Source organism: Gossypium hirsutum, chromosome A02 (assembly GCF_007990345.1).
Source record: "Gossypium hirsutum isolate 1008001.06 chromosome A02, Gossypium_hirsutum_v2.1, whole genome shotgun sequence".
NCBI classification, from domain to species: Eukaryota; Viridiplantae; Streptophyta; class Magnoliopsida; order Malvales; family Malvaceae; genus Gossypium; species Gossypium hirsutum.
In genome coordinates this window covers 97,346,316-97,418,404 of record NC_053425.1, presented here as the reverse complement: position 1 = coordinate 97,418,404, position 72,089 = coordinate 97,346,316, and the positions used below count along the sequence as shown (strand labels likewise).

At 34.7% G+C, this 72,089-nt stretch overlaps 2 protein-coding genes across 2 annotated transcripts; one reads left to right on the top strand and one right to left on the bottom strand.

The window, feature by feature from the left end:
* Positions 1-53,709: 53,709 nt before the first annotated feature.
* On the bottom strand, positions 53,710-58,900 carry LOC107952398 (phenylacetaldehyde reductase). Its single transcript, XM_041084289.1, has 7 exons — positions 58,880-58,900; positions 57,856-58,075; positions 57,154-57,323; positions 56,419-56,610; positions 55,651-55,783; positions 54,534-54,720; positions 53,710-54,095 (listed from the first exon to the last, which is right to left on the bottom strand). Exons 1-7 carry the CDS (start codon positions 58,898-58,900, stop codon positions 53,951-53,953), a joined length of 1,068 nt encoding a protein of 355 aa, XP_040940223.1. The 3' UTR covers positions 53,710-53,950.
* Positions 58,074-60,015, top strand: LOC121209944 (brefeldin A-inhibited guanine nucleotide-exchange protein 1-like). The gene is made up of 4 exons (XM_041081949.1): positions 58,074-58,464; positions 58,916-59,119; positions 59,287-59,547; positions 59,778-60,015. Exons 2-4 carry the CDS (start codon positions 59,057-59,059, stop codon positions 59,844-59,846), a joined length of 393 nt encoding a protein of 130 aa, XP_040937883.1. The 5' UTR covers positions 58,074-58,464; positions 58,916-59,056; the 3' UTR covers positions 59,847-60,015.
* Positions 60,016-72,089: the final 12,074 nt, after the last annotated feature.

Below are 72,089 nucleotides of genomic sequence, written 5' to 3'. Positions count from 1 at the left end.
CAAATCAGAGTGGGAGACCGGGTGCTACCACTGCTCGAGGTAGACCATCTGGAAATATGGGCAATGCTGGTGGTGGTCAGAGAGGATCTAGAGATGGTATAACCAGATCCGAAGCCCGTGCGCCTGCTAGAGCTTATGCTATACGTGCCCGCGAGGATGCTTCTTCGCCTGATGTTATTACCGGTACATTCACCCTCTTTGATACTAATGTAATTGCTTTGATTGACCCCGGTTCTACTTATTCTTACATATGTGAAACCTTAGCATCCAGTAAGACTTTACCTATTGAGTCTACTAATGTAATTGCTTTGATTGACCCCGGTTCTACTCATAAGCTATTGATTAAACCCATACGTGAATTCTAAATCGTGATATTGTAAAACGATACATGAGTGTTAGATGGATCTTTGATATTAAAATTTGTGACATTGTAAGTTTATGAGTATTCGAATATGAAATGATAGTTTGGCGTGAAATTGAATTATTCATTGGGAAATGATTAATGTAGATTCGGCCAAGACAAAGTGTATACATGATAGTATATGTGATATGTGAAGTATATTTGGATAATTTTGATGTGAATGTATATATATGTGATAAGGCCTAATGGCCGATGTGATGAATGTGAAAGTGTATATATGTGATAAGGCCGAATGGCCAATGTGATGAATGTGAAAGTGTATATATGTGATAAGGCCTAATGGCCGATGTGATGAATGTGAAAGTGTATATATATGTGATAAGGCCTAATGGCCGATGTGATGAATGTGAAAGTGTATATATGTGATAAGGCCTAATAGCCGATGTGATGAATGTGAAAGTGTATATATGTGATAAGGCCGAATGGCCAATGTGATGAATGTGAAAGTGTATATATATGTGATAAGGCCTAATGGCCGATGTGATGAATGTGAAAGTGTATATATGTGATAAGGCCTAATAGCCGACGTGATGAATGTGAAAGTGTATATATGTGATGAGGCCTAATGGCCGATGTGATGAATGTGAAAGTGTATATATGTGACAGGGCCGAGTGGCCAACGTGATGGATGTGAAAGTGTATAAATGTGATAAGTCCCGAAGGGCAATTGTGTCAGTACTATATCCGGGTTAAAACCCCGCAGGCTTTATGCGAGAGTATTATCCTGATTAATGTCCGTAGGCTTCGTGCTCGTACTATATCCGAGCTTTAAAGACCCGACGGCTAAATGCTAGGATTCAAGTAAGACTTTGATATTGAGTATCTGCATTAAGTTACCATCAAATAAGTATTATGTATTCAAGATGTTCAGGTACGTATTACTTACTCATCGGTGGAGTGATTTCGAGGTGAATTATCAGTATCAAAGAGGTAGGTAAATGCGATTAATATTATAACTCCAAATGTGAGAATGTGCTTTGGAAATATTTGACCATCTAGGTCATTATTATTCGAAAGTATATATGTGGCAGCCAAGTGTTGCGTTTAATGATATTATAGATCGAGATGAAGCTCTAGATTAACTTCATCGAACAGTTGAAATGAATGACCAATAATAGTGATTGAGAACACTCTGTCTTGCTTAAAACTTACTAAGCATTAAATGCTTACTCCGTTCTTTGAATCTCTGTTTTATAGATTTTGGTTCGTCAGCTATCGGACTCGGGATTATTGAAGTCGAAGTCGCCCACACTATCAAAGCCCTTTTGGTACACTTTTGGTTGAACTCTGAAAATGGCATGTATAGGACTACCATTTTGTTGTTGGTCATGTACCCTTTGGATTTGTATACTTTTGGATAGCCATGCGAAAATGGCTTATATATGTTTGAGCATAATGTTATAATCATTTGGTATGGATAAGGTTATTGAGAGGTGTGAATATGCTTAACAAGGATTGGCCATGGGAATGGTTAATCACTATCATAATTTGTGCTATTTATGCTAAAAGGGCTAGTTGAATCATGGAAACTATGAAATAGGTAAAGTCTACCTTAAAGGCAGATGCTGACAGCAGCAGTGATGTAGATTTGGAAAATCACTAAAAATAGTAGGAATAGAATTAAATAGTGAATAAATTATGTAAACGAACCTTGATGAATCTATTTTCATAGGAAAGTAACGAAACAATCATATGGACAGTATGTTAAGAGATATTCAGGTTCTCGTGAGACAGGGCCAAAACGGTTTCTGGATTCCCTGTTCCGACTTTGGAAATTCATTATAAATTAACCAGAGATAATTAGGAGTCATGCCATATATGTATAGATTCCTCTCTGAGTATAGTTTCTATAGAAACAAACGACATCAGTATTGAAGCCCTGTACAGGGAGATATCCAAGTCGCAATGCGCAAAGGTCAGTGTAGTTGATCCCTGTAACAGGGGAGACTTTAACTAATAAACTGTACTAATTGGCCCAAACAAAAATTCTAGAAAAAAATATGTAGATGGACATATGAGTCTAGTTTCAGGGAAAAATCACAAAACTGATTTTCAAGTTGTGAAACTCAAGATATGATTTTTAAGGTGACAGCGACATAGTTAGCCAGCTGTCTGGAAATTTTTAAAATGGACTGCGATAGTAAGCGAATTTAGTCTGTGAACCCCTCGTGTCCGACTCCGGCAACGGTCTCGGGTACGGGGTGTTACAATTTTATTGGTATCAGAGCTACAGTTTAGTCGATTCTAGGACTACCGTAATACGTTTGGGTCTAGCTATACATGCCATTATGTGATTATTTTATAGTGTGGTGATTTCTGACAATTGAAAATGTGTTTATTTATTGTAATGAATTCCGATCCCGATTGAGCTGTAGCAGATGGTATTGAGAGGACTGAGACATGCTTATGACGTGTCAATATTGAGAAGGGTATAACATAAGTAAGTTTTGAGTAATTGAATTTGGTATTTAACTTAAAATGCCATGATATACATGTATGATAGATGAATGATGTCCCATTGTCCTTATCATAATAAGGTTATTAGAGAAATGAACAAAGGAAGAGATTGGGGTTATATGCTTTTGTGTGATTGCTTATTGAGCTGAAAGTTTAGTAAAAGAAGCATACATGTATTAGATTTGAATGATATTTACAACTTAAAGTCAAGAATCATGTTATATTTTTACATGTGAATGAATTGATTAAATTATAAATGTGATTTGTGCCATGTGAAACATGATAACATGTGAATAAATATGTATGAGACTCAGTGATGTGAATCCGAGTTTAAAGACCCGCTGACTATATGAAGAGATTATGTCCGGGTAAAGACCCGATGGCTATGTACAGAGATTATGTCCGGATTAAAATTCGCTGGCTTTGTGTGAAGATTTCATCCGAGCTAAAGGTCTCGACGATGATCCGGGCTAAGTTCCGAAGAGCATTCGTGCTAGTGATGTATCCGGGCTAAGTCCGAAGAGCATTCATGCTAGTGATGTATCCGGGCTAAGTTCCATTCGTGCTAGTGATATATCCGGGCTAAGTTCCGAAGAGCATTCATGCTAGTGATGTATCCGGGCTAAGTTCTGAAGAGCATTCGTGCTAGTGATATATCCGGGCTAAGTTCCGAAGAGCATTCGTGCTAGTGATATATCCGTGCTAAACCCCAAAGAGCATTCGTGCTGGTGTTATATCCGGGCTAGGTCCCGAAGAGCAATCATGCTGGTGACGTGTATTCGGGCCTTCGTGCCTAGTAGGCTTCGTGCCGGTAATTTGAGCAAAGTTTAAGTATTCATTACTATACGAATTCAAATTTAAATGAGATGATATGTTTAAAAGTGTACATACATGATGTTTATAGACTTGGTTAAGTCATTTCAATGTGTAATAACGAATGAATAAGAGCACTATGTGTGTGAATGATTAGAGGCACTGTGTGTGTGCGAATTCCTTTAATCGAGCACTATGAGTGCGAGATCGATCAGTGGGCACTAAGTGTGTGAAGTGGAATTCATGTAAGACCTCGTCTGGGACGAAGGCATTGATTTGAGATAGTGTGTAAGACCATGTCTGGGACATGGCATCGGCTCGATATGTGAGCATATGTAAGACCATATCTAGGATATGGCATTGTAAGAGCTATATGTGCTTAATGAGTATCCGTAATGATTTCGAATGATTCAACGGGTATCGTTAACAGTGATTAAATGTGCTAAATGAATTCAATGTTCAGGTATGTGGAAGTTGATTTTCTGTTGGAAATAGGTTAAGTTGAATAGTGAGATATGATGGAGTTATAAAGGATAGTTATTGGGATGTTTGAGTATATGTGTACTTTCGGTCAGGTTACAGCTTATACATGAATGAAAATGTGGGTTACAAATATGTGGGTTGATGATGTGAATTATACATGTTAATATGTGCTTAATATGTGTTTGAAATGCATTTGTGAATTAAATTAAGTGATTATTGCTTATGAAATCAAGAAAATGAGATATATGTGCGTACTTGTAGAAATGTTTATGTATTTGTTTTAAGATAAGAAAATGATTTTATAGATCGATGCGAAATCAATAATGAATTACAATTGCTATCGATGAGCTAATGTTTATATGAATATAATTCAATAAGAGGACGTTATCCTAAACTATGCATCGGTAGAAATTTTCGGGGACGAAAATCCCTAAAGGGGGGAGAGTTGTGACACCCCTAATTTGACCCTAGTCGAAAAGTGGTTTCGGGACCACAAAATCGAGTCATAAAAATAATTAGCCGTCATATTTTATGACTATTATATGTGAATACGAATGTGTGAAAGTTTTAAGCTTTGATTTAGTAAATTGCATGTGAATTTAGTCAATAGGACTTATGTGTGACACTTTTGAAATGTGATAGGTCAAAACATAAGGATCTATTAGTGCATGAAATAAAAAGGGTGGACTTGCATGTCAATTTCCCCCCTAATTAGTAGTGGTCGGCCATGAGCATGAGAGTGGACAAAATGTTATGGGGTGAAACATGTTGGAAACATGTTGTGTTAGTGTGTTATGGGAGAAAGAATATAATAAAAGTTAATGAAATAAATGAAAAAACATGTTTGAGGTGAAAATAACAAGGCCATTTTCTTCTTCTTCTTGCCGTGAGTTGAGAAAGAAAATAGAAACCTTTGAGCTTAGGGCATTCGGCAAAAGAAGGCTTCAAATAAGGTAAGGTTCATGTTATTTTCTTTGAAAGTTGTGAATTTTGGTTGGTTTTGAAGCTTGCAACAAGACCCATGTGAAAATTTTTGTGTTCATGAAGCATGTAGCAATCGGTCATGAGCTTAATGGGGTATATTTTGTATGTTTGATGATTTTGGGAGGATAATTGATTCTAGTTGAGTATGAACAAACTAAATGTGCTTGATGGCTCAAATGAGCTTGGAAAGTTGGCCAATGTTGTTTAAGTTCATGAATTAGGGCATAATTTCATTCGGCCATGGAAATTGAGCATGGAAAAAAAAAATCTGGTGTGGGATATATGAAGCTGAAAATTTAGTTTGAAGTGTGGTAATTGTGTTAAAGATGAACATTAAACCTTAAAGCATGATTTAGTTTAACCAAGGGAGAACTTGTATATTTGTAGGAGGGCATGTTTGAACGTGTATTGATAATTGATTTTGAAGGTTCGGCTTTATGCCTTGATAGTTGGTTTGAAGTATATGATGCCTTGGTATAAATATATGTGCATTCGGTTACCTTCATAACATGCATTTAAAGTGTCCTTTGGATGCAATTGCTTATGCACTTGAGGGGATATGAGTTAATTTTCTTTATGGCAAATTTGGATAAGAAGCTAACTAATAATATGCTAAGGTAGTCATGTGGATAATCGGCTTTGTGAATATTATTAAAGGTGTAATTAGTTATATGCATAGGTCATCGGAAAAATTGACCACATAACTAGTATATGTATATAAGGCGACATGGTGATACCTAGGTAAATGTATTTGGGATGGTTTTTATGAAATACCGAATGTGTGCAGATGTATCGAGGTGTTGCCTTATGTATGAGTTTCATTGAGAAGATTTACCTTGTTGTTTTTAATGATATAACAAGGTGATTAAAATAGTTTAAATTTTGTTAATTAAGCTCAAGAGCATAGAGGGGCAATTTTGGATAAAGAGAAAGTAAACGAATAGCCGTGGATATCTAGTCGTCGACCACTTCCGAGGTAAGTTTTAAGTGATTAAACGTTGAGTAAATTCAATCATAATAGGACATAATGAGTTGATTTAATAAGATATGATGTGGCCATGATATGTCTTAAACTCAAATGGTAAGTTCATAAGTGTTTGGACTTGGAAATTTAAGAGCAAATTGTAATAATTTGCTTTGGACAGCAGCAGTAACGTGATTTTAGAAAATCACTATAAATTGTTGGTGTGGAATTATAGGCTGCATAAAATATGTAATCAAGGCTTAATTAGTCTAGTTTCTTATAAAAGAGACCTTGTGAGCAAAGAAATTTCCTATAAAGAGATATTTAAAGTTGTGTGAGACGGTGTCAGAATGACTCCGAAATCCCCTGTTCGGTTTTTAGAAAATCATTATAAATTGTACAAAAATGGTTATAAGATAAAATTTATATGCTTAGACTCCTTAATGAGTCTAGTTTCAAATGAAATCAAATACAACACATTTTGAATTCTGTAAAATGAGAAATTTGATTCGTAGTGAAGAGTGGTCAGATTAATCAAACAGTGAAACAGGGGAAACTTTAAGAAAAATATGGTATTGATTGGCCAAACCTAAAATTCTGAAAATTTTATGGATGGAAGATATATGAGTCTATATTCAGGGAAAATTAACGGCAAGTGATTTGGAGTTTTTTAGCTCTAGTTATAAATAATTTAGTGACTACTGCTCAGGAAAACAACTCGTAGTGAATATGTGATTTTGTTATAAACATGGATAAAACTTGTTTTAGTTACTCATAAGCTATTGATTAAACCCATACGTGAATTCTAAATCGTGATATTGTAAAACGATACATGAGTGTTAGATGGATCTTTGATATTAAAATTTGTGAAATTGTAAGTTTATGAGTATTCGAATATGAAATGATAGTATGGCGTGAAATTGAATTATTCATTGGGAAATGATTAACGTAGATTCGGCCAAGACAAAGTGTATACATGATAGTATATGTGATATGTGAAGTATATTTGGATAATTGTGATGTGAATGTATATATATGTGATAAGGCCTAATGGCCGATGTGATGAATGTGAAAGTGTATATATGTGATAAGGCCTAATGGCCGATGTGATGAATGTGAAAGTGTATATATGTGATAAGGCCTAATGGCCGATGTGATGAATGTGAAAGTGTATATATGTGATAAGGCCTAATGGCCGATGTGATGAATGTGAAAGTGTATATATATGTGATAAGGCCTAATGGCCGATGTGATGAATGTGAAAGTGTATATATGTGATAAGGCCTAATAGCCGATGTGATGAATGTGAAAGTGTATATATGTGATAAGGCCGAATGGCCAATGTGATGAATGTGAAAGTGTATATATATGTGATAAGGCCTAATGGCCGATGTGATGAATGTGAAAGTGTATATATGTGATAAGGCCTAATAGCCGACGTGATGAATGTGAAAGTGTATATATGTGATGAGGCCTAATGGCCGATGTGATGAATGTGAAAGTGTATATATGTGACAGGGCCGAGTGGCCAACGTGATGGATGTGAAAGTGTATAAATGTGATAAGTCCCGAAGGGCAATTGTGTCAGTACTATATCCGGGTTAAAACCCCGCAGGCTTTATGCGAGAGTATTATCCTGATTAATGTCCGTAGGCTTCGTGCTCGTACTATATCCGAGCTTTAAAGACCCGACGGCTAAATGCTAGGATTCAAGTAAGACTTTGATATTGAGTATCTGCATTAAGTTACCATCAAATAAGTATTATGTATTCAAGATGTTCAGGTGCGTATTACTTACTCATCGGTGGAGTGATTTCGAGGTGAATTATCAGTATCAAAGAGGTAGGTAAATGCGATTAATATTATAACTCCAAATGTGAGAATGTGCTTTGGAAATATTTGACCATCTAGGTCATTATTATTCGAAAGTATATATGTGGCAGCCAAGTGTTACGTTTAATGATATTATAGATCGAGATGAAGCTCTAGATTAACTTCATCGAACAGTTGAAATGAATGACCAATAATAGTGATTGAGAACACTCTGTCTTGCTTAAAACTTACTAAGCATTAAATGCTTACTCCGTTCTTTGAATCTCTGTTTTATAGATTTTGGTTCGTCAGCTATCGGACTCGGGATTATTGAAGTCGAAGTCGCCCACACTATCAAAGCCCTTTTGGTACACTTTTGGTTGAACTCTGAAAATGGCATGTATAGGACTACCCTTTTGTTGTTGGTCATGTACCCTTTGGATTTGTATACTTTTGGATAGCCATGCGAAAATGGCTTATATATGTTTGAGCATAATGTTATAATCATTTGGTATGGATATGGTTATTGAGAGGTGTGAATATGCTTAACAAGGATTGGCCATGGGAATGGTTAATCACTATCATAATTTGTGCTATTTATGCTAAAAGGGCTAGTTGAATCATGGAAACTATGAAATAGGTAAAGTCTACCTTAAAGGCAGATGCTGACAGCAGCAGTGATGTAGATTTGGAAAATCACTAAAAATAGTAGCAATAGAATTAAATAGTGAATAAATTATGTAAACGAACCTTGATGAATCTATTTTCATAGGAAAGTAACGAAATGATCATATGGACAGTATGGTAAGAGATATTCAGGTTCTCGTGAGACAGGGCCAGAACGGTTTCTGGATTCCCTGTTCCGACTTTGGAAATTCATTATAAATTAACCAGAGATAATTAGGAGTCATGCCATATATGTATAGATTTCTCTCTGAGTCTAGTTTCTATAGAAACAAACGACATCAGTATTGAAGCCCTGTACAGGGAGATATCGAAGTCGTAATGTGCAAAGGTCAGTGTAGTCAATCCCTGTAACAGGGGAGATTTTAACTAATAAACTGTACTAATTGGCCCTACCAAAAATTCTAGAAAAAAATATGTAGATGGACATATGAGTCTAGTTTCAGGGAAAAATCACGAAACTGATATTAAAGTTGTGAAACTCAAGATATGATTTTTAAGGTGACAGCGACACAGTTAGCCAGTTGTCTGGAAATTTTTAAAATGGACTGCGATAGTAAGCGAATTTAGTCTGTGAACCCCTCGTGTCCGACTCCGGCAACGGTCTCGGGTACGTGGTGTTACAGGCAAATTGGCTTAAACCAAGCCTGCATTATGCCACACGGTCAAAGGCCACAGGCGTGCCTGGTGGCCATGTTTGTTTGGCAGTAACCTATTAAAATTTGCACGGTTAGGGAACACGGGCATGTCATAAGGCCGTGGGTTAAAGTCAGTAGCTAGCTAAGTATCACACGGCCATAATACACGGGCGTGCCTGTTGGCCGTGTGAAAAAGTCAATATAGGACCTATTTTGGCATGGCTAGTTCACATGGGCGTGTCCAATGCCCGTGTGTGACACACAGCCTAGTCACACGGGCGTGTGAATTTGACAGTTTTGAAATATTTGGTTAAGTTCTGAAAATTCTGAATAGGTTCGATTTAGTTTCGACCTTTCATTAAATGTATGTTTTAGTTCTCGTAGACTATATTTATAGATGATTGCTTATGAAATTATGTTAAATAATATATGTGATTCTAAATCGGTCTAAAATATTCTGTCTGTCTGGTAATGCCTCGTAACCCTAATCTGATGTCGGTTACAGGTTAGGGGTGTTACAATATGTGTTTGAGTGTCTTAAGGTATGCGCATGAAATTTTTTATGTATTAAGCTATGTTATAATTCAATTATTTGGATGCTATAAAGGAGATGTACTTATGATTCGTATAATTGAGTTTGTATTACCTTAAACATGAATAGCAATGATTGACTCTTTTAAGAAATGTATGGTTCGGTAATGCCTTATAACCCTAATCTGGCGACGAATACGGGTTAGGAGTGTTACATCACCCTCTTACCAGAGTGGTGTTTTGTAATGGAATTTCATGAGATTTGTGATGAATAAACTCACAAGTGTGAAGCCAAAGAGTTCAGTGGAGGAATAACCATAAACATGATTAGAGATTGAGAATGAGTTGATAAGTAAGCCAGAGCTAGAAAAGTATTAGGTTGACATGAAGATTATTTAAGTATTGCACTGCCACAGTTAGAGAAAAAACTTACTTTGGTAAATCAAATTAGTCAGGTACGAGGTCTAGCAAATGTAATGATTGAGATCTTCTCAGAACTGATCTTCTTTAGTGAAAAGAATAATATGGGATTGGTGATGACAAAAATAGTTGCAGAAATAATATTTGAAATATGAGATGTCTGAGTATGGTAATTACAGTGAACAGATGATGACTACCTCTCTTGATATGTTCTAAATATGAATGTTCTCGGAAGTGTTATAGTAGCTATCTATCTTTTGATGAAATTCTTATTATATCAGAATACTAACTGATCTAAATGTCAGACGAAGGCATTGTCGGTCTGACTGGTCTATAATTTGTTTTACTCTACTTCTCTCTGGTATTCTGTTATATTCTGTTTGTTGGGAACTTACGAGACAATGCATATGATGCTATAATTCTGTTTCTTTTAATTGTTGCATTTGATTCCAGTAAGATGAAATGATGTTTTCTTCTGGACTTTTCCTCTTTGAGGAATTATCGAGGTCTTTCATATTTTCTTAAGAGTTTGTTTTCAGTCTTCCGATATAGTATCATATCTTGAAATTTCTCTATCCTGGATTTCTTTACTTGGTTTTCTTGATATCTTTGTTCCGTAATCTGTCAATTATGACTCATGTTCAAAGTGTGTTCATTAGCTTGAGATGATCATGTCAAGTGTGACTATGCTCCTAATTTGATCATGGTAATACGGTGATTTTAGTATTTGGATTTCTCTAATTTTCGTGTAAGGATTTGTTATCGACAAAGGCATAAGTAGTGAAATGTCAAATTTCAATTGGTATGATGAATCTCTTTTCTCAAGTAAGTTAACCAAAGCTAACGTCTTCAATTGAGATATATTGGTTGTTTGAGCTAATGCAAGTGAAATGGTCTTTGATTAGCATGATGAGTGAATTTTGAATGATTGTATGATAAAATTTTCATCTTATGAAAGGTGAATCTCTTATTCCATGTTAGCAAAACTTGGACAGATGATAATATTGTTAACCGAAGCATTTGAACTGGTCTAGTCTGCACTTGGACAGAGACTTTTTAATTTTCAGTGATGCACTGTTGTATGAATTGTGATGTGTTTTAATACAATAAGATAATATGATGGCTTAGAGATTTCGATGCTACAGAAAGATCTGAATTGTTGATAGGGTTAGAGCCGAGCATCAGGTTTTACCGGAGCCATCTTCTCTAGTGCTGATGTTAGAATAGAAATGGGAAAAGATTATTCTTAAGACCATATCAGAATTCTTCCCGTCTTAGAAAGAGGAAAAATGTGATGTAGTTTATTGCTAGATGCTTGACGAGATCTGTGAATCATGTAGGTATGTACTGAATCCCCGCTCATTAGGTTTATGAAATTTTGTGTCTATATGATTGTTGGATTTCTTGGAATACTAGTCTCCACTAATCGGACTGAGATTCGGGCTATATATTGTGATTTCTTGGGAAAGCTAAAGGAGACTATGAAATTTAAAGGCAACTGAGAGTTGATTTGGTAATCAATCGGCCTATGTGAAACTATAGAGAGTGTAATGCCAAGATGAACTGGCTAGCTTTATTATTCGTATTCGAAAAGATTCAAGTATGTGCGTATATGTGACATGATGGCATAGATCAGACCATTGTGTATATGAACTCTCAGATAGAGGTTGAAATTCATCCGAGGTGCGGTATAGCAATGAACCGCTTACGACACTGATATGAGAAAGTAAAGAGATAAGTATTAGCGGCACAGTAGAGTGAGAGTTCTTTAGTGATGATTATGGGAAAGACAAGTTTATGTGAATACTAAAACCACTTTTCCGATAAGATTTTCAGGGACAAAAATCCCTAAGATAGGAGAATTATAACAGCTCGATTTTGGGCCTAGTCGGAACAGTGATTTCGGAACCACTAACCCGAGGTCAGAGAAATTATTTTAAATATTATTTTATGTGTTATATCATATTTATATGAGTGCATAAAAATTTTGGTGAAATAATTTTAGCGATTTCACGCTTAATTACGAAAAAGGACTAAATCGCATAAAGGGAAAAAGTTTTGTTTTGCTAGCTAAATTTCTTAAATAGCTAGATAACCATAATTAGGGGTCTTTATTGAGTAAATAGACCATAAATATGCTAGTGGCTGATCAAGGAGACAAAAATATTGTAGGGTCAAAGTTTGGTAAAATGTTAGTGACTAATTTGACTAGAAATAAAATAAAATAAAATAAAGAGAAAGTGATATCATCTTTTCACCTTCCTCCTCTTCGCCGAAATTACTAGAAAAATAGGGGTTTTGAAAGCATGAAATTTGCAGCCATTCCTCACCCTTGCAAGTAAGTGATTTAAATGATTATTTTTTATAGTTTTTGTACTTTTGGGACCCTTGTAGCATAATCTAGCTAATGAAGGGACTATTTTGCAAAATGGTTGAAAGTATAGGGTTTTTCCATAAGAGTATTCATGTAGTTTGCTGATTTTTTATGGAAGAAAATGAATCTTGGTTGTTAAATGAACAACTTTTGTGAAAGGATTTTCATGAAAACACCTAATAGGGACTATTTTGTAAATTTTGTTAAATGGATGGGAATTGTGTGAAATAATTGGAATTTTGAGTTGCTACAAGAGTAATAAAGGTTAGGCTAGGCTTGGTTAATGAGGAAATTCGATAAAAAAATCGTTTTACGAGCCTAAGGGCAAAATCATAATTTTTGTGAAAGTTTAGGGGCAAAAAGGTCATTTTTCCAAAGTATGAATTGTGGAACACTTAATTTAATGTGATGATTAAATGATAAAATTTTATTATTTTAGATCAAGAAAATCAACATTCGGGCTTAAATCGAGAAAGTACATGGTTTAGGACAAAAAGGGAATAATTAGCCTTTTTTGCATTCAATGTAAGTCCGTGTGACTAAATAAGCATGTTATCCATGTTATTATTAATATACTCGAAATCTATCTTGCTATGATTGTATTGAATTATATGTTGATGATACTGAGTATGAGAAAGTGATGCCACATGTTAATAACATTTATATGATGATTTAATACATTGGAAATTTGATGGAATATGATATTCCATTGAAATGAATAAGCTGTGCATAAATATTACAACTTTACTATTATTATGCATTGAATGATTGATATCGCGTAAAATGTTTGAATATGACTATCAACAATGTCTGATGAAAATTGATACGAGAAATCCCCGGTTGAACCGTAGGAATAGGTCGGATATTCATGCCATGGTACTAGGGTGATATGTGCGCTAGTGTAAGACCATGTCTGGGACATGGCATTTGCCACATTTTGTGTGTCAGTGTAAGACCATGTTGGACATGGCGAGAGCCAGTGTAAGACTGTAACAGCCTTATTTTCAGTAGTATCAGGAATAGAGATTTGAGATCACTAAATCCGACAAGTGAGTTGAAAATTTAATAAATTAATACCTATAAGTCAAATGTGAATATAAAAGCACTTTTGAATTAGTGAATTTGGTGATTTAAAAGAATTAATTAGGTAAATTGGGTTGAGAATGAGGTATCGAGACATCGACTTCATAAATTGAGCCATAAATATTTTTAGAAATATTTATGGAGTGTTGGTGAGGTAGTAATAAAATTTAGTTAGAAAATTTTGACGTTTGGGTGGTTAATTAAATAAAAAGGACTAAATTGAAAAAGGTATAAAAGTTGCTAAAAGGATTAAATAGCTCAATTGTCAAATGAGAAAGGACCTAAAGTGCAAATAAGCCCAAAGGAGATATTTTGGGCGGCAATAGCTGAGAAAAATCAAGAAATGGGTGAAATAAGGGCAAAATTGGAAAATTGCCAAAATGGGCTAAATAAAAATGGGACTAAATTGGAATATCTAGAATTCTCTTCATTTCTCTTCATATTCATCAGTTGAAAATAGTCATGGAGGAGGGTTCAAGCTGGTTTTCATACTCTAGCTTCATGTAAGTTTAATTCTTGCTTTCTCCTTGAAATTTTTATGTTTTTGGACCTTTACAATTAGGTCCAACTTACTATTTCATTAGTTTTTGATTCCATGGATAATTTTTGAAGCTGTTATAGATGAGTGCTGGAAGTATATGACGATTTGGCATGGAATTAGAGCTTTAAATTGTTTATATTCTGATTTTATTGAAAGAATTGAATAGAAAGTGAATGTTTGGGACCTAATTGTAAAAGAGTTTGAAGTTAGAGTTTTATGTGGAAATTTTGAATTTAAATAGTTATGAAATTACTTATAATGTCTAGAAAAAGTATTAATTGAGAAAATTATCTTAATTGAGGGGTTAATTGAGAAAGGACTGAATTGTATGAATTGTGAAATTTGGGGCAAAATGGAAATCAACATTTTGCAATAAAGCTGTTTTGGGCAGCAGCAGTAGTTTAACTTTGAAAAATCACCAAATATTGTAGAAATCGAATTAGAGGATGAATAAAATATGAAATTAAAGCTTATTGAGTCTAGTTTCTTATAAAAGACATTATGCTAGCAATGAATTGTAAATCATGAGATACAAGAACTTTTGTGAGACAAGGTCAAAATGATTTCGGGTTCCCCTGTTTTGAATTTGGAAAATCATAAAAAATTGGATAAAAATAATTAGGGGCTTAAATTTATATATTTAGAATTCTGAATGAGTCTATTTTCAAGAGAAAGAAACAAGGACATCATTCGAATCCTTTACAAGAAGATAATTAATTTTTAGTGAAGAAGGGTCAGAATTGTCAGACAGTAGAACATGGGAGACTTCAATGAATAAACTGTATTAATTGGCCCAACCAAAAATTATGAAATTTTTATAGTAATAATACATATGAGTCTAGTTTCTGGGAAAATTTATGGATCTTAATTTGGAGTTCTGTAGCTCAAGATAAAAATAATTTAGTGACTATAAAACAGATGGACACCTTGAATATTCACATAAGTAGATAGTGAAAATTATGGATAATGTTACCTACAAGTGTGTTGTCTATACTAAGGATGTGGATGGAGAGGAGGATGAGGAAAATTTACATATATATATATGAATGAATTGTGTATAAATTGATCACATGCCCGATTATAATTGATAAATGTTGAATTAGAAATGATATAATGTTTTATTTGGAATATTTATTATGAAATTATGATTATCGTTATAATACAAAAATCGTACTTGTGAGTTTGTATAACTAAATTTAGTGGCTATTTGTTAATTTTATGATTTCATGATGTGTTATTTCATATGAATTGATGATAACTTTGTGAATATTGTGTGAACCACACGATCTGACCACACAGCCTATGACCCTTGCAGTGTTGAAAAATTTTAAATATTTTCGAAAAATTTTCTGAGTTCTCGGTTAAGTCCTGATATCTATATTCTGGGCCTCAATGGCTCACATAAGGGACACTATGATTAAATTTGATTGATTTCAGGTATGAATGTTATGTGAAGCAAATTTTTTGTTAAATGATCTGTAAATTTTGGTAATACTCCGAATCCTTATTCCGGCAACGGATACAGGTTAAGGGTGTTACAAAGACCATGTTGGAGATGGCATCGGCGTTGATTGAGAGCCAGTGTAGGACCATGCTGGACATGGCATCGGCATGGAGACGAGAGCTAGTCTAAGACCATGTCTAGGACATGGCATTGGCCTCGACATGTGAGCTAGTGTAAGACAATGTCTGGGACATGGCGTTAGCATCTTACCTATGCTTGAGGCTTATTGAATATCCTGTGGTATTCCAAATGGTTCAACGGGAAATTTACGATTTATGTCGGAATAAGAGAAGATATGACCATGTTGTGAGTGGTACAGATACTTACATGAAATTCATGAAATGCATGCTCAATTTATGTTGTATGATTAGTAAGGAATGAAATTGAGTAAGATATGTTTATGATCATGTTGAAAGGGTACAGGTATGTACTAAAAATTCATGAGTGATGAGCTCGATGTATATTGAACTTTTGGTAAGAATGTAAAAGAGTAAGTCATACCTATGAGAACGACTTTGTGACAACCTTGTAAATATTAGGTCGATACCTATGGTGTATAATTATGTGGTAAATTTGATGGATGATTATGTGTGAAGCTTTTAGGTCAAATTAAATTGGTGATATGTTTATCCCTTCACCTTATGGCCTAATGAATATGAAAAGAGAAATTAATTGGCATAAAAGCCTATTAAAAGATAATTATGAAAGGGTAAAATTAGCATTGAAACAGTTTTGGACAGCAGCAGTAGTTCGACTTTGAAAATCCACCAAAAACTATGAAAATTGAATTAGAGGCTGAATAATATATAAAATTAAAGCATATTGAGTCTAGTTTCAATAGAATAAATAGTGTCAACAAAAGAATTCATATTATGAGATATTTGAATTATTGTGAGACAGAGTCAGAATGATTTCAAAATCTCCTATTCCGATTTGGGAAAATCACTAAATATTGTAAAAAAATAATTATGGGTTATAATTTATATTATTAGAATCCTCAATGAGTCTATTTTCAAAAGAAAAAAAAGGGAACATCATCTAAATCCTGTGCGAGGAGATAATTATTTTTTAGTGAAGAGGGGTCGGAACCGTTAGACACCGAAACAGGGCTGATTTTAAAGAATAAATTTTATTTATTGGATAGATAAAAAATTCTAAAAACTCTATGGTAAGAAGATATGTGAGCTTAGTTTCAGAGAAAATTAGTGGATCCTAATTTGGAGTTCCGTAGCTCCAGATATAAATAATTTAGTGACTACAACTCGAGAAAACAACTTGACTTCAACATAAGAAAAAGCGCAAATATTGTGGTATTACCTTGAGAAGAAAGTTGATAAATTTATTATTAATTTCATACTGTCTTACTAAGCTATAAAGCTTACTCCCTGCCTTTCCTTTTCTTTAGTGTTGATAGGTTAGCTCAGGGTTGGAGATCGTCGGAGGCAGCACCACACTATCAAACCATCACCTTCAGAATATTGATATGTACATATTAAGTGTTTTCAAGTGAGTGGCATGTATAGGGGCTTGGTTTTTATAATATTTGTAATTATGATTAGCTGAATGTATTGGTCTATATTGACTTATTTGTATATGGCCAAGAGGTGCGGCTCATATGGATTATTGTTGTGAACCTATCTATCTATGCTATGTTCTAATGCTTGTGAATGTGTCTTATTATGGGATGCTAAATCATTGAAATGATGTCATGATATGTGTCTTTAGTGTGTATATAGATGTGAAAGATTAAGGGTAACATAAAGGCTTGGAAAATAGCCTAAGTGTTGGCCACACGGGCTGAGACACGGCCGTATGTCCCAACCATGTGGTGGACACGGCCTTAGCACACGGGTGTGTGGCTTGGCCGTGTAGTCCAAATTATATGCTGACGTCATAGTCAGAGAGTTATACGGCCTGAGGAAATAGGTGTGTCGAAGGCACATGGGCTTGTCCCCGTGTCACAGGCGTGTGACCTTGTGTCATGGTAAAATTTTCTAAGTTTTCCCAAAACTTTTTAAGGTTCTCGGTTTAGTCCCTAACTACTTTCAATGCATGTTTAGGGCTTCGTAGGCCTGTGTATGGGACATTATGCATGTGTATAAAATTTTTTGATAGGAATGAAATTTTATAGCCCAATTTTTGCATGTTTGTGAACAATTAAGTATGGTAATGCCTCGTACCCTGTTTTGGCATCAGACACAGGTAAGAGGTGTTACATTTTATTAGTAAACCTTAGAAACCATCGATATTTAATAAGATAACTTAACAATTTGATCAGACTTAAAATAAATAATAATCATACCTAAAAAAATTTCACCATCCAAAGCAACGGATTGTAGTGTCCATCTTCGTGTTGAGCCTCTTAGTATATACTCAAACCTTCTATTCAGAGTAATACTCTTTTACCAACTTTAATAAGAAGTAAAACAAGTTCATTAAAATAATCTCAAATTAATTTAAATTAATTGAAAATTAATGTAGATATAAAACACTAAATAGATAGAAAAAAACTTCCTGCAAAGAGTTGCAAGCATCAGTAGGCGAAAGACAGTCAGTAATAGAGAATCAGGGAAGTAAGTGCTCAATTTGAATACCAGCCAACAACAATAAAGTAATTTGAAGAAGCAAAAGAGCCAATGAAATAGAAAAATAAGAGTAATTTTTGTGGTCGGAGGCTGAATTTTGGTATTATGGATGAGGCTTAATGGTTCGCAAAGTTGCTGCTGATTTAATCCACAACTAAGATAATTAAAAGAGAATCTTGTTGATAATGTGTTATAAAATAAAAGACATATAATAGAGAATAAGGAGAATAAGAGAGCAAAAAGAGAGCGTGTCTTTATTGATGAATCAGAATATTTAAAATGCTTCTCCAAAGTCTCTATTTATAGGCATAAGAAGTATAAATGAAGTAGATATCTACTTCTAATCACTATTATAATTTAAAGTACATCAAAACTTATCTTGATCTTGATGGCCATCCACTTAATAAGATATTCATAACAAATTTATGGATTATTTAGTTAAGCTTAATCATTAAAAAAACTTAGTTGAAATCTATCACAGATATTACGCTTAAGGGTGTAAAAGGCCATTGAGCTTTTTTAAGAAGCAATTAAGTCCATACTTTTTTGCACTCAATTCAGTACTTAAACTATCAAAATGCATCAAAAAGGTCCTTTAACCATTAATTTTAACCGTTGATTGTTAAAAATATTATAAAAATAATAAAATCAAGTAGTGGAAAGAGTTATATCAATGAATGAATTGATAAAAGATGATGAAGTTTTTTTGCACCAGAACTGTTATGGGAATTGCTTCTATGGGGAGTGTTACATACATACATACTTTAATGACCCATAAGTTAGGGGTGTCGGGAAACATATTGTCGAGACTCCGTTTTAGTGGACAAGGCTCAAAAAATATTATATTACTTAAATTTTTGGAGTTACCTTAGAAGTAAAATTCAATGATAGATAATTTCAATTATTAGTGTTTAAATCAAAGTATGGGGACTTATTAAACAGATATACCATTATTGTTATAAATTGAGTTAGCGGAAAATTATGATTGAAATCACATATTATATGATAAATATATACTATTATTTATTTAATAAGTTATGTTTAAATAAAAAGAAATAAATGATAAATGATAGAGAGAAAACAAATATATTAGTGGGGGAAAGGAAAAGAAAAACAATTTCTCTTTCTTCTTTTGAATGCCGAATTGTTCAAGGTTGGGGGAGACTTTTGGCCATTTCTTTTTCAGTTTAGAAGCTCAACTGGTTGGTATTCTTTGATCCTTTAAGCATAAGTGTGGTATTTTTGGAACCTTAAGATCTTGAATTAATTTACCCATGTTGAAAATTTTAAATTTAGTGATGTTTGTGGAAGTTGCCATTGTAGAGAATTTGAGTACTTAGTGTTATTATGTTAGATATTAAGTTTGGTAAATAAATAGAAATATTTGCTAAATGATTCTTGATGATATTAGGATTCAATGATTAAATTATGGGAATGATAGATTCAAAGATTAAATTGTAATTTAATTGAAAGTATGAGTTGTTCTTGGACCCTATGGAAAATTGGTTGACAAGGGACCTTCTTGATTTTTAATTAAATAGCATGTTTTAGAATTGAGGAGTAAATTGAATTGAAGATTTATTTCGAGTGAGAAAATGTGAAATTTAGTTAAAAGATTAATGGTTTGAGTAAATGTCTCTTGGTGATTATTAATTAAATTAATTATGTCATTAATTCTAGATTGGGAAACAAAAGGATCGATTGGTAATTGCAGAAAAGAGAAGGTTGTCGAGTAACTGTTCTCGACCTTAGTAGCCATCACAATTCTGTAAGTTCATAGTCTCGAACCTAACTTTTCTATTAATTAGTTTTGTAATTAATTATTTAATGTTATTTTGATATTTGATATATTATTTTACTTATATATTTTAATAATGATGTTAATTGATGAATGAGAAAACTTTGGAAATAATTAATTACACATTCGTCGATTTGTCCGACTAGCGCTGGGCGCAAACATCGTTGGTTTATCCAACTAGAGCTTGGCTCACATTTAATATCGTCGGTTTATCCGACTAGCACTGGGTGCAACTTCTGTCAGTTTATCTGACGACCGCTAGGCGCAACTTCCATCAATTTCTCTGACTAGTGCTGGGCACACACTCGTCGATTTTGTAACACCCTTAACCCATATCCGTCGCTGGAACAAGGTTATAGAGCATTACTGGAGTTCACAGAACAAATATAGTTAATTTATGTCATTTACTATTCATATCCAAAAGTAATTATATTCAATTGTACTATCCTTTAATTGGACCCTCGAGGCCCAATTTATACATTAGAAACAAGTTGGGACTAAATCGGGAACTCAGAGAATTTTTCTTAAAATTCTAATTTTTTCTTAAATATAGGGGTCACACGCCCGTGTGGGTAGGCCATGTGGTTCACACGGCCAAATGACACACCCATGTCCTAACCCGTGTGGGCATTTGATATAAGACACACGTGTAACAGCTTGTTTTTAGTCAAATCAGAATAGTGGTTTCGAGACCACAAATTCAAGGTCGTAAAATTATTTTAATATTATATAAAGTGTTTATAGCATGATAGCATGTATGTGTGAAATTTTTGTGAAAAAAATTTATCGTTTGAGTGCTTGATTTGATAAAAATGACTAAATCGCGTAAAGTGTAAAATGCATGTTCTATTAGTTTAAGGTGTCAAATAGATTTGGTTTTTAAGTATAGTGGCCTTAAATGGTAATTAAACCTTTAAAATGGTGAGTGGACAATATTGGACATGTAATATATGATTTTAATGTTTATTAAGTAAGGTTAATTAAGTAAAATGTCAATAACATAAGATAAATAAAATAAACTAATAAAATGGTGTCCATTATCATCCTTGCTAACCAAAATTGAAGGATAAAAATAGAATAAACTAGGTTTCTTTATTCGGCCAAGTAAATCCAGGCAATTAGGTATGTGTTTTACCCCGTTTTTAATGATTTTTATGTTTTTGTGATCGTTGTATCTAGTACCAGCTAGCCCAGGGACTAATTTGCAAAATTGTTAAAGATTTTGGAAGTTTCCATTGATGAATATGTATGCTTTTTGAGATTGATGATAGATTTTGAATGTTATTTGATAGATATACAAGTTTTGTTAAGTGATTTTTAGTGAAAATGCAAAATAGGGATTAAATTAAGAAATGTCTAAAGTTAGTGGTTAAATGTGAAATAAATGAAAAATATGGGCTGCTAGGGGCATATTAGTAATTCGGCTAGCATGGGTATATTTGGAATTCCATTAATTTGTGATTTTATGAAATAATGACTAAATTGTGAAAAATGTGAAAGTTTAGGGGCAAATCTGTAAAATACCTCTAATGTGTATTTTGGATTGAATTGAATAAATAGTTGATTAAATGAGTTAATTTTGAATATATTTAGATCAATAAAAATGGAATTTGGATCAGGTTTGGGGAAAAACAAAAGTTATTGACTAAACGACTTATTTCGTCGTTTACACATCCGAGGTACGCTCGTATGTAATAAGCATTGATATTGTTATGCTTTAAATGCTTTGATATTGCATAAATTGTGTATACGAGATTACATTCATATTTGACGACAATTCAGATATATATGGCACTTAGTATGCAATTCAAAATTGGCTTCGGCTATGTATGACACTTAATCTGTGATTCGAGATAGATTCGGCTAGGTATGGCACTTAGTGTGCAAGATTAAAATATCTTTAGCTATGTATTGGCACTTAATGTGTGAGAATTTGAGTATTTGACATTTTACCGTTTGGTATGAGTTTATTATGGACTGGTTCAGGTATGTATATGAATCATACGAGCTTTCAATTGAAGAAGTTATGAAGTTTAAATATAAATATATGATTAAGCATGTGGAAGGTTTGTTAGTATTTATGAATTATGAATTAACAAGTTCAAGTTGATGAATTGTGTATTTATGATTAGTTGAGTTTATTTTATACGAGCTTACTAAGCTATAAAGCTTACTTTGTTTATTTTTCTCATGTTTTATAGTGATTTCAAAGCTAGCTCGGATTTGGGAATTGTCAGAGACTACGTCACACTATCCAACCATCACTTTGGCACTTTTGAGCTTATGTTTTGGTCATATGGCATGGATAGGATTATGGTCATTTTTATATGTATCTTGGTAGTGAGTTTTTCCATTTGAGATGGCTTATGAATGGTTATGTTTTGGTTTGTACATGTATATCCATGAGACTTGGCTTAATTTAGATAGTTTGGTTATGTATATATAAGTATGCCTATGGTTTATATTGAGTGACTGAAGTTGGTTTCGAAATGTTATTGATAGTTGGTATTATAAATGTCAATTGGTTGATAATTGAGAAGCTATGTGCTTGTGGATTGATGTATGATGATGCATGTTTGGAAAATGTTTAATTAGATTATTTGAATGTGTAAAGTTGTTATAATTTGAAATAGTAAAACGTGAGATAGTAAGCAAGCTAGTTGTTGGAGTTGAGATGGTATATTTTAGTCTTGATTTTGGTTGAATTGGGTGACCATTTATGCTATGAATGAGTACCATTTGAATTAATAGGTATGCACAAAATTTGGGTGGCAAATTGGCTTGGTAAATAGGTTATTTTAGTCCACACAGGCAAAGACACAGGTGTGTGTCTCAGCATATAGTCTTGTTACACAGTCGTGTGCCCCCTGGTGTTGAAAATTAAATCAAGTTAGTATGCTCCACACGGCCTCATACACTGGCGTGCGACTTGGTTGTAAGGTATAAGTCAGTATACCCTACAGGTTTGGCACGGCCTAGCACACGGCCTAGCACACGGGCATGTGTGGCCATTTTTAGGGCACATGGGCGTGTGTGTTGGCCATGTGATCCAAGTCATAGAGTTACACAAGGTAGGACATGGACTGGGACACGGCCATGTGCTCCCATTTCGAATGTCCACATGGCTTGTAACACGGGCAAGTCTGGTGGCCGTGTGAGACACACGGTCTGGTCACACTGGCATATGTCCCCTATTTTGAGAAAAATTTTCTATGTGTTCCAATGTTTTAAAAGTTATCGGTTTAGTCCTGTACCAATTACAATGCATATTTAAGACCTCGTAGCCTTGTCTTAGGAACATATTGAATAATGATTGATTGAATTGCTTTAAATGTATGTGAAAAGTATGTGTAAATGTGTTGTAAGTCTGGTAATGCTCCGTAACCCTATTTCGACATTGAATATAGGTGAAGGGTGTTACAATACGACGTGTCCCAGCCCGTGCTCGTACCCATGTAACTTTCTGACTTAGGTGACACGACTAGCCACACACCCGTATGCTAGGCCATGTGGACAATTAAATTTTTGAAAATTAGGTGCAGGTTTCACACAGCCAAGACACACGCCCATGTGCATGGCTGTGTATCCCACATTATTGAGACACATGTCCATGTCTCTGCCCGTGTGTACAAAATAAGGCCATTTCCAAGCCTTATTTCTCACCCAAACTTGTTTTCCACCTACATAAATATTCCAATATATTCACCAACCAATTCAAGACATATGAATCAAGCAAATTTCAAGTTCAATACAAGTCATAACATCCCATTTAACCAAAAATTTCTTTAAAGGGGTAGAGTTGTAACACCCCGAATTTGGGCCTAGAAGTGTTAGGTTTTGAGCAAGGGTGCAGTTAGGAGACTGCACATAAAGATTTAATTGTGCAAAGAAGTGGCACAATTGAGTGTTTGGCTTAGTGGTTGTGTGCTCTGGAAGTGTCTAGAAAGTCGTGGGTTCAAGTCCTAGCTTCCACAAAATTTTGGTTTTTAAGGATAAAACCCCTATCTTTGGTCAATAGGGTTATAAATAAAATTTGGTAAGGTATGACACAAGAAAGCACGTGGTCTAGTGGAAGTGGCGTTAAAGTGTGTAATCTTTAACTGGGAATTTGAGAAGGGTGATTAACCCTAGTTCTTATCGACTAATGGGTTATCGTGATGGAATGTAGGTTTGGGAAACTTTTGGGCTAGGCACGTGTTTCGTAGCAAGTGTGTAATCACACCCCCGTTTTACTGTAAAACGAAAAAAGCCGAAAAGTCGAAGAGCCGAAATGCTGAAACTTTGGCATTTGAGGCCTCTCGAGCATGCAATCGCTCGTAGGCTAAACCGAGCCCAAAAATCATGCGCGATAGACTATAAGGGCCAAAACGAGTGTTTCCGTAGACTTAGGTCGTTATGGGCCACGTTGGGCCGAAATGGGTCGTGTGGGTCAAAATAGGCTCGTGGGCCTCACACAGATTAAATCCGTGATAAGTGATAAATGTTGGACTGGGCTATGTGGGTCACATAGCCGTAACTAAATTCAGGCTTGGTGGACCAATAGGTCGTGTGGGCCTATGGGCCTGTTTAAATGGGCTTTGGGCCAATCGCACAGTTTGTTTGCTAAAGGTTGCACGAGTCGTGTGAGATGACTGTGAACCTACTGATGGGTCAGTAAGTGTACTTAGATCCCGATTTATGAAATGACCGTTATGCCTCAAAGGGCAAAATGACTAAAATACCCTTATATGTTATATGATTATTATTGTATGCCATTTATGATATGTTTGCATTCATGTGATATTATGCTGCATAGGGGACGGGATCATTGATTTCGAGGAAGTATATGATTTGCTAGGGCCGCATGGTCGCTTGATGACTGTGGATCCACCGACGGCTTAAAGCCATTATGTGATTGGCAGCTCTGCTGCGAAATTGGTTAGTGTCGGAACCCATGCTACATCATGAGTGTAGAGATGGGTGGGTCGATTAAATCACCACAAGACTGTAAGGTTGGACGGGATACGGAGTGCAGGGTTGATTGGGTATTTGTGCATTGTATAATCTGATTCTAATTGTGACATGGGCTCAAGCCCAACTGAGGCTACTATGGGCTAAGGCCCAAGTGCCACCGTTATTGTAATGGGCTTAGGCCTGATGTGATGCATGCTTTTTGATTTATGAGGGTTGTACACACTGAGTTTTTGTAAACTCGCCTCCCTCTTTTAAATTTTTCAGGTAATCCTCAGTAAGTGGTTCGACGTATGGGAGGACTCGGAGATGGTCACACTACGAACGACTTTAAATTTTAGTATTTTCTTTTACATTACTTAAATTACTATCTCTTTGGGTTTTGATGTAATAAGGCCTTTTATCTAATTTTCTAGCTTTTAATTTGGGGGTTTTTAACTATTATGATTTATTTCTGTTAAAAGTAGATTGCGGTTTTCCAAAATGATATTTGTTTTCATAACATCACATTTTTGCAATATTGTTGAAATGTTTCTACAACAAACATGTTTTTAAAAGTAAGGCTGGTTTAAAATGGTTAACAAATAATTAAGTTGATTTTAGAATTAAACAAATGGGCTTTTCTCTTTCAAGCAAGATTTATTAACAAGACAAAGTTTTTCGAAAAAGCATTTCAGTGTGACACGCCATATTCGATCAAAACATCTTTGTTGGATTTGGGGTGTTACATTTAGTGGTATCAAGCCAAGTTGTAAAACTCGGCTGAAAAATGGGCCTTAGTTTTTGGATTTTAAGGTTATTTACAAACGATTCCGAAACATTTTGAAGGATTTTTATTGTATGGTTCACCAAGTCTCTGGTGTCGAACCAAGTAAGTTCTCCTGATACTAAAATCTATTTTAAACTGTTATACTAAAGATAGTTACAGTGCTTACTTTAGATGATAGACTATATTGAGACTCTTAGTTAGAGTAAACTGAAAAACTATAGGAAACTAAAACTGTAGCGAGCCTGCGATTGCAAAAACAACTCTTAACTACTACTATCATAAAACATCTGCTTAATTACTGAAACTATGACCTAGATTGCATAAAATTTCTTAACCAAATTATACGCGAAGTGACAATGAGCACTAGAAGGGGTGCAAGAGGCCACGGCAGAGGCCGTGGAAGTGCTAGGGCTGGATAGGCATCAGGTCACATGCCCAACGTTGAGGCAAGAGAAGCACTGGCTTCACTGATACCCTAGACAAGGTCATATGATCGAGTAGTTGGGGATGACGCATTGTACCAAGCAATTTTAAGGATTCTAGAAAGGGTCGCTGGGCCCAACACTCGAAATAGGAGCCAAGGGTCGATTTCTGAGAGACTTCGATCGAATGGAGTCGAGATCTTCATGGATATTGCTGGAGTAGCACAGAATGTGGCCGAATATTGGTTGGAGGCCACTGAAAGAATAATGAACGACCTAGATTGCATTTTCGAGCAAAAACTTAAAGGATCAATGTCATTACTGCGAAAGGAAGCTTACCAGTGGTGGCTTACCATGAAAGAGGGCACTCAGCCTGACCAGATAACCTGAGAGTTCTTCAAATTGGTGTTTCAAAGGAAATACATGGGCACAAGCTACGTGGATGCCCGGAGGAAAGAATTCTTAAACTTGACTCAAGGAGACCGATCTGTGGTGGAGTACGAGGCAGAGTTCTTACGACTCGGTTGGGATGCTAAGGGAATAGTGGAAATAGATTATGAACATTGTGTTCAGTTCGAAGACGTCCTCAGAGATAGTCTTTGGGTATTGATTGCTCCCCAGAGGGAGCGGGATTTCACAGCATTGGTAAAGAAAGTAAAAATCATTGAAGATGTAAAGCGCACTGAGCACCTAAACCGGGAAAAAGAAAGGGGTAGAAATATAAGGGATTCTGAGCCCTCCAATAATGATTAGAGGCCTAAGAGAAGGGCCAAAGTGGATGGGTCGGTCATAACGGGGCCCCTTGTTACTACTACTATGTTACTACCATGTGCTATTTGTGGAAAAGGTCACGCAAGAAAGTGCTGGAGGAGAACAAGAGCCTGTCTGAGTTGTGGTTCCATGGAGCATCGCCTCAGAGAGTGTCCTAGAAGATCGAATCAGAGGAAAGTCTTTGGTAAAGGTAATGTAAAGCCACCAATGGGCGGCCAGCAGCTGCCTAGAGGCCGTGGTTAGGCCAGGAGTGAAAACGGTTTGGGTCGTGGAGCACTGGAAAGAGACGTTGATCATACTGAGGCCAGGCAGCCAGCTTTGGTCTGTACAGGATGCCGTCAAGAGGACGAAGATGCTCCAGATGCGAATACTGGTACGTACTTTATCCATAGTGTGCTATTTATCTATTTTGAAATTAGAATTAGAGTGTACAGCAGAAGCATAGTGGTGTAACCTGGGTTGTGCGACTGTTGGATAGTTGGAAATTTCGAGGACAAAATTTTTTAAGGGGGTAGAGTTATAACGCCCCGAATTTGGGCCTAGAAGTGTTAGTTTTTGAGCAGGGGTGCAGTTAGGAGACTGCACATAAAGATTTAATTGTGCAAGGAAGTGGCACAATTGAGTGTTTGGCTTAGTGGTTGTGTGCTCTGGAAGTGTCTGAAAAGTCATGGGTTCAAGTCCTGGCTTCCACAAAATTTTGATTTTTAAGGATAAAACCCCTATCTTTGGTCAGTAGGGTTATAAATAAAATTTGGTAAGGTATGACACAAGAAAGCATGTGGTCTAGTGGAAGTGGCGTTACAAGTGTGTAATCTTTAACTGGGAATTTGAGAAGGGTGATTAACCCTAGTTCTTATCGACTAATGGGTTATCGTAATGGAATGTAGGTTTGGAAAACTCTTGGGCTAGGCGCATGTTTCATGGTAGGTGCGTAATCACACCCCCGTTTTACTGTAAAACGGTAAAAGCTGAAATTTTGAATAGCCGAAGTGTCGAAACTTCGGCATTTGAGGCCTCTCGAGCATGCGATCGCTCGTAGGGTAAACCGAGATCACAAATCATGGGTGATAGACTGTAAAGGCCATCATGAGTGTTTCCGTGGACTTGGGCCATTATGGCCCACGTTGGGCCAAAATAGGCCGTGTGGGTCAAAATGGGCTCGTGGGCCCAACACAGATTAAATTTATGGTAAGTGATAAATGTTGGACTGGGCTATGTGGGTCACATAGCCGTAACTGAATTCAGGCTTGGTGGGCCAATAGGTCGTGTGGGTCTATGGGCCTGCTTAAATGGGCTTTGGGCCAATCGCACAGTTTGTTTGGTAAAGGTTGCATGGGTTGTGCGAGACGACTATGAACCTTCTGATGGGTTAGTAAGTGTACTTAGATCTCGATTTACAAAATGACCGTTATGCCCCAAAAGGAAAAATGACTAAAATGCCCCTACATGTTATATGATTGTTATTCCATGCAATTTATGATATGTTTGCATTCATGTAATATTATGCTGCATGGGGGATGGGATCATTGATTTGAAGGAAGTATATGATTTGGTAGGGTCGCATGGTCGCTTGACGACTGTGGATCCACCGACGGCTTAAAGCCATTATGTGATTGGCAGCTCTGTTGCGAAATTGGTTAGTGCCGCAACCGGTGCTACATTAGGAGTGTAGGGATGGGTGGGTCGATTAAATCCCCACAGGAGTGTAGGGTTGAACGGGATATAGAGTGTACGGTTGGTTGGGTATTTGTGCATTGCATAATCTGATTTTGATTGTGACATGGGCTCAGGCCCAACTAACGCTACTATGGGCTAAGGCCCAAATGCCACCGTTACTGTAATGGGCTTAGGCCCAAATTGATTTGATGCATGCTTTTTGATCAATAAGGGTTGTACACACTGATTTTTCGTAAACTCACCCCCTCTTTTAAATTTTTCAGGTAATCCTCAGTAGGCGGTTAGACGTATGAGAGGACTGGTAGGTGCCCACACTACGAACGGCTTTAAATTTTAGTATTTTCTTTTACATTACTTAAATTACTATCTCTTTGGGTTTTGATGTAATAAGGCCTTTTCTCTAATTTTTTAGCTTTTAATTTTGGGGTTTTTAACTATTATGATTTATTTCTGTTAAAAGTAGAGCGCGGTTTTCCAAAATGATATTTGTTTTCATAACATCACGTTTTTGCAACATTGTTGAAATGCTTCTGCAACAAACATGTTTTTAAAAGTAAGCTTGGTTTAAAATGGTTGACAAATAATTAAGTTGATTTTAGAATTAAACAAAGGGGCTTTTCTCTTTCAAGCAAAATTTATTAACAAGACAAAGTTTTTCGACAAAGCATTTTAATGTGACACGCCAAATTCGGTCATAACATCTAGGCCGGGTTTGAGGTGTTACATTCAGGCTAAACTAACACGGGTACTTCAATCAACAAGGCTTTCAATCTGTCAAAGCTTTACTGACATTTTTCAGTCGATTTAAACTTCACATCTTTCTACAACAATTGTGTCATTGGAGAAGCTTTCATAGAAAACCCTTGTACAAATATCTGATAATAACTGGCTAATCCCAGAAAGCTTCTAACTTCAGACACAGATTTCGGTGGTTTCTAGTTAACAACAGTTGAAATTTTTCCTTCAACAGATACTATATGTCTATGAAAACTGACTTCCTGAAGCCAAAATTCACATTTACTAAATTTGGCATATAGTTGTTTTCCACGCAGAGTTTGCAACACAATTCTCAAATGATTAGCATGATCATTTTCATCTTGAGAATATACCAGGATATCATCAATAAACACCACTAAAATCTATCCATATATGATCTGAAAATTTTATTCATTAAATTCATGAATACCATAGGTGCATTTGTCAAACCGAATGACAACACAAGAAACTCATAGTGCCCGTACCTAGTTCTGAAGGTTGTCTTTGGTACATCTGAGTCTTTTACTCATAAGTGATAATAGCCAAAACGAAGATCACTATTTGAAAATATAGTGGCACCTTTTAATTGATCAAACAAGTCATCAATGCAGGGAAGTGGATACTTATTTTTAATTGTAACTTTGTTGATTGCTGGTAGTCAATACATAATCTTAAAGATCCAACTTTCTTTTTAACAAATAGAACCGGTGCACCCACGGTGAAGAACTAGGTCGAAAAAATCCTCTATCAATCAATTCTTGCAACTGTGCTTTCAACTCTTTTAACTCTATTGGGGCCATTCGATAAGGTACTATAGATATTAGAGTTGTCCCTAGAATAAGATCTATAGAAAATTCCACCTCTCTGACTGGCGATAATCCAGGTAATTCTTCCGGGAACACATTAGGAAACACATAAACAACCAGTGCTGATTTAATCTTCAACTCAGATACTTTAGTGTCCAACACATAAGCGAGGTAGGCATCATACCCTGTTCTGATATATTTCGGTACTGATATAGCTGAAATTACATTTGACAACATGTCCCGTTTATCAGATTCAAAACGAAGCATTTCACCATTCTGACATTTTAACATAATATATTTCTATTTACAATTTACCACTGCATCATGCTGAGTTAACCAATTCATACCCAAAATTACATCAAATTCATCAAATGGCAACAACATTAAATTAGCCGGAAAACAAGAACCCCGTACCATTAACGGACAATTTTTACAAACTTTATCCACCATCACCTACTGACCCAAGGGGTTCAAAACTTTAACCACGAATTCAGTGGACTCAATAGGTAAATTTTTAATAGACACTAAATTCATGCATATGTATGAATGTGTTGAAACAGGATCAATCAAAGCAGTAATATTAGTATCAAGAAGAGAAAATGTACCAGTAATGACATTTGGTCTAGAGGTATCCTCTCTTGCACGAATAGCACATGTTATTTTCGGTGCTCGTGCTTCAGATTTAATAGTTAAATCTTTCATCGTACCTCAGCTAGCACTGACATTGCCGGGGTGACAAGGTGGTCTACCTATAAATATGGAGTTACTTGGCTTTAAGATCTGAACAATATCTTTTTCAAGTTTTTCTAGGCAATCTCTGAAATAGTGGTCCAAAGAACCACACCTAACACAAGCTCCACTTCTCATGCGGCATTCACCGAAATGCAATTTATTGCAATGTTTGCATCTTGGTTTAGGACTTCTGTAATACCCCCTACTCGTATTCATTGCCGAAATAGGGTACGATGTATTACCGGAGTTTACGATTTTTTTTATTCAATATAGCCCCTTTATAAATATCTAACCTTCCCTACAATATTAAATCGAGACCAATCCACATCAACCAAACCAATTCAACATATTTTCAAGATAAATTCATACATATTTATAAGATAACGTTATCACATACCCAAAACCGGGTTTCTTAACCATACTAATCGCTAACTTTACATTCATTTCACGTTAACATTTACTTTATTAGCTTATACATGCCATTGATTTCCAAAATAAAGTTTCTTTATATACCGAAATCCTGAGGTTGATAGTGTGATGTGTCTACGACCAAATCCGACCTCTGAGCTTTTAACACTACAAAACAGGGGAAAAGGAAACAGGGTAAGCACTTTGTGCTTAGTAAGCTCATGTAACAAGAATTATACTTACCTAATATTTTTAATACAATATAATAAACATTCATATATTCATTCAATGCATTATTACCCTAACATGCACAAACTCAACATTCAAGTTAGTATAATAATTTCCATGTACCAATAATATATACTATGATTGATGAGCTCATCAATACCATGATTTCCATTTCCTTATTTTTTTTTCATATTTATCCCATTGAATTTCTTGTAAATTTTTATGGATTTTCAGAGGTACACTTTTAGTGTAAATTTCCGGGTCCGTCAATTCATATTCATGTACGAACATTTCCATTTCAAAGAGCACACTCCCGCGAACCTCATCCTTACAGCGAGATTACCAGTCAAGGCTAAATCCCCCGTAATATAAACTCATAGAGTATTGTCGGGATTACCAGTCCAGGCTAAATCCCTTGTAACGACAATTACTCTAATGAGCTTGGATCTGAATTATCAGTCCAGGCTAAATTCAAACCCTAATTTAGATTACTCATCGGGGCTAAATCCATTTTACACATATTCTTCGAGAGGGCTATATCAGGATAGGATCACCCGTCCGAGCTAGATCCTTTTTTACCATCAATTCCTTTTCAGAGATCCATTGAAATTTCCTTTTATTCAATCGGGATTTCTTCCCCTTTTTATCAAATATATCAATGTTTCATAAATTTTCATACAATGAACTTTCAAATCACATTCACATCAATAACATACACTTCAAGCATTTAAGAATATAATTTAAGTTACATGAACTTACCTTGATACTTGTTCGTGTACAAAAAATCTACTAATCCTAAACTTTTTCCTTTCCTCGATCTAGCGTCGTATTTGAATCTTCTGGATCTAAATAAATAAATTTAATTATTAATTTAATACATTTCATGTTCATAAGCAACAATTTCTATAATTTGATTATTATTATTTATAGTTTATTCAAAGTTGTCTATTTGAGTCATGGTCACTAAATTATTTATAACTCAAGCTACGGAACTCCAAATTAAGATTCGTTAATTTTCTCTGAAACTAGACTCATATATCTTCTTACCATAAAATTTTAAGAATTTTTGGTTTAGCCAATAAGTACATTTTATTCTTTAAAGTCACCCATGTTCTGCTGTCTGACAGTTCTGACCCTTCTTCACTAAAAATTAATTATCTCTTCATACAGAATTCGGATGATGTTCCTGTTTGTTTCTCTTGAAAATAGACTCATTCAGCATTCTAGCCCCTAATTATTTTTATTCATTTTTTTATGATTTTTCAAATTCAGAACAGGGGAACTCGAATTCATTCTGACCTTGTCTCACAAAATTCATTATATCTCATGATTTACAGATCCATTGCTTACACTGTTTCTTCTATGAGAAACTAGACTCAATAAGCTTTAATTTCATATTCTTTTTCATATTCTAATTCGATTGCTAAAATTTATGGTGATTTTTCAAAGTTAGCCTACTGTTGCTGTCCAATATTGTTTTAGTGCAAGCTGTTTACTACCATTTTTCCCTTAAGCTTTTAATAAATAACAATTTCGTCCCTACTCAATTAGCCTCTCAATTGAGCTGATTTTTCTCAATTAACACTTTATTCTAACACCTTAAACTAGTTTACAACCTTTAGGAATCAAAATTTCAGCAATAGACTTTAATTCCAAACATTTTCACAATTAGGTCCCCAAAATCAATTTCTATTGAAATTACCTAATAAAATCATCTCATAAACAAATTAAAGCTTTAATTTCATTCTATTTCATCATAAAATTACAGCACTCAACCATGGTGACTTTCAATTTCATCCATGAAATCAAAAACTAATGAATTTAATAGTAGGACCTAGTTGTAAAAGTCTTAGAAACACAAAAATTACAAGAAAAGACAAGGATTAACTCACTTGGTGCAAAAATTATGGAATACCAGCTTAGAGAACCCTCCTATGGCATTTTTAGCTGCTGGAATTGAAGAGAAATGAAGAGAAATCTAGATATTTCCTATTTAGTCCTAGCTTTATTTAGTTAATTTTGCAATATTCTAATTTTTCCCTTAATTTATCAATTTTCCTACTGATTTCGTGCCCTTGCTGTCCAGCCCAAATAAATTTTGGGTCTAATTGCCTTTTAAATCCTCTCTCATTAGACACTTAAGCTATTTAATCATCCCATCCACTTTTACATATTTTACAATTTAGTCCTTTTCATTTAATTAACTATCCAAACATTAAAATTTCCTAACAAAATTTTGATACCACATTACTAACATTTCATAAATATTTATAAAATTATTTTCGACTCGGTCTTACGAGATAGAGGTCCCGATACCTTATTTTATCCAATTTCTTCAATAATTTCTTTTTCTAACTAACCACTAAATCGGTAAATTTTTTTATCAATATTTTCATACGATTTTCCTATCATATCAATTTTCATGCAAAAATATTGAAATAAAGTTCTATTTAAATTGGATTTGTGGTTACGAAACCACTATTCCGATAACATTGAATTTAGACCATTACAACTTCCACCACTTCCTACACTTGTCACAGATGGAGACAGAGATCTCGGATTAAAGCATTGAATACTTTGATCCTTACCAGAATACGCCATAGATGTGACAGAACGATCATGATATTTCTTTGATTTCTTTGAAGTTGATGATTGTGACTTGCCCATAAATCTTTTACTCGAAGTTCGGGCTTCCATTTTTGCCTGCTTCTTTTTCTTTATTTAGTTCTTTGGCTTTAGGTGCTCAGTCGGCCAGTACAAAAAATTCTTTTAATTTTAGAATCCCAACTAACAACTTGATGTATTCATTTAACCCTTCTTCAAAACGTTTACACATGGCAACTTCAGTTGAAATACACTCTCTAGCATATTTGCTTAATCTAACAAATTCTCGTTCATACTCAGATATTGTCATATTTCCCTGTTTTAAGTTCTAAAAATTCTTTCTTTTTCTGATCAAAGAATCTATGACTAATGTACTTCTTTTTGAATTCTATTTGGAAAAATTCCCATGTAACATTTTCTCTCGGTACAACAGAAATTATGGTATTCCAAAATTGGTAGGCTGAGTCTTTTATCAGAAATACAACACATTTCAAACATTCTCCAGGTGTGCAAGACAATTCACCCAAAACCCTGATGGTATTTTCTAGTCAAAATTCAGCCCTTTCTAGATCATCATCTGCAGTAGCTCTTAATTCTTCTACACCATATTTCTGAATTTTATCTACTGGTGGTTTACCAGTTCTAACAAGTTCAGTACCTTGTGGCATATCAGGAACCAGTTGAGGAGCAGGAGGGGGAGGTTGTTGTACACAAGATCTGTTCTCAGATATTCAGTAAATCATTCATTCATCATTTGAAAGAAGACTTCTTTTGCCTCTTCACCTCGACCCTTAGATTCGGGTCATCTACTACTAGTAGATGTAGCTCTTTGAACTGAAGCTAAAGCATTGCTCTCAGCTTCCTCAGCTTCAACTCTAGCTCGGTTGGACGAATTACTATATGAAAAACATGTTTAAAATGGTCTGAAGATATCAAACTATCACAAATTATATAATGGCATGTATAGCTAAACTCGTATTTGCTACATTAGTCCAAGAATCATCTAAATCGTGGCTCTAATACCAATAAATGTAACACCCTTAACCCATATCCGTTGCCGAAATAGAGTTACAGAGCAATACCAGACTTTACAGAACAAATACAGTTAATTTATGTCATTTACTATTCATATTCGAAACTAATTATATTCAATCGTACTGTCCCTTAATTGGGTACATTAGAAAAAAGTTAAGACTAAATCAGGAACTTAGAGAATTTTTCTCAAAATTCTAATTTTTTTTAAATACAGGGGTCACACGCCTATGTGGGTAGGCAGTGCGATTTACACGGCCAAAAGACACGCCCATGTCCTAGGCCATGTAGGCATTCTATGTAAGACACACAGCCATGTCCCAGCCCGTGCTCATACCCATGTAACTCTCTGACTTAGGTCACACAGCCAGCCACACACCAGTGTGCTAGGCCATGTGGACAATTAAATTTTCAAAAATTAGGTGCAGGATTCACACGGCCAAGACACATGCTCGTGTTTTGGGCCGTGAGTTTCACACGGCTAAGACACACGCCTGTTTCTTTGCCCATGTAACCAATTCTGAGCATTCTGTTTCTCAATTTTTAAAATGCAAGGGACACACGGCCAAACCACATGCCCATGCGCATGGCCATGTATCACACATGGCTGAGACACACACCTGTGTCTCTACCTGTATAGACAAAATAAAGCCATTTCCAAGCCTTATTTCTCACCCAAACTTGTCTTCCACCCACATAAATATTCCAATATATTCACCAGCCAATTCAAGACATATGAATCAAGAAAATTTCAAGTTCAATACATGTCATAACATCCCATTTAACCAAATATTTGACCATACCTAATTGACCATACAAACATATGAGTATACTTTTCACATTCATGTAACCATTAATATATTTATGTATCTTCCACCATTCAACCATTTTCATACACACACCAACATATGATTAACACTAGCCATTCCAATGGCTAGTTACAACCAAAATATTTCATTATTTGATCTATTTTAGCCTATACTGTAACAGGCCGGTTTAAGCTAAATCGAAATAGTAGTTTCAGGACCACAAATCTAAGGTCAAAAATTATTTTAATATTATTTGTGGTGTTTATAGCATGTAACTATGTATGTGTTAAAATTTTGTAAGCTAATTTTATCATTTAAGTGGTTAATTTGAGAAAAGGACTTAATCGCGTAAAATGAAAAAGTAGCATGCTATAAGTTAAAAGTGCTTAATTGCCATGGCTTATTAAATAAAAGGTCCTTATGATATAATTAGACCTTTGATAGTGGGAATGGACATAAATGGGCTTAAATTTGATGTTTATTAATGTTTTAAATCAAGGTTAAATTTGTAAATTAGTTATTAATATAAGTTTTAATTAAAAAAAACAAAATGTTCATCATTTCATGCATTCATAAACTGAAACTAGAATGAAGAAGCCATTTTAGGGCTTAAAAATTTGGCACTTTTCTAGCTTGATTGAGGTATGTTTTGGGCATGATTTTTTATGATTTCTACGTTTTTGTGATCGTTGCTTTGAGTTCTAGCTAGCCCATACCCTCATTTCTGAATCATTTGATGATTGCAAAAGTTTCCATTGATGAATTCATGTGTTTTTTGATGTTTGATGATGAATTATGAAAGCTTGGTGCTTGATATACATGTTTTGTAAAGTGATTTTGAGTAAAAATGCATATTAGGGATTAAATTGAGAAAAATATAAATTGAAGGGTGAAATTGTAAAATAAATGAAAGTTTTGAGCTGCTAGGGGTCCCTAGGGAATTCGACTAAGCTTGGGTGTAATTAAATTTTGTGTATTTTGTGTTTTTGTGAAATAGGGACTAAATTGAATAAAGGTCAAACTTTAGGGGCTAAAGTGCAAAAAGCCCAAATATGTGTTTGTGGATTGAATTGAATGAATTGGTGATTAAATGGGTTAATTTTTAATACATATAGATCAAGAAAGAAAGCACTCAGATTTAGATTAGGGAAAATCGAAGGTTATCGAGTAATCGATCTGATTCGTCAATTCCAAGTACGAGGTAAGCTTGTATGTGATAAACATTGTTACAATTATGTTTTTAATGCTTTATTATTGCATAAATTGTATATATGCGACTACAATTGCGTACGTCGACAAATCGACTATGTTTGGCACTTAATGTGCGTTTCGAGATAACTTCGGCTATATATAGCACTTAGTGTGCAAATTGGAATAGCTTCGGCTATATGAGGCACTAAGTGCGCGATACCAAGATAGCTTCAGTTTAATGTGATGGCACTAAGTGTGCGATATCGTTATGGCTTCGGCTAATCATTATTGTACTAAATGTGCGAGTTCATTAAATATTGAAAGACTTCTGGATGGTTAAAATATTGAACAAAGAGATGAAAATGAGATAAATAAATACAGTAAAGTATAGGTACGTACGAAACCTATGTGGTAATCGATACTATGTGTATGAAGCTTGAGGAATTTGTGAGTACATGATAAATGGCCATGGTTTAGAATTGAATGGTGATATGAGACTTACTAAGTGTTTATTAAATGATGATTTGTATATTATGAACTGTTGAGTATATTTAGTACGAACTTACTAAGCTATGAAGCTAACTGTGTGTTATTTGTCTATGTTTTATAGAGTATCAAAGCTAACTCAGACTCGAGGATTGTCGGGAAACATCATCACACTATCGATCAACTCATTGGTACTTTTGAAGCTTTGTATATTTGGTATATGGCATGTATAGGCGTGTCATTTCGATATGTTTTGAGTCATGATATTAGTCATGAATTTTGGTTTGTAAATGGTGATGTGTATGGCCATTTGAATTTGCTTGACTTATATGTTGGCAAGTGATATATCTATGTGACGTATATAATGTCCTAAGTGTTGGCTTGTTTGTAATGGTTGTATGGATGCTCTTTTGGATAGTTATATGTTGTGGTATTATTGCTTGGAAGTTGATATATTTTGGTATGATCTGAGGATGAAGAATTAGTATGTTTGAGAAGCATGAATTGGTTGATAGAAAGGTGGATAAATGTATATAGAACTTATGCAAGTTGTGATGATTTTGGCATAATGATTTGGTATGTTTTGAATGTGGAATTGAGTAGTTAAAATGGTTGATGATAGATGGTATGATATGTGTGTGAATTGGTATGTTTTGGGTTGCCTATAAGTGTATGGAAATGGTTCCAAATTGGTTGTTATGTGTGCATGAGTGAAAGGTGGCAAATTGGCTTTGCAAATGGTCTATTTTTGTCCACACCGGTAGAGACACGGGCGTGTGTCTCAACCGTGTGCGACACACAGCTATGTTACATGGCTGTGTGTCCCCTGGGGTACCCTTCAAATTAAATTCAGTATACCCTACAGTTTTGACACGGCCTAGACACACAAGCGTGTCTATTGACCGTGTGTGGCACACGGGCTGGCACATGGGTGTGTGGTCAGCCGTGTGACCCAAGTCAGTAACCTCCCTAATTTTCCCACGACCATGGCACACAGGCATGTCTTCGATCGTGTGGTGCAAGTCAGTATGTATGTCCTGTTTTCACACAGTCTGTGACACGGGTGTGTCTGGTGTCCGTGTGAGGCACACAGCCTGTTCACACGGGCGTGTGACCCTTAAATGCAAGAAATTTTCTATGTTTCCCCAAAGATTGTTATTGTTATCGGTTTAGTCCAGAACCTTTTGTAAGCATGTTTTAAGGTCTCTTAGGGCCTTATAAGGGACAATATGAGTGTGTTGAATAAACTTTGATTATGAAAGTACAAATGTGTGATTTCTATTGTGGTTAATCGGTAATGCCTCGTAACCCTATTCTGGTGATGGATATGGATTAGGGGTGTTACATATACATGCCAGTATACTAAAACTAGTTTTGCTATTTATACCAAAGTTAGCTGTAGGATAGTGTTATCTTGCTCCGACCTATTCCAACCTTTACGAGCTTCCAAGTACTATAAAACAAAAAAAAATGAACAGATTAAGCATTTAATGCTTAGTAAGTTCATATAACAAGAATTTAACTTACCAATCATATTCATTTAAAGTAAGTACACAAACATGTATCCAAAACATTGTGGCCAATTGCCTAAACACATGCTCTTATCAAACAAGTTAGTCATGAAATTTACATGAATATCAAAAAAACGGAGATGAGTTCATCATGCACCATTTCCAGATATTTTAGGGATAATCAAGATATAATTCATTTAATTCTCATATTTTCTTGTATCAGGAGTTTTGTCTGTTAAATCATTGAAATATCAATGGATAGTCGAGTAGTACACACAATGTGTACTTATCAATAATTCGTCAATTCATATACAGGGGTGCTCATTAGAGCACATAACCGGGAAGCACACTCTCGAGCCTTATCACAGAAAGCTCACACAGAGCCATTTCGGGAAGCTCACAAAGTGTGACGGCCCTAATTCGACCCTAGTCGGAAAGTGGTTTCGGGACCGCTAAACCGAGTCACCGATGATTCTGAACGAAGCCCATTGTAGCCGAATGTCAATTCACCCGGGGAGCACGAAAATGTACAACGACTTGAAACGTCGGTTTTGGTGGCATGGTATGAAGCGAGACATCTCCGACTTTGTTTCGAGATGTTTAATATGTCAACAAGTGAAAGCGGAACATCAAGTGCCTTCAGGGTTACTTCAGCCGATCATGATACCCGAGTGGAAATGGGACCGAGTCACAATGGACTTTGTGTCCGGACTGCCATTGTCCGCAAGTAAGAAGGATGCGATTTGGGTTGTTGTTGATAGGCTGACTAAGTCGGCTCACTTTATCCCCGTGCGTACGGATTTTTCATTGGATAAACTAGCCGAATTGTATGTTTCTCAGATTGTGAGATTACATGGAGTACCTATTTCTATCGTGTCGGATAGAGATCCGAGATTCACCTCGCGATTTTGGAAGAAATTGCAAGAAGCTTTGGGTACCCAGCTGCATTTTAGCACCGCTTTTCATCCCCAAACCGATGGTCAATCCGAGCGGATAATTCAGATACTCGAGGATATGCTGAGATGCTGCATCCTTGAGTTTAGTGGTTCATGGGAACGGTATGTACCTTTGATCGAATTCGCTTACAACAATAGTTTCCAATCAAGTATTAAGATGGCACCTTATGAGGCTTTGTACGGTCGTAAATGCCGTACACCATTGTTTTGGACCGAGCTCGGTGAAAGTAAAATTTTCGGAGTTGATTTGATTAAAGATGCCGAACAGAAAGTAAAGGTAATCCGTGAAAGTCTGAAGGTAGCCACAGATCGTCAAAAATCGTATGCGGATCTGAAACGGAAGGACATTGAATATCAGGTGGGAGATAAAGTGTTCCTTAAAGTTTCGCCTTGGTAAAAGGTACTTAGGTTTGGCCGTAAGGGCAAGTTGAGCCCGAGATTCATTGGGCCGTACGAAATCTCCGAACGAGTGGGGCCAGTTGCGTATAGATTGATTTTGCCCCCTGAGCTTGAAAAGATTCACGATGTCTTTCATGTTTCGATGCTTCGACGCTATCGATCTGATCCGTCGCATATAATTAGCCCATCAGAGGTTGAAATTCAGGCCGATATGAGTTATGAAGAAGAACCGATACGTATCCTAGCTCGTGAGGTGAAGGAGTTGCGAAACAAAAGGGTTCCGTTAGTGAAGGTGTTATGGCTCAAACATGGGATCGAGGAAGCTACTTGGGAAACCGAGAGTTCGATGAAAGAACGATACCCAAACCTATTTACTGGTAAGCTTTTCAAGGACGAAAATTTCTTAAGTGGGGGAGAGTTGTGACGGCCCTAATTCGACCCTAGTCGGAAAGTGGTTTCGGGACCGCTAAACCGAGTCACCGAAAGGTTTGAATGTGATGTTTATTGTCTAGAATATGTAATCATGAATGTGTAAAAATTTCAAGCTTCGATATGGTCGATTGCATGTGAATTTAGTCAATAGGACTTATATGAGAAAATTTTAAAATGTGATAGGTCAATGCATGAGGACCTATTAGTGCATGTGGAAGAAAAAGGGGACTTGCATGTCAAATTCCCCCTCCCTAATATGTAGTGGCCGGCCATGCTATGGGTGGAAACATGTCACCAACATGTTGTATTAGTGATGTATGGGAAGGGAAATAAAATATTAAGCATGATAATTAAATAATGAAAGGAAGGGTGATGGAAAAAAAATAATAATAATAATGGTCTCACCCCTTGTTGCCGTGAATTGAAGAAAGAAAACAAAAAAAAAAGTGTTCATTCTTGAACATCCTTGGCCGAATAGAGGAAAGAAAGGAAGGGGAAGAGCTTGAGAAAATCGGCTATGGTGGTTTGCTAGACTAAGGTATGTTTGATGTTGTCTTTGAGATGCATGCATGTTTTAAATAGCCCATGTTCAAATCTTGAATCTTGTTGATAACATGAGCAATCGGTCATGAGAAAGTGTTCAAGGAATGGTTGTTGTTCATGTTATTTGGATGAGAAATGGTGAGTTTTGTTGTTTCATGTTAAAGTTAGGTGAATGATGATAGAGGAGTGTTTGAACTATAAAAAGAATCGGCTACCTTGTTATGAGCTAGGGCCGAATGTGGGTTTGGTTGTGTTTGAATATTACATGCTTGGTAGAATGGTGGATGAAGGTGCCGAATGTATGTTGGATTGATAGAGTCTCCAAATTAATTTTATGTGTGTATGCATGACCGAATATACGTGGTCACATGAGTAAGGAAGTGAGTTATTTGATATGTGGTAAAAGTTAAGTACTAAATCGAAGGTTGCTAAAATTGCCATTTCTTAGCCGAATATGTGCTTGATCAATGAAGGAATTGTTGAAGAATATAGGTGAACTTGGTGAGAGCAATCGGCCTAGTGTATAAATGATATGAAGATTTTAGGAAATTGTTTTGGTTAGGTGTATGTATGATTAAGTATATTCGGCAATATACTTAAAGTGGGTACATGATATTACATTATAATTATTGAGCTTAAGTATATGGATATGTGTATATGTGGTCATATAATGACATCTTGGTTTGAAAATTTAATGATGTGTGATTGCCGAATGTGATAAATAAATTCATGTTATTGGGTTAAATATTGAATACTCTTATTTGTATTATTTAAGCTCAAGAACCTAAAGGAGAGGCGTCCAACAAGGGGAAATCGAAGGTCATCGAGTAGCCGACTCGAAATTATTTTACCCAACATAAAGTAAGTCATTAAGCATGTAGTTGGTATTATTTCAAATGGTCATAATGTGTATGTATTGATGCTGATTGGAATGAATAAATATACATATATATATATGCATGTACGTATGTGATGATGAGATTGTTGAATGAAAGAAAAGAGGTAAGATGTACTGAGTTGTTGATCTCGGCACTAAACGTGCGGGATGACCATTTATGACCATGAGATTGGCGCTAAGTGCGCGGGATTAAATTGTACAGCACTAAGGGTGCGATTCGACTATGTTGCACTAAGTGTGCGAAATGAATATGATGCACTAAGTGTGCGAATTGACCATGCGGCACTAAGTGTGCGAGTTTGACTATGTGGCACTAAGTGTGCGATTTGATTACGTAGCACTAAGTGTGCGAGTTGATTATATAGCACTGAGTGTGCGGGCTCAATATACATTCGTGAATCATTATGGACACTATGTGTGCGACACTATTGAGTCGATCGCGGACAGCGGGTCGGGTAAGTGTCTTGAGTACGTGGCTAATAGGTGCTATGCTTATACTTGGTGTTGAGCTCGGTAAGTTCGAACCTATGTGACAAATATACTTGAAGTCACGTACATAAAATTTATCGTAGGATGGGTGAAAGGCCGTATAGTCGTTTGATTGTAACGAAAATAAATCGATTTATGAAATTGCTTCAATGTCCTATTGATGAGTATATAGAATGTGAATGCATGAATTGATATGAAATTGAATTGATAGGTTGGAGGAACTATGGTATGGTTCGGTATGGATGGAGTAAATTGTCTCGTTCCATTTTGTTTCCTCTTGTGATAATGTTATTGATAGATGGTAGTGCATTGCTTATGACTTACTGAGTTATAAACTCACTCGATGTTTCCTTGTCACCCATTATAGGTTGCTTGGACTCATCTATTTTTGCGGGGTCGGGCCGTCATCGAAGTCATCACACCGGATAGCAAGTTTTGGTACTTTCTTCTTAGTTGGCTTAGAGGAACATTTTGGCATGTATAAGCTATTACGTTGTGTTTGAATTTTGGCATGTAAACTTTAAGCCATGCGAAAATGGCACGAATGTTCGATTGAGTTGGATCAAGGGTAGGCATGAAATGGACCTAGTTACTTTCGTAACAGATGCTGGCAGCAGCAGTGTCATGAGATTGAAAAATCATTAAAAATAGTAGGAGTGGAATTAATTGATGAATAAACTATGTAATCGAAGCTCGATGAGTCTGTTTTCATGGGGAAGTAACGAAAAGATCATATGGGCAGTATATTAGGAGATAATCAGATTTTTGTGGGACAGGGCCAGAACGGTTTCTGGATTCCCTGCTCCGACTTTGGAAATTCATTACAAATTAACCAGAGATAATTAGGGGTCGAACCATATATGTACAGATTCCTCTCTGAGTCTAGTTTTCATAGAAACAAACGGCATCAGTATTGGAGCCCCGTGCAGGGAGATATCCAAGTCGTAATGGGCAAAGGTCAGTGTAGTCGACTCCTGCAACTGGGGAGACTTTGACTAATAAACTGTACTAATTGGCCCAACCAAAAATTCTAGAAAAAAATACATAGACGGGCACATGAGTCTAGTTTCTGGGAAAAATTACGAAACTGATTTTCGAGTTACGAAACTCAAGATATGATTTTTAAAACGACTAGTACACAGATTGGGCAGTGTCTGGAAAATAAATTTTGTAAGGGGTTAAAGCCAGTTAACACCTCGTGTTCGACTCCGGTGTCGGTTTCGGGTTCGGGGTGTTACACAAAGAGCGTATCGGGAAGCTTATTCGGGCTATATAACGGGAAGCTCATCAAAGCCATAATCGGGTAATTCACAAAGAACCATATCAAGAAGCTCATGAAGAGCCTATCGGGAAGCTCACAAAGAGCCATGTAACGGGAAGCTCTAGATAGCCATATATCAGAAAGTTCAAGCGAGCACTGTTGGGAAGCTCACAAAGAGCCAATTTAACAGGAAGCTCATGAAGAACCTATAATCGGGATGCTCATAAGAGTGTCTACAACAAATGTAGGATCACAACCTATCAAGAATCTCCGAAGAGCTACAACGGGAAGCTCACAAGAACCATATAATGGGTAACTCGAGAGAGCCAAATATCGAGATGCTTATGAGAGCTAATAGCGGGATGCTCTTTCGAGCTATGGTGTCTCCGCAACATATGCAAGACCACAACCAATTCGGGAACCTTATATCCATCGAAATTTCATCTTTTCAAACGGAACTTAACATTTATCGGGCTTTGTTAGACATGTAATCAATTTCATATAAATATCAATTTCACAATTCACATATAAAACATTCAATTCAAACATATAAATATACAGAATTTAGTTACACGAACTTACCTCGATAATTGTTCATATATGGGAATCTACTAATCCGAAACTTTTTCTTTTCCTCGATCTAACTCTTTATTTGGTATTTTCAGATTTATATAAATGAATTTAATCGTAAATTGATTACATTTCACATTCAAATCAATCCAATTTACATCTTAGGTAAAAGTACCATTTTACCCCTATACTTTTCATTAATTCTAATTTCATCCCTAGGCTCAGAAAAATGAAATTCATGCAATTTAATCCTTAATCCAAGCCTAGCTAAATTTTTCATATAGCATTTACAGCTCATTTATTTCACAAAAATAAGAAATTTTTCATTAATTTTACATTTTTACAATTTAGTCCCTAAATCACAATTTCATCAAAATTCACTTTACAAAAGTTGTTTATCTATTAACAACCTTTCATTTTCTACCATAAATTTCAAACTTTTCAGAATATTTATCCATGGAAAAATTGTAATACTTTGATAACGTTGCAAATTGATCCCCAAAATAAATAAATTAAGTTATTACGATCTCAAAAATATGAAAATTACTAAAAACGGGACAATAATGCTTACCCAATTAGGCTTGTTTGTTTCTCTTTCTCTTTCCTAGGGTTTCCATAGAATTTTGGGGAAGAAGATGATGAAATAAGATGATATTAGGCTATTATCATCTTTATTTATTCCAAATTCCAATTTAGTCCTTTTCTTTTTCTAAATTTCCATGGATGAATCATCAAGAAATATGTACTAATTTCTCTTAATGGTCTAATTACCATATAAGGACCTCAAGTTTTGAATTCCATAGCTATTTGATACTTATAGCTACTAGAACTTAACTTTTTCATTTTATGCAATTTGGTCCTTTCTATATTAAAACATGAAATCGGTAAAATTTTCTTATCAAAATTTTTATACGTCTTACATATCATGATGCAGATAGTGCAATAATTTAAAAAAATTTGACTAGGATTTGTGGTCCTGAAACCACTGTTCTAATTTCACTGAAAACGGGTTGTTACACGTTTATCCGACTAGCGCTGGGCACAAATTTTGTCAATTTATCTTACTAGTGTTGGGCAGACATTCTTCAGTTTATCCAACTGGTGCTGGGCGCAAACCCTTTTGCGGTTTATTCGCTAAGCACTGGGTACCATGTAACAAACGGACCATACGGCAAAGTTAAATGAGCCATTGAAGAAGGTTGGTTGTAAGTATTATTAAGGAAGAATTATATATACATATATATATATACTTATGAATATATTTAATCATCAAAAGATATGTTATATTTCTTGTAGTATATTATTAAAGTTGTGGAATAAATTCAAATGCTTTAGATGTATTTGTGGTTAGTTAAATAAGTGAAATCTACTTAATGTAAATTGGTTCCCATGTTTGCAGGCTAGATAAATTGTAGAATCGGACTCAGCATCCTACAAGAATCCCGTATTCAATGTCGGTGATGTTCTCTTTTGTGTTTTGGCATGTACCTAGGATGTTAAAGATTTGGAGTAATGGTATTTTGGGTTATTGTTGAATTTAGTGAAAGTTACTTGTGTTGGATGTTGTCATGTGAATGTTTGATTTATATTTTGCCTTAATGTTAAGACTTGTTGTAACACCCCACACCCGAGCCCTATGTCGGGACGGAATATGAGGCGTTACCACACTTAACACATGCATTCCAACTTTTTCGAATTATCAAGACTTGATCAAATTTAAAACTTTTTCAAACTTGTTTAAAATTCCTTAACATAGGCCTACGAGGCGTCAAACATCCATCGGAAACCATTAGGGACCAGTTCGGGTCCTTAACCAACTTTAGAAAAATAATCCTTGAAACAAGGCACATGCCCGTGTGGATAGGCAACACGCCCGTGTCCCATACCCATGTAGATTTATTTTTCAAATTGAACCTATAGGGGTTTTTCACACGGCCTGGCACATGCTCGTTTCCATGGCTTGTGTCCCTCACACGACCATGACACTCCCGTGTCCTAGCCCATGTCTAAAAATCTTGACATTCTGTTTCTGACGTCAGCACCCAATTGGGGCACACGGCCAAGGCACACGCCTATGGCTAGAGGCCGTGTCCTCCACACGACTAAGACACACGGCCATGTCTCTGCCCGTGTGTTTACTACCATGCATACTGACTTGCAAATTTTACGTGCAAGGGACACACGGCCGGATAACACGCCTATGGGGTTGACCGTATGTCACACACAGCCTAGACACAGGCCTGTGTGGACAATATAAGGCTATCTACCAAGCCTTTGCCACCCTGGAACACATTCTAACATCAACCAACAAATCAAAGGTTAACTTAATATGATTTCTCAACCAAACGACCATAGTTAAGACCTATATACATTACATATATTCAACCATGCCAACAATTTCACATTCATGAAAGAGTAACTTGCATTCACATAATAACTTTCAATATTAGTCATTTTCCATGGCCTTAAACAAAATGAATCAAATGCTAAAGTAAGCCAACATATTGGCCAATTAACAATGACACAAAACTCAAAAGTCAGAGTCCTATACATGCCATAATCAAAATAAAAGATCTAACTATACCAAGTGCTTCGATTGATGGTGTGATCGATGCCTCCGATGTCCGTTGATCTACGAGCTAATTAGGCAGCACTATAAGAAAATGGAAAAAAACGGGGTAAGCATAAAGCTTAGTAAGTTGTATGATAATAAACAACAACTACTTATCATAAAGCAATATGCTCAAAACCTTTCATAGTTTATTCATGAGTACCATAAATAAATGTAAGTACAACTTACTCATCACCATCCAATACAACCCATATAGCATACATTGAGCCCATATTTCATACATTTCAATTAGGTACCTGTACCACTCATCACATGATCATAACTTTTCTCATTTTGATATAAATCATAAACCTTTTTTTTAAACCATTTGGAATACTACCGGATACTCAATAGCCCTAACATGGGTTAAGATGATGACACCATGTCCCAAACATGGTCTTACACTGGCTTTCATATAGCAAGGCCGATGCCATGTCCTAGATAGGTCTTACACTGACACACCACAAGTTGACGTCATGTCCCAGACAGGTCTTACACTAGCTTGTATATCGCGAGGCTGATGCATGTCCCAGACATGTCTTACACTGGCTTAAATATCTTGAAGCCGATGCGTGTCCCAGACATGTCTTACACTGGCTCTCATGCTGTGGCTGATGCATGTCCCAGACATGTCTTACACTAGCACACATATCACCTATTATCACGGTACAAATATCCAAGTCTATTCCAAATGTTTAACGAAAGTTTTTACTACGTAAATTTCTCAACATGTATTGTCGTATTCAAAATCAAGACAATTTAGGCCATATCAACTCAATTACACATCATAAAGATATAGTTGTATTATTAACATACAACTTACCTTGGTATTCAAAATATGGCGACTATTTCGGCTTAGTCCACTAGCTTTGGTTTTCCTCAGTCTAGGCTCGAATTTTATAATTCTTGATCTATAATGATGAAAATTCACAAATTTAATCATTTTATTAATCTAGGTACTCAAAAATTCATAATTGGGGAAAATGACCATTTTCCCTTAGACTTTTCACAAAATGACCATTTTACCCCTAGACCCGAAAATCAATTTTTATTGAATTTCCTTGTTATTCAAGCCTAACCCACCATCTATTACTCTTATGACAACCCCAAATTCCTAATATTTCACAACATTATTATCTATTTTACAAACTTTACAAAATGATCCTTTTAAGGTTTTCATGAGAAGTACCTTCACAAAAGTTGCTTATTTCACAACCATGATTCATTTTCTTCCATAAAATTTTAGAAAAAAAATGAAAACTTCATGGTAAAACCTTATACTTTCAACCATTTTACAAAATAGTCCCCTCATCTGAAAGCTCATGCAACAAGGGTTCTAAAAATACAAAAATCATCAAGAAAAACCATCAAAATCACTTACTTGAGAGGGTTACAAGTTTCTGGAATTTTCAAGCTTGAAAACCCCAACAATGGCTGAATTTTTAGTGGAGAAGAAATGGTGAAAAGGGATGAATCATCTTTCTTTTATTTTATTTCTATTTTAGTCAAATAAGCTACCAAAACTCACCTAATTTGACTTTTTGACCATTCTGGTCCCCATGGCTGGACAAGCACCCTTTTTAGGGCCTATTTTTCCTTTAAAGACCCCCAATTTTGGTTCTCTAGCTATTTGACACCCTTAGCTATCAAAATAGGACTTTTGCACTTTATGCGATTTAGTCATTTTTCACAGTTAAGCATGAAATCGCTAAAATTAATTCACCAAAATTTTCATACTCTCATATAGTCATGTCACAACACATAAAATAATATTAAAAAATAATTCTCTTCCCTCAGATTAGTGGTCTCGAAACCACTATTCTGACTGGCCCAAAATCGGGTCGTTACACTTGTATATAAATGTGGGTAAAGATAAGTATGTTTTATAAAATTAACTCTTTTGAAAGTATATGATATATGTCATGTGATTTTAGTATGGGTGGTAGCTTTAAGCTTGATACTCTAATAAGCTAAAATGCTAGCCAAATATTGGTAAACATGGTATGAATGAAGCTTTGAATGGTTAATTGATTTGCTAATGTGTTTGATATAAAACGTGGTACCAATGAGGGTACATTGGTTTGGCACCTAAGATGGTTGTTTTGGCATGTTTTGAGTATGTTTAATTGTGTTTTGGATAGGTTAAATGATTGGTATTTGAGTTGTTTAATGCCCAAGCAAGTAGAAAATGGTAAATTTGAGTTTTAAGGTACATTTAGGTGCACACGGCCCAAGACACGGTCTGTCACACGGCCATGTGACACACACGGACACCCACACGGGCGTGTGCCCTGAGCATGTCGAGAAATGATATAGGAGTGGTTTCTACACGGCTTGACACACGACCTATGACACGACCGTATGATCCGAGTCAGTGAGTTACATAGGCTAAGACACTTACTGGAACACGGTCGTGTATCCCAATTTCGAAAGTGACATGGTATGGGGCATTTCACACGGCCTAGCCACATGGCCATGTGTCCCCTATTCCAAAAATTTTCAAAATTTTCTCAATTCTTCCAATATATTTCAAATTGACCCCAAAATGTTTTCAATCTATTTTTAAGGCATCTTAGACTCGTTTTAAAGTCCATACATACATACATACATACATACATACATACATACATACATGCACATACATACATACATGCATACATACATACATACATATATACATACATACATATTCACTATAAATCATTACAAACATATGAAATCAAATAATTTTTGGATACACACATACACTACACATCATTACAAGCATTGACAAGGAAGTAGCACAAGGAATCAAATGGTGCATACTATGGCGTGACAAAATGCAGCAATAGCTACAAGCATGCCCACTTTTTCTAATATTTCTCAAGTTTAGGTAAAAATTGGTCTGATAAACAAAGCCAACAAGAAAAGATTGAATGTAAGTAAGAGGAGAAAGGTAAGCAAAACCAAGGAAACATTGGGTTGATCATGATCAGCTTGGGCGTATTTGAGAGACTCGATAATGGGATACAATTATTTTGTATAATTTTTTTTTACGAATTTTATATTTCTTTACATTTTTTTATAATTTTCTTACAACTTCATAAAATTTTATAATTTTTTATGATTTTTATAATTTTTTTCTAATTTTAAATATTTTTATATTTTTATTAAGATTTAATAATTTGTATAATTTTTATTAATTTTTATTTTTTATCATTTTTCATTACATGTCACATCATAGTTGTGACAAGTTGTGGTGAAAACAATTAGGGGCAGCAGTCAAAGGGTTTTTTTTATGCATTTTGACAATTTAAGTACCCGATTGAGTGCAAAAAGAAAAAGAAAAAAAGTAGAAGTTTAATTACTTTTTCTGAAAAAATTTGAGAATTTTTTCACCCTTAATCCTAAATACTATTTAAAGAAAAGCATAACTTTAAGATTTAAGTCATAGTATTTCATTTGTTTTTAATTATTGAACTAATTTTAATAATTAATACAAAATCATAAAATAGGGATTATTTAATATCAAATTCGTAACAAACTAACCCGTCCATTAATATATTTAATTGTATCTATGTATTAATATATCTTGATAAAAAATATTTTAAAAAAAAAGGATTTAAATTAAAAAAAAAATAAGAAAGCTACCTTGTTATATATATATATATATTACTCTACATTATTGCTTGTAATATATTTAAAAAAATATGTATATACCCATTCATATATTAAGATAAAAGTGCGTTTAAATTATTTTACTTAAATTATTTAAATTTTGTTTAGTAGATAAAAATAAAAAAAAAGTAGAAATTCACTAGAAAATCAAATAACATTTGTCACAATATGGGCTTATGTAACTTATTATATTATATTATATATATGATATGTTCTCGCTTCTTTTCGGAAAATCAAATAACAATATTTGAAAATAATATATTTTTTATCAATGTGTAATTATAAAAATTTTAAATAAATGAATTTAAAGTTAAAAATAAACAATTATAACAGAGGGCGTAAAATATGAGATATATTAAGACGCCACAAAAAAAAATATAGTTATAACATTTTATAACACCGAAAGTAAAATATACACAACAAAACTATAATATGTTTTAAAACTTATATAACATCATTTTTAATTGAGTCAATTGAGTCACTATAACAAATTATACAAAATACGAAATTATATGAAAAAAACATGAATGTGACACATATAATTTAGAAACTATAAGATATTGATATAATATTGATACTTTGAAGTTTATAAATCAAATTGTTAATGTATAAAAATATTGGAATAACTTGAACGGGTCTTAAATTGGTTTCAAAATTTAGAAGTATCAATATCGTATCAAATATGTTCTATTAGTCTAGCCATTAGCTTGGGTGTTATATGCTAGTTCAAATTTGATGCGGAGGATATTTAAAATATGTGGAACAAATTGTAAATATGTGTGTAACTACCGCATGAATGATTTGCATTTGATGTTTTTAAAATTTGAAAAAAAAAGGCTCTCTTAAATTTTATTGATATCGTTCGTTTTTTATCTCCAACATGTTTATGTGACAAGTACTCACATATTTACAAGTTGTTCCACGTAATTTAAATATGTTTCATGTTATATTCAAATTGGCATTCAACATCTAAATTAATTGCTAAACTAACATAATGTCATGATTAATATAATACTAATACTTTAAGGATTCAAATATAATATTTTAAAGTTTAGGAACAATTTAAAATCTAACTAATTATGTACGGACACTTAAATTAACCCAAAGACAAATCATATTCTATGATTCCAAACCACCTTTCTTTGATGGTCACCATCATCTACTCTATGGCCAACAAAATGTTTAAAATAACCAAAATAAATTCTTAAAATACATTGTTGTGTTGTGGCTATCAAATTCTAGCTAAAGCAATTTGTGGGAGTTATAGATGGTATTCACAATTTTGGGTTATTTAGCCTTAAGATTGTGGATAGGAAAATAGTCCACAATGAGAAGAAAATCAATTTTCAGACAGGGATAATCATAAATGATAACATTTCCAAAGTAAAATTGAAAGTTACAGAAAACTCAATCCTGACTTGCTATAATAAAGTATTGTGTATTCTCTCGTACAATCATCGGATTTAATGCTGCAAGTCAACAGATTTTGTAATTTGGAGTGGGAATATGCTTCCATTTGTGCATTGCTTATCACTTCCCACAAACTTCTTTTTATTTAAACTTTCTTGGCAGTTCCATGTTTTTTGCTTTCATATCATCAGTAACGATATGTTTATTTTAATGTACCTGGCTGGCTGGCTGGCTCTTTGACTTCGCTTAAATGATTTTTATTAATTAGATTTGGGATTCTGAGCATCCAAAGAATCTCTTATTTTCTTGCCTATCAAGGAAAATACAGAGCATATATTGAAGGGCTGCTGATTTTCTTATTAGACCCATAGCTTGAGTTGAAAGGCAATTGTTTAATCTTTTTGGAGATGGAGAAATCCATGGCTGTTGGCCTTATGTTGGTTGTTTTGTGCGTCATAACAGGTGAATTTGCTTGTAATGGCTCTGGAATTGACCCTCAAGCTCTTTTTGACTTGGGAAATGATCTCACTCATCCTGAAACCAGCCTCTCATATGGATCATGGAAAAGAAGCAACTGCAGTCAGCGGCAAGGAATTGTTTGCAACAATGACAATGGAGTTCTGCTTATGATCCATATTCACGACCTTTGCCCTCTAAATTCAGAATCCTCAAGCAGGTGTGGTTTATGGAACTTGATTGGGGATATCAGTCCTTCATTACTAAAACTAAACTACTTGGATTCCTTCAAAGGGTTGGACTTTATAGAGTTCCTCCACCAAGTCTTGGCAATCTTTCTGGCTTGCAGTTTCATGATGTCCATATGAATTTTGGAGCTTAAGTTTAGACAAACTGTCTTGAATGGAGTGGCTAACAAGAGTTTCTTTGAAATATCTGGTTGTGAATGAAGTTGATTTCCATGGTAGGATCTGAACAAGATGGTTGGTGCCTACCAAAATAGTGAAAAGATCATATACTTTATGGCACCTCTTGGGGATGCTAGAAGTTGCTAAACAGAACAACATACCTGACGATCCTTGACATTTTGTATGGAAAATACATGCATTTATTAGTCACAGCATCAATAGATCCCTACATCAAGATAAAGCTTTTCATTTACTCCATCAAGTGCATGCTATTTTCTTTTTCTTTTTTCTTTTTTATTTTCTGTAGGTGATCTATGAATTTAATTCATTATATAAGTTGAATGGGAAACATACTTATATGGCATGCTTTATTGTATGTACTAAATCAGTTTATAAAGTTCAATACGAATCAAACCACGCAACGACACTTTTTTTCTGTTTCTTTTTTAAGTTTCTCGAATATGCTAATATAATGTCTTCGAGTTCCAAAAGCTTATTAAGTTTCACAGAATGGAACAAGTTTACAACAGCAGCTAACGTAGAACATGACATTCAGAATGAACTAATGCCTAAAAGGAAACCTCCAGTCACCAGACTTAGCTAACACTTACCATGATTCAACCACTGAAGATGTTCTTCTCCTTCAAGCTTTCAACCATATCCTTTAGACTCACCTCCAAAGGGGTAAATTTAACACCTAAACTTTTCGCTCTCTCTTTGGACACTTGAAAGATTGGCGCGCTTAGCTTTTCATCAGCACATCTGCAAAAATTACTGGCTCCAGTTAATAATACATAAATAGAAAAAATACCATTGAAAAACAATCCTCCTCCCTGATCCCAAAATGGCCTCTTATAGAGATAGAAATAAATCAGATAACAGAAACAGCTAACATAATTATTACTGAGATTGGCCTCTAAAAACAGAAAAAGAAACAAAAAAAAGTTCAAAATTTTTTCATGTTGAGCAAAAATAATAGGATTATCAGTTATGTCATTTAAGAACCTTTCTTTTTCCCACTTATAGATCAATCATTGGATCTAAAAAACCAACTTGGACAGCAGTGTAGTCCATGTAATGAATATAAAAATAACACAGATTATGATGCTCGATAAGCAGAGCAGATACAAAATTGAAGCTTAGCTGCTTCTGCCAAAGATTTGAAGTTTACATGCAGTAAATTATATCCTCGAGACTTACTTTTCAGGGAGGCTAAGGGCAGGGTAAAGCTTGCGCAAGGCCTGTACAACTTCTGAACAGTGCACAGCTCTCTCAACTAAAAGATATCTACCACAGGCTGAAGAATTCTCAAATGCTAGCACATGTGCATTGGCAACATCTCTAACATCTATTAGTCTAAAAGTTGCATTTGGAAATGTTTTGGCCCCTGTATCAAATAAAGGAAATACTCAGGAGGAAGCATTTGGCACGCCGGCCAACAGAAGTAGAAGATTTTTAGAGACTTAGTTGTCTGTTGTCTATGAAATGTATTTGAACTGGCTACTCTTTTATTTGCAAGAAACTGCTCAATGAGAGAATTATTAAAATTATATTTCTTCTTCTTTCTAAAAATATTAGATGCCAAAGCAAAAAAAGACATGCATCTTAAGTTATTGCAAGAATGAGAATGACTATCATGCAAAACAAGAAAGCATTTTCAATACCATTAATTAAAGAAAGTCCTGAATGTAACCAGCATTATTGTTATTGTTGTTATTATTATTATTACTCAGACAGCTTGTACCTGAATTTACTCAAAGGTAAATGGTTCGCTACTTCACCTCTTCCTCAAAAGTTTCTACAGAGCACCTCCATACTTTAAAAATTCTAAGAATAAGTCAATAATTCTTCAAGTTTCAATAGTTTGGGATTCTCATAATCTGAAATACACTTCCTGCGCTACCGGAACTCTTAAGTAGTTTGCTTAGTTCATCCCATAAGTGGCAGAAGCATAAATGATCTATGTCTATACTCTTTTTGTTCAAGCTCTAGAAATTCCTCTTAGATTTACAACATTGTGCAGGCTCATATTGTTTTATAAATGCCGTTCTCTTTGCTTTTTTTTTTTTTTACTATTTAAGTTCAGACTTGGCCCTAAATTTCTCTTAGACTTGTTTTATCACTGCCTTTTTTTCTTTTTTTTTGTTGTTTTTTGCATTAAATAAGACGGAAGCAAAAATGTAAGCAAGACGAATAAAACATTAACTCAGAAGGGAACTGTTCTCTCCTAAGGTCATTTTATAAAATTGGCTAAAATCGTGTCCGCTAAATCTAAGTTGGAAAGTATCATTATTAAGTTTCAAAATTGGCTCCACACTTGTATTGACAGTCGGCTGTAAAAGAGGTCCAATCACCAACCCTGGGTTAATTGTCACCATGTCAATGCCATTCTCTTTTGCAAACTTCCAAGCAGCCTCCTCAGCTAACGTCTTAGAAAGCATATACCAAAGCTGACAACAAGCAAAACAAAATTTGATGAAAATGATCCTATCATGCCTCATTTTTCCTTTCTACAGAAGTAAAAACGGAACTGAGAATGTCCTAAACAAGGAACAGAACTAAACATCATATTACAGATTTACAGTGTACTTTTTTAACACTCAATTCTCATAGAATGAAATCATAATAACAGGAAAGGAAAGTAGTTACTAAGCATTAAAATTAGAGATTTGCAGTTAAATCAGAAGATTTAATCAAACGAAAGAAACAGTGAGGATATTTGAAGTTTAACCATTCCACAAATGATGCTTGCTTTGACAGTTTTTAGGTGACTCAGATAATGACAGTAATGGTCTTAAAAGCTAGCTCGAATTAACTCAGGCACCTTCCCTAGAAGCCTTGGACTAATATGCCTATACTTTATAGAAAGACAATTTATGAACCAGTGGATTAAAAAAAGGAAGAAAGAAAACAACAATAGGAAACTTCACAGATGTTTTCTTAAAAGTACAAGACTAGGTCCAGGCTCTCACTCATATAGGCAGCATGACATCATTTGGTAACTTGAGAAAAATGATACACTTATAGCATCACATCTTTTGAATATATACATACATATGTTATATAAGTTTGTACGTTTGCATACCTTTGATTTCTCACAAAAAGCAGGATCTGAGAACCAAGTCTCGTCAACTACAACATCAGGACCAAGAGGCCTTCCATTATACACAATAGCTGCAATTGAGGATGTTATAACCACCCGTTTGATAGATGGGACCTTAGCACATGACCTAAGAACATTAAGTGTTCCCTTCACAGCTGGGTCAAGCATTTCAGCCTGTTATAAAACAGCCATAGAATCCATTAGTTATCAGGATTCATATTGCAATGTTGGTGACTGAAAATACGTACATGCAAAATCAAACGCTAGACCATTTGAACAAAAGTCGATACAGTAAACATTTTTTTCACCATTTGCAAGTTGATTCATGGTCCAAGAAAATTATTCCTGCTTACAGCAAAGAATTTCAAGCAAAACCAGACAAGTTGAAAAGATCAACAGTTAGCTCAAGCTTCAAAGAATTCTAACAACATACATGAGCCTAAGAACCACCATTTTCAGAAATGAGTGGTGGGATTCAAGTAAACCAGAGAAAGAATATACTAGTTGTAGAAAAACATGTTGAACTATAGCAGATGAGACAATATGATAACTAAAGTTCATTTTTAATGACACTTATGAACATTGGAGGGCTACTTCATCCATATACAAAGAAAAAATAAAAATCAGCAATATTTAAAGAACCAGAATGGTAGAAACTAATCATAAATATTTATACACTGACCATGAAAAAATTCTATAGGAGAGAAAAAAAAGCACCTGAGGATCCTTGATATTGTGATAAAAAGGAGATGCTGTGTGGAAAACTCCTACGCATCCATCAACTACAGAATCAAAAGCTCCCTCATCCAGCAGCTGTGCCTTGAACAAACGGAGCCTTTCTTTTGCTCCATCAAGTACAAGTAAGTGTTCCGATTTTTTTGGATCACCTATATAAAAGTGAACGGGACAGTTATATGGAAAAACATATCAATCTTAAAACTATATTTCATTAATACCAAATGCAAAAAGATATATATATATCTCCTTCATAAAGTTAAACAAACTATTGAGCCTAAAAACCAAATATATTAGCGGAATCAAGGCTGATTAGTAAAAGGAATCAGAAATTAGAATTGTGTTACAGTTCGACATTAAAAGAGAGGGGGGGGGGGGCATTTTTAAGTATTGCAGAATGAAATCACCAAAAATATAAAATGTGCAATTAGATTGTCCATGAGTAGCGGAAATCCAACCCAAACCCTTTCTATAACAACTCAGATAGGTTTACATACATACAAAGTCTATCTTTCTAATCTTTGACTTGTATCACTGCCCAAAAAGTCGGTTAAGAAAGATGAAATCAGGCAAGTTCAAGTACCCTAACAGTTAATCATCAAATATTATCACAGATTTAAGAACAAAAAGAAGAAAGAGAAGGGGCTTGAAGCCAAGATTCAAATATTGAAGTTAAGAACAAACTTGGGTCACGAACAGTGGCTTTGACAGTGTAACCACGTTGGAGTAAAAACTTAACGAGCCATGAAGCAATGTAACCTGATACTCCTGTTACACAAACCACCTTCCCCCACTCATCTTTCTCTCGCTTCCCTTGATTCTCACTACTTTGGATGAAACTGTAAGACTGAGATCCGGGACTAAGGATAGATTCCTTTCTTCGTTTTATCTGTCTCTGTTTTCTCTACCGGTAGTTTAAGAAACAGAAATTTTGATAGCTGTTAGAAATTAACACTATGTTTGCTTGGATGGAATGGCTATTCCATTCCCTCCTTATTCTTTGATGACTAGTAATGCTTTTGTTTGGTTCACTGTTTCTTCATTCGGCCGTATTACTTAAAGCGTTTCTATTCCCACAAACGCGTAATAGGGATTCAGTGCTGAAAGCTTGGAATGGCTATTCTGACCATCGCTGAATAGAACGCGTAATAGGGATTCAGTGCTGAAAGCTTGGAATGGCTATTCTGACCATCGCTGAATAAAATTGAAGAAAATTTTTCCCAAAATCTCCTTCAGACTTTCCCTGCAAATGCGTTCAAAATTTCTTCTTTTATTACAACAATACACTTTCAGGTTAGCAGATTTTTCTTTTAAGTTTAATTTCGTTTGGTTTCTGTTCTTCAATAATCAAATTTTGTTTTAAAAGGGTTTGGTGATGGGTTTTCTTTAAAATTTCTAAAAAAATAGGCTACAACTCAACTCCTAAATCTCTGTCTTTTGGAGGAGATGATGTTTCTTTTTCTCTTATGGGAAACCTACGGACTAGAATTGAATTGCAGGGAGTCAATCGTAATCATCATATCGATATCTTCTTCTTAATCCTTGTTTTATTATTTCGACTTTGCCGCTGGAGACGACAAAAATAAACTAATTAATGGAGGAGATAACTCAAATTTTGATAATTTATATTGTCTGTATTACCCATGCATATCTCTTTTGCAATATTTGTCGTTCTTTAAATCAGAGTTTTATTCCCAAAATTTCTTACTGATAATAACTTAATTTTCATTATTGTATTTTACAGTATTTCAGATTTGGAGATATGGTGCAACAGTCGGAAATTTATTAAGAATTATACATTATAGTGCTTTAGAGCAGACACAAATTGAAGTCCAGACACTAGAGGGTCAAATGGAACCAAAAGTTCTGCTAGCAGGCAGTATAGATGGCTCCTTCAAGTATAATTGGAGTTGGAAATAGATATAGATGTATCTGCATCATCTTCCAAGTACAAGATGCCTTCGATTTTCTATTATTGTACTATAAATTCTAGTACTTTAGTTGGATCTACAAGTCAGTAATGTCAGTTTTCCAGCTTCAGTGTTTTGTTTTTATGAGCTTGTTAACAAAATTTAGGTCAGGGTTGAAAGCTGAAATTGGAATACTCTTTCCTAGGATATTTTTCTCCGGCATGAATCAGTGCAGTGCTTAGTTGGCATCATTAAGTCAATGGGAGCTTGGATGGATCAAGAGCTGAAGATAGGTGATTCTGACTTGTCTAGAAGCTTCAAGAGTGACACTTCATCAGAGAGACCTTCAACCTCGATTATAGAAAATGAAGTTGTCCCTGATTGTGAGTTGCATCCAAAAATGAATTTTGAATTGTCAGATACTGCTATGCTTGAGCAACGTCGGGCTTACAAGATTGAACTCCAAGTCGGTAATTTTTTTATGTTGGGATAAGTATGAGTGGTTCTTCAAGTAGCAGTTACTTATCTAGTACTGAAACTGTCACAGAGGGCTGCCTAAATATATCATTATAATTTTCCATATTACTATTGACTTCTCTTCATTCATGTAATTTTATGTAGCGTAATTTTATGTGTAGCTCTCCTTTTCTTTTACAAGCTCAGTTTTACTGACCAACTTTACTAGGTTACATGCAGAAAGGTGGCTCATTATTTAACAGGAATCCTTCCAAAGGCATCGAGTTTCTTATAAATACATGCAGATGAGAGCTTTATTGCCTAATAAACCAGGCTTTTCTTCAGCCAAGTTAAATAGTTCCATGACTATTTCATTCTTGAGATATTCCAATGGAAGCACAAAGTGTTTCTGATCCACACTGTATACAACAAAATCGCCCTGCTCAACTGTTGTCGACGTGTTGCAACTGTTTGTGCTAGTATCTGAGGTGGCACTTGATGGTGTGATCCTCTTTCTCCTGATTGTAGCCATTTTTTACCATTTTCTTACTAACTTGATAAGCTTCTTAGCGCTGACCATCTTGCTTTGCTCTAAGGTTAATAGGAAAGAACTCCGAGATGAAAGGAAAAAGAGGGAAGATTTAGGCTTGAAACTCTTCTGGATATAAAGCAATGGAAATTTGATGAATATATAACTAGAAGGTAAGAGACAGTCCCTTTAATGAATAGTACAATGCCAGTATTCATTGGAAACAAAGACGTGGTAGGTAGATATGTATAGTTTGCAAGGTGACCATGTTTGCTTTTATTGGATGATTAACCCCCAGCAAAGTTGATCATATATAGAAGTTCATATATACATCTTTATGTAACTTCCAAGTGGTTTAACAACAATAAGGTCCAGTAATGAAAGTGGTCAGATGATCCACATGTTCTGGATTGATGAGTTTTTATAATTTCTGAAACAGATTTTGCCCCTAAAAAATTGTTTATCTCTAGGCTGTTATGCTTTTAAATTGTCTTTTGTTTAAATCTACTTCGCATTTATTTTGTCTGTTAATTGCTTTAAGAGATTATGGGGTCAAATATATGCTTAAATCTATTTGAGCTGCCTTTACCTGATAACTATTATAACTAGATAGACATAAAAAATATATGGTAAAAAGAACTCTTCAATTCCTCTCAATTTTGAATTGAGCAAATTGGTCCTTCTAAGAAAATCAAAGCAATTTATTTCCTATCAATTTCGAAGGTTAGAAATTAAGGACAATTAATCATAGAGTTAATGTTTTCATGGATTATACATGATTTTGATTGGTCTAATAACAAATTTAGCCATTATTGTTTATACATTCTATCAATTGGGTCCTAATTTAATAAATTTATCTTGCAATATTTGTGTAAATTTTGAGGTTGAATTTATTGAATTTTCCTGATATTGGCTATGAACTGAGCTTGCATGCTTCCTCACAACCATCTTCTTCTAAGCCAGGTAAATCTCTTGAAGATTTAGTTGAGCCTTTCGCTAATACAGCTCAACGTTTGCAGGCAAACATAGAGAACCACTTTCAGAACATAGAAAATCAAATCAATCAACGTACGATTTTAGTGTAGCAGACTAGAAACTCAAGAAGTTGACCAAGAGGTGATCGCTCTCAAGGAATTAACACTGATTTTCTGAATAATAACACAATATGCATACTTATGTAGCTTTTTGATGGTATAATGACATGATAGAATATGATTACAATGTTGTAACTTTTTGATGTTGTAAAATTTTATAACATATGAATTATGACATATAAACTAATGAAATCATGTAACTTTTTGTTAATATATGAATATTATGTTTGGATGTGAAATATAATTCTCAAGTTATTTATTCTTCTAATATTTTGTTTATAATTAAATTATTTGTTTCAATAATGATATTTTAGCACATTAAATATGTATTGCAATTTAAAAATAATAAAGTAGATTATATATTATTTTTATAGTATTATATATTATGATTTTTTAATTCATATAATAATAATTATATTAAGAATGTTATTAAATTATACATTATTTTATTAAATTATATTTAATAATAATTATGTTAAAATATGGTTAAATTATTTTTTTAATAAAATATATTTAACAATAATTTTATTAAAATTTAATAACAATAACAATAATCATCTACCTTAACAAAAAATTCTGCTAAGGGTATTCTGGTCATTTTAGTTTTTTTCCTTATGCTATTACAACATCATTCCATTCAACCAAACACAAGAATACTATTACAGTTCTATTCCATTCCATTCAACCAAATAGTTGAATTACTTATTACAGCTCTATTCCATTATAGCCCTATTCCATTACAACACTATTTAATTACAACCCTATTCCATTACAGCCAACTAAACGTACTGTAAATGGCACTTCTAAGATAACAAAAATGCAATTATTTTATTTTATTAATTTAAAATTTTAAAAGATGAAAAATGCCCCTAGCTTTGCCTCTGTTCAGGTCACGGTTTAAGTGTTTATTATTTAGGTTTATTAAATAATATATTTTTATATTTTTAAAATATATATTTACAAATTAAATCATAATTGGTTTAATTTTATAATAAAATCTATTAATTTTGGAAAACAACTGAAAGAATAAATAAATAAAAAAACAGAAGTAGTCAACTTAATTAGATAAAATAATTTATCATTTGAATATGAATGAAAATCTCAATATTTAATTGAAACATTACTAATAAAATAATTATATTATATTATATTATATTATATTATATTATTGATTATATAAATTTAAAAAGTTAGAGAAACATAGATTATACAAAATACTAATTCTTAATTGATCGATTTTCTTTTATCTTAATACATCACAATACATTTAAAAGCAAGAGTTTAAAAAAAACTATTAAATCGACAAAAATATTTTTTTTCTATCATATTGTTAAATTAACATCTAAATATAAAGATAATTTAATTTAGAATAATTAATTAATATTTAAATAATTGACGTAAACGTGATAATACTTAACCTAATCATATGTATTTAAATATATCTAATATAGAAAGCATTCAAGCCCATATTAGGACAAGTGATGCATCTCTCATTTTTCTATAATTTTAAAAAAAATTATTTTAATTTTTTATTATCACTTTAATTTTTATAGTTTTAAAAAATTATCTTGTACCTTTTAACCAAATTATCCTTTCAAAATATTTAATTTTAAAATACCTTTATATTTATATTTTTTTTTCAAGAAAAAATGTTAGATTGCTTATTATTAAAGGGAAAGCACCAAAACATAGATAAATAAAAAACAAAACCCATAAAGCTCAAATTAAACACCTTCCTAATTAAAAAACTTAAAACAAAATGGCCCAAGGCCCTATCAACCTAAAAACCCTTATCCTAAATTTAATCCTACATTTTTCCAAAAACCCTAAGATAAAGTTGTAGCCAACCACCAAAACTTGTCAATCACTCTCCCTCATTTCTTCTTTAACTTTATCATTTTCCATGCTCTGACCGACCTTTTTGGAACTTTGTTTCTCAGGGCATCTCAGCCATAACCAAGTTCTCTTCACCGATCCTATTCTGTTTACCATTCTGTCCATACTAAAATGCCTTTACCTAGTTCTTACCATTTCCTTTCCATTTTCCCAAACCGTTCTTCTTCAGTATCTACCTCTTTGACCCACTCACTTCGTTGTTCCTAGACTTTGCTTTAGATGTACTGTCTCCTTCAATCCCCAGATACTGTTCTTCCTCTTCGTTGAAGTCTCTTACCTATTACGTAGCAACCCTTGACAATCCTCTGCCACAGCGGCTAACACTGCCCCAGAAAGTCTACTATTCATATAATTATCGTCTTCTACCCTTAATCCCTTTTTCGTAAGGGTATGTGTCACATTATTCCCTATTCTTTAAGCATATTTGAATTTACAGTTAATAAAGTTTCTCTTTTAGTGCTTAACATTAAGAATATAGGCTTTGATTTATGATCTATCGTCCAAGTCTTCTTGCAATTTCCTTAATACTAATAGGGCATCACCCTCAATGTCGACTCTTAAATAACTAGATTCGACTCCAAATTGGACTGCTTGTACACAAGTGTAACGCGTAGGTTTGTGCAAGTGTACACAGTCGTTATCAAGTAATAAGTAAGTATCAAGTTATCGTCTCTATAGGGATTGTATTTGTGCTAAGTCACCTAATTTGTAAAATTATATTACCAATTTGGTAAATAAAAACACAATGTAGTTGAGAAGTGATGATTAAAATATATTAAACTAAATACAATGATCCCTAATGCAAATTATCCTAAGTATGCAAACTATATGAATGAAATAGATTTTAACAAAATTAAACACAATTTGCAACAATTATAACATAAATAAACTAGGACAATCACTTTAATTAAACTCAACTTATTATCAACATGCTTAATAACATTCGGAAAAACATTTCATGGCAACTCGATCTTTATGAGTTTGGAAACCACATTAGGTCATTTCGAAATCCTTTACTTAGTAAATACGCATTTTGCTAATCTTATTTACTAAGGGTTTCTTAGTATTCGTGTGAGGTAATAGGGATGTGTTAGGTTTGAAACATTTTAATCACACAAATCTAAAAACTATGCAGATAACAGAGCCTGGTTAGAGTTGTTATGCAACCTGCAATTTAATCGGGTTAGGATCTAAATTGAGCATGCACATTTCAATTATGTGTCCACCAGCCATCTTCTGGTTAGGATCGCTCAGCTAATTCAGGTGCATTTCAATCACGTATGAATGAAATACAAACTTGATTTTAATTGAAAACATGATCGATTGAGGCATAAAAACTATAAGCATCGGTCAAATGAATATTATTTAATCAAAAAAATCATCCTATCTTAAATAAAATTAAGCTAAAATTGTTGTAAACAAGAACAAAGAACACATAGCAAGCATTTTCAGATTAAATTAAAGAAAGGAAAGATTGAACCCAAGTCAAAGTGGCTGTCACCCAAGACTCTTACTGTAACACCCCGTACCCGAGTCCGTCGCCGGAGTCGGACACGAGGGGTTTGCAGACTTAAATCACTTCTTTGCACAATCCATTTTAAAATTTTCCAGGCAAGCTGGCTAACTACGTCACTGTCACCTTAAAAATCATATCTTGAGTTTCACAACTCTAAAATCAGTTTCGTGATTTTTCCCTGAAACTAGACTCATATATGCATCTACAAATTTTTTTCTAGAATTTTTGGTCGGCCCAATTAGTACAGTTTATTAGTCAAAGTCTCCCCTGTTACAGGGATCGACTACACTGACCTTTGCGCATTACGACTTGGATATCTCCCTGTACAGGGCTTCAATACTGATGCCGTTTGTTTCTATAGAAACTATACTCAAAAAGGAATCTATTCATATATGGCATGACTTCTAATTATCTCTGGTTAATTTATAATGAATTTCCAAAGTCGGAACAGGGAATCCAGAAACCGTTCTGGCCCTGTCTCACGAAAACTTTAGCATCTCATAATATACTGTTCATATGAACGTTTCGTTACTTTCCTATGAAAATAGATTCATCAAGGTTCGTTTTCATAATTTATTCACTATTTAATTCCATTCCTACTATTTTTAGTGATTTTCCAAATCTACATCACTGCTGCTGTCAGCATCTGCCTTTAAGGTAGACTTTACCTATTTCATAGTTTCCATGATTCAACTAGCCCTTTTAGCATAAATAGCACAAATTATGATAGTGATTAACCATTCCCATGGCCAATCCTTGTTAAGCATATCCATACCAAATGATTATAACATTATGCTCAAACATATATAAGCCATTTTCGCATGGCTATCCAAAATTATACAAATCCAAAGGGTCCATGACCCACAACAAAAAGGGTAGTCCTATACATGCCATTTCGAAGTTCAACCAAAATTGTACCAAAAGGGGGCTTTGATAGTGTGGGCGACTTTGACTTCAAAATCCCGAGTCCGATAGTTGAAGAACCAAAATCTATAAAACAGAGAATCAAAGAAACGGAGTAAGCATTAAATGCTTAGTAAGTTTTGAGCAAAGAATTTAGACACAACCAAAGTATAGCATTCATGTAGCTAAACGGATAATTTCATATGCACAAATTTTCAATATCATACTTACTTCACATTACCAACCCTTTTATTCATACACAAAGATCAACTTAGCCAAAGGCCGGTAGCTCATTTATCAACTGAGCGAATACTTATTTGTAAGGGCTCAACTAATTCAAAGCACATACGAAACATACCTCAATGTTGGGATGTTTCAAGCGTGTTAACTGAAATTTTTACAGCAAGATCATTCATTCCCAAATCACATACCTTCGGAATTTAACCGGATATAGCTACTCGTTCAAATGCCTTCGGGACATAGCCCGGTTATAGTAACTCGCACAAATGCCTTCGGGACTTAACCCGGATTTAGTAACTCGCACAAATGCCTTCGGGACTTAACCCGGATTTAGTAACTCGCACAAATGCCTTCGGATCTTAGTCCGGATATGGTCACTTAGCACAAAGCCTTCGGGACTTAGCCCGGACATCATTCGAATAACCATGCACATTTAACAATAAATCATGACACATTCGTATTTCATTTTTATTTGCAAAACTCAAACACAAGACACTTATTACTCTTGCAATTTCGGCTCAATAGCCACACACAAGGAGCATGATTTTGATTTGCTTAAAACATGATCTAATCAAATCATAATTTAAGCTCGATTACTCAAGAACTTACCTCGGATGTTGTCGAACGGTTTCGACGGCTATTCGACCACTTTTTCCTTCCCTTTATCGGATTTAGTTCCCCTTTGCTCTTGAGCTTAATTCAAACAAATTTAACTCATTAAAGTCTCATTTTGCTAGCTTATGGCCGAATATGACAAGGAGTTTGATAGGTCATATGGCCACCTTTTAGCTCAAATACACAATGGTCATACGCATTTTTAATCACATCAAGCAATTTAATACAATTCATTCGAACATCAAAAGAGAAGCTCAAGGTACTTAGCCCATATATACATTAGACACTAGAGTCACATATGTACGAAATCACGAATCGAATTCAACATACTAGCTAATATTTCCCCTTAGCCGAATTTTCTAAGTCAAGCTAAAGCCATCAATAGGCTACCTATGGCCGAACATACACATAACTTATGTACTTATTCATGTGGCCGAACATACATGTCTATGTTGGGGCCGATTGCTTCACAACACCATACCATTTCAATTTTTGGTCATGGTTAAACAAAGAACTTAATGTCTCACTCAAAAATGCTAAAAAGAAGATTCAAGAATCATCAATCCACCATCACATGCACCATTACAAAGCTTCACTTTTAGCATGCAAATGATATCAACACCAATCCACCTTGGCCGAATATCATCTCCATGACATAGTAAAGATTTGAACCATGGGCTATTTAGAACTCAAGCTAACTACTAAAACATGCATGCATCTCATGGAACATCATCAAACATACCTTAGTCTATCAAACTACCATAGCCGATTTCCTCAAAGCTCTTTTTCCTTCTTTTTCTTTCTCCTATTCGGCCAAGAACAACATGAGAGCTTTTCTCTTTTTTTTTTTTTGGTCATGCATGAGAATGATGAACACATTTTTTTCTCTTTGTTTTCTTCCTTCAATTTCTTATTAGTTTATTGCCCATCCTTCTTATTTTATTCTTCCATTAACACAACATGTTTCATGACATGTTTTGCCCATGCTTCTTATTTTATTTTTCCATTAACACAACATGTTTCATGACATGTTTTGCCCATCATCCCTTGTCATGGCCGGCCACTAGTACTTAAATGGGGGGAAATTGACATGCAAGTCCACCCCTTTGATTACATGCACTATTAGGCCACTTGCATTTGCCTAGCACATTTCTAAATTTTCTCACATAAGTCCTATCAACTAAATTCACATGCAATTAACTAAATCGAAGCTTAAAACTTTCACACATTTATATTCACATATTTTAGGCAATAATTATCACATTCAAATAATTTGGTGACTCGGTCTAGCGGTCCCGAGACCGTTTTCCGACTAGGGTCACTTTAAGGCTGTCACACTGGCTGACTAGGCTCCTTCGCTTCTTTGCTTTGCTCCTTTGCTGATGGCTTTCTAAGGTGGCCGACCAAGGGCTCTTTAGGAGGCTTAATTGCTAAAATCTCTATGAAGAGATGATGCTAGGCGTGGGGAATGGAAAAGGCTAAGAGAATTTGGAGAGAAGAGAGAATGATGAAGGATGAAGGATGAAGGATGAAGGATGATGGATGAGGGAATGAAGGGGTCATATTTATAGGCGAAGAGAGGTGGGTAGTTTGCTAAAAATAGCTAGGTTTAATCTATTCAAATCTCTTCCTTGGATGGCAAGCCACAATTAGTGGAATTTGAGCTGATTTTTTCTTGATTTTTAAGCAAATTTAATAACTCAGGACTGAGACTCGATTAATTGTAAACCTTCAGGCAAATCTCTAATTTCTTCAACAATGCAAGGACCTGGTGTAATTAAACCAAAAAGTGGCTTAAAAGAACAGCCATGTGTAGCCGAATTTTGGTTGACTTGGTCTTCAATTTGGACGGTTTTGTAATCCAACAAAGCTATCAGACCTGTCCAAAATAAATTAAAAAGTTAAAGGACCAAAGAATAAAATTTAACCAATTTAAATAATTAATTAAAACCTAAATTATTAATGAAATATTTTAAAATGAATTATTAAATATAACTTTATATTTTATTATTTAATTTAATCATGCATGGCCCATTTTATATCTTAAAAATATAATATGCTCAAATCAATATAAAATAAGCCATTTTATGCATGAAAACTATATAATAAAGCATACAATCACATTTTAATAATTTCTATGTTCTAATTTCATATTTTCACATATTTCATTAATTTATTACACAATTACTTAGTTTTAACAATGAATTTAAGTAAAAAGGTGATAACTTACATAGGAAAAATCCTATATATTTTTCAGTTTACACACTCCCAAACTTAAATCATTGCTCTTCCTGAGTAATGTTTATGTACAACAAAAAGGTCTTGCTAAGGCAAAATTGCTAATTGTGTAAGCAGCATCAATCTTTGTCCCGTAATTATGCATTAATAACTTCATGCTCATCAATCTTTTTTATTAACAAGTAATTCATATGCAAACATTTTGAGAATTTTATACTAAGTTTCAAAATATGCCAACATGAATCATAGTTTGTATGTATGTCACAGCCACAGATAACATTCTTCATTCAACATAATTTCTTATCAATCAAGCAAACAATCATAAGGCTTATTTATGATCTTCATATGTTGAACTTAGGACTTCCTCTCCACTAATGTAGGTGACATAATCATCAAATCAATAGGTCTTTTATAAGGTTGTAATGGGGCTTGGTTTAAGGTAGGGATTCTAAGAGATGGGATATTTCGGTTTTAAAAATCTTAACCTTTAACTTTGTCTTGGTTTTCTGAAAATACAACCTTTTTCTTTAAGTGAACCTTTGGAACACCCACAAACTTATTTTGAACTCAAGCTCACACATTTTTCCTTTTTAGAGACTGAGCAAACTTTTTTTTAAGCATGAGCACATACATCTTTCTAAAAATTTCCTCAATTATTGATTACCAAGACAACTTTAGTTAAGATGGGTGCAAAAGATTAGTATAACTTTAAAAGATGGTAATTAGCTTATAATGTAGGTTCATTGCAATAAACAGGCATTTAAGCTCAAAATTACAGTTTCAAGGGTCTAATATCATAAGGTTGGCTTGAAAAGGCTCAAACGATCCAAAGAAATACTGCCTATATCATTTTAGATTTTTATGTCCCCTAGGATTTCGCCTCAAGAAAGTTACTAAGTCAATTCTAAAGATATAAACCTTCATGCATGTCTAATCTCAAAAGAAACAAAGTTTTCATGGCAAACATTACTAAGGCTAAGATACAAGTATTCCATTCTTCATGATAACATACTTTCACTCAAATAAAATCATCATTCAAACTTGCATACAAACTATCTCATTAACAAAAAATATCTCTAAACATTCATTTATTAAAATATACTTATAAAAGAAATGATTGAAACATACTAGAAAAGTTTAAAAATTTGAGCAATTTATTTGCCTTACCGCCTTTAAAAAGAAGCAATGTTCTCATTGCAAGAACAAAGTAATGAATGAAAACTGAACACTAGGTAGGGTTGTAAAGAAAGAGAGGTGAGTCATTCAGACTACTTAAATAATCTTTCCTAATAACCCAATCCTAGACATGTTCATTCTCATTACCACATCGCTTAGTCTTTTTCTTTCTAAAGAAGTGTTAAGTTTATTCATGCTTGCTATGTTTTATTCTGTAGAAATTAAATCCTAATTATAAAAGAAATAAATTCCTAAAGACCGAAAAATAATTAAAGAAATAACAAGACAAGAATCCCCCCTTTTATTTTTTTGACTTATTCCCCTTGTCTTTTTCAGCTTCATATCCGCTTGCAGTCAGTATCTTCCATCCATGTCTCAAAGATAGCATCTGGGAACTCAAGAACAAAAGTATTAGAGATATTCTTAAAAGAATTTCGAATTGAGTCATCTCTAATTTTTGCATATTCTAGTAAGTTTGGTGTTGATTGGGCATGAACTTGCACATATCCATCAAAATTGACAACTCTGATTTCCTTAAAGCACTTGCAGAAGTCGGCATAGGAGTCGTAGGTTCAGGTTCAACACTTAGCCTGACTGGTTCTTCTTCTGGTTCAACCCTTGTGTAACACCCCGAACCCGAGACCGACACCGGAGTCGGACACGAGATGTTAACAAACTTTGAAAAATTTCCTTCCAGACACTGCCCAGTCTGAGTACTAGTCGCTTCAAAAATCATATCTTGAGTTTCACAACTCGAAAATCAGTTTGGTGATTTTTCCCTGAAACTAGACTCATGTCCCCACCTATGTATTTTTTTCTAGAATTTTTGGTCGGGCCAATTAGTACAGTTTATTAGTCAAAGTCTCCCATGTTACAGGGGTCGACTACACTGACCTTTTCCCATTACGACTTGGATATCTCTCTGCACAGAGCTTCAATACTGATGCCGTTTGTTTCTATGGAAACTAGACTCAGAGAGGAATCCATACATATATGGTATGACCCCTAATTATCTCTGGTCAATTTATAGTGAATTTCCAAAGGCGGAACAGGGAATCCAGAAACTGTTCTGGCCCTGTTCCACAAGAACCCGAATATCTCTTACTGTACTGTCCATATGATTGTTTCGTTACTTTCCTATGAAAGTAGATTCTTCAAGGTTTGTTTACATAATTTATTCACTATTTAATTCCATTCCTACTATTTTTAGTGATTTTCCAAATCTACGTCACTGCTGCTGTCAGCATCTACCTTTAAGGTAGGCTTTACCTATTTCATGGTTCAACTAGCCCTTTTTGCATACATAGCACAATTTATGAAAGTGATTAACCATCCCCGTGGCCAATCCTTGTCAAGCATATCCACACTAAATGATTATAACATTATACTTAAACACATATAAGCCATTTTCACATGGCTATCCAAAACTTATACATCACATAAAGTACTCGAAAAACAACAATGGGTCGTCCTATACATGCCATATCAAAATTCAACCAAAAGAGTACCCATAAGAGCCTTTGATAGTGTGGGCGACTTCGACGTCAAGATCCCGAGTCCGATAGCTGGAGAACCAAAAAATCTATAAAACAGAGGAGCAATGGAACGAAGTAAGCAATTTATGCTTAGTAAGTTTTGAGCAAGAAATTCCAGCATAAACAAAGAATAACACACATTTAGCTAAATGGAATATTTCATAATACGCAATTTACCGATATCAAACTTGCTTCACAACATTCACAACCCTTATGTACATACACAATAGACTAACTTAGCCGAAGGCCGGTAGCTCGTTTATCAACTGAGCGAACATTTATTTGTAAGGGCTCGATTAAATTCAACACATACGTAACATATCCCCATATTGGGATGTTTTTCGAGTATTCGCTGGAATTTTACAGCAAGCTCATTCATTACCAAATCACGTACCTTCGGGATTTAACCGGATATAGCTCCTCGTTCAAATGCCTTCGGGACATAGCCCGGTTTTAGTAACTCACACAATGCCTTCGGGACATAACCCGGATTTAACAACTCGCACGAATGCCTTCGGGACTTAACCCGGATTTAGTATCTCGCACAAAGGCCTTCGGATCTTAGTCCGGATATATTCACTTAGCACAAAGCCTTCGGGACTTAGCCCGGACAGCATTCAATTAATCATGCACATTCATATTTCATTTTCATTTGCGAAACTCAAACACAAGGCACATATCGTCCTTGCACATTCGGCTCAATAGCCACACATAGAGCATGATTTAATCACATTGTAATTTAAGCTCTCTTACTCAAGAACTTACCTCGGGTGTTGTCGAACGATTCCGCTAGCTATTCAACCACTTTTT

Bases quoted from the DNA above. Each gene is read 5' to 3' on its own strand.
- LOC107952398 (XM_041084289.1), bottom strand. From the start codon at position 58,900: ATGAAAATTAAGTTATTATCA. The intron at 56,611-57,153 runs GTGCTTTTTTTT...GTTTTATAACAG, and splicing joins ACAATATCAAGGATCCTCAG to GCTGAAATGCTTGACCCAGC. The intron at 54,721-55,650 runs GTGTGGAGCCAA...TATTTGATACAG, and splicing joins ACAGCCGACTGTCAATACAA to GGGCCAAAACATTTCCAAAT.
- LOC121209944 (XM_041081949.1), top strand. From the start codon at position 59,057: ATGGCTCCTTCAAGTATAATTGGAGTTGGAAATAGATATAGATGTATC. The intron at 59,120-59,286 runs GTACAAGATGCC...ACTCTTTCCTAG, and splicing joins GTATCTGCATCATCTTCCAA to GATATTTTTCTCCGGCATGA. The intron at 59,548-59,777 runs GTCGGTAATTTT...GGTTACATGCAG, and splicing joins CTTACAAGATTGAACTCCAA to AAAGGTGGCTCATTATTTAA.